Source organism: Sciurus vulgaris, assembly GCF_902686455.1.
Source record: "Sciurus vulgaris genome assembly, chromosome: 17".
NCBI classification, from domain to species: Eukaryota; Metazoa; Chordata; class Mammalia; order Rodentia; family Sciuridae; genus Sciurus; species Sciurus vulgaris.
The window spans coordinates 10,175,593-10,247,681 of record NC_136478.1 but is presented as its reverse complement, the minus strand read 5'-3'; positions in this window follow the sequence as shown (position 1 = coordinate 10,247,681).

The following is a 72,089-nucleotide window of genomic DNA, read 5'->3' as shown; positions in this document are numbered from 1 at the left end:
TTAAAACCAGGAATGAAATGATAAGGTACCACTTGGGGAAAGGTGGAAATCATATAAGATAATTTAGGCTAAGTTGTTAGCTAAATTTACCTCAGAGATATCTTTCAGTGACTTAGAGGAACATACATAAATGAGATATATTCCATTTCTCTCATTCCTGGGAATAAATATCTTAAGATCAATTTCTTAGGAAGTTTGGGGGCCAATGAATTGTCCCGTTATATTTCACAATTGCTTCATTTCCTCTGTGTGTATATGTGTATTTTCACCTTAAATTATTTGTTCTTAGGTAATTATATTTCTAATATGTTTCTATAGATTAATTTGGGGTAGTAATATTTTATGATGTAAAGTAATAAAAATTGAGTATCTTCTAGACTAATAATCCATGATGAATAATAAACAGAAGTTAATCCTAATAATACAGTAACTTCTGCCTTGCAGGCAACACTCTTTGCTTCATTTGGTTGCTTTTTGTTTTAATAATTCATTATTCCTTCAGCTTGTCAGCTGAAAGGTATTTTTCTATCATTATTATTTTTTGAATGACAGTTAAACTTACTTAATGTCTCCCACATATTCACACAAAAGATGTGCAAAGATTTTTGTCTCTCTCTTTTCTTCTCTGCGTACCCCCTCCTGGTTTGAGTCTCTGATGCTTTTGCCATGATTCTGTTAATTTCTTTGTGTGGAAGCCCAGATGTTTAATTTATTCTATCTTCCTTATTGCTATCTTCATAACTCCAAATTTGGGGGTATTAAATCCCAAATGAATAGTGCGGCTCACTCATGTATTAAGGAAACATCAGTTTCTACCCCAACTGGTAGAACAAGAACTACATGCCACAATTCAGTGCTAACACTAACTACCCAGGTTAGTGTCACATTCCACAGATTTAAGGGTCCAGTCCTTTATAAGACTGGCTTTACTTCAGACCCTAGCCACAAGTTCTGTCTAGAAACCACCTGTGCTTCTGACCAATTGGCTACCAATTTAGGACTTCCTATGGCCCTCCTCACGCTCAATAACTTGCAAGAATAACTTGTAGAACTCACTGAAAAATACAATAGCAATTACAATTTTAATAAGAAGAATACATAGAAAGTATGGTCCTGGAGGGAGCAGAGAAGTTCCATCAAGGTATGGCATGCCACCTTCCTGGTATTAGAAATGTGTTCCATGGGTTCACCAATAAAGAAGCTCCAGAGATTTGAGTCCAGAGATTTTATTAGGCTTTTATTATTGTATTAGTCAGCTCTATGTCACTAAAATAATGGACTTAGAAAAGAGGAAAGAGTTATTTTGATTCACAGTCTTGGACCTTCTGATTCATGAATGATTGGCCCCCATTGATTGGGTACTGACATGGCACATCATGGCATGAGTGTGTACTGGAGCAAACCTGCTTCTCTCCTAGATAGAAAGAGAGTGGGGAGGGGGCTAGGGTCCCATAGACCCCTTTAAGGACACACACCGAATGACCTCAAGACCTCCCACTTAGCCTAGCACCTCCAAAATTCCACTAACATCACCCTGGAGAGCAATCCTTTAACACATGGACCTGTGGGGACATTCAAGTTCCAAATGACAGCCATTGGTAAGGCGTGATTGCTCTATCATGAGAGGCACAGTCAAATTCAATCTGCAGTTCCCTCCCCTCCTTGGGGGTCAGGCTGGCTCAGAGTTCCAATCCTTTAATAATGTAGTTGGTCTTTCTGGTGACCAGTCCTCAAGCTGAAGGTAGGTATGGGTCCACCATGAGTCACCTCATTAGCATGAAAAAGAAAGTACTTTCACTAAAGAAATTATAAAGGTTTTGAAACTCTGTGCCTGGAACCAGGGATAAAGACCATATGTATTATTTATTATATCATAGATCATAGCTCTAAAATTTAGAATGTATGAGAACTATAAAGGGGACTGTTTAAAAAGAAAATTCATTCTCTGCAGACTGGAACTAGGGTCGGGACTTCCTAATTTTCAAGAGCACGAAAAGATTTCTACATGGTTGGTGAGTGTGTAAATTGGTATAGTCACTTGGGAAAAAATATCCGACAGTATCACTTAAACCAGAACACATGAATACTCCTGATCCAGCAAATCTATTGCTAGGTAAATGCCTGACAAAAATGTCCATAGTCAGGAAAATTTGTAAAGCATTTTGAAATGCACATACACCCACATAGAAAATTGCAAGATTTTACTGTCTATCCAAATCTTCTGGGTTTTCTCATTCATTGTTTCTTGAGCTATTTTATAACTCTGTAGGTTGCAGAAAATGTATAGTATTATGGTGTATTATTTTCCCTAAAAATGCTAATGAATTTAATCTTGTGGAAAGCAACTTATTACTGTCCAGTTAATGTTTACCAGTTCAGCATTCCTGATTGCCTGTAGATAGGTATATTACTTGAATTCTCCTTTGAACCAACTGAACATGTTGCTGATTTGCTAATTAATTAGTGAGTTGCATAAATTTTTGGTATGTGTTCTTTTTATATTTGTATGAAAGCCATGAATTTACCTTTAAAAATATATAATATATATATATTTATGTATGTATGGGTGTGGGTACATTTATATATACACCTATACATGTGTATATATAAACATGTATGTATATATATTTTCAAATACTGCAACACAGACATGCTATGATATTCATGGAAGCACTGTTTGTAGTACACATGGGGAAGATAGGGTTAGCAATGGGTCTGCAACTCTGTTTCATCCTCCTTAGGGACACCTCAGGCAGTTTTGACCTCCTTTAAACATACCGATGAAATTTACTACCTGGAAGATAAATGAGGGTCTTCTGGGGCTGCTGTATACTGATCTTGTACCTAAAAAATTCTTTTAGCATGCTATACCTGGTCTGTCTGGGTTGTAGACTGTAAATAAACCTTCAGTGAGGCTATGCAGAGGATAGGAGTTTTTACTTCATTTCCCTGAACCCAAAAAATATTCTGGTGCAGAAAACAAGGTGACCTATGAAGCTGTGTCTTGAAAGAGGCAAAGACTGACTTTGATATTACGTCAGAAAATTTTATGAAAATTCTACTTGTCTCTCATCTGAGACTCTTGGAGGTGTAATGCTGTGGTTACAGTATATTTGAATAACAATGCAAACTGATAAATGAATGCATAGGTTATAGCTCTTTAAAGTTAGAGGTTAACCAGCAAATATTGATGACATAATTTATTGCACTTTAGACAGCTGGTCTCATACATAATTTAGTAATCTTATTTAGACACATTTAGACCTTTGTTGACTAACTGAACAAATTCCCTTGCTTCTCAGTTGTGCATCTCAGTTGTAAGTTCTTGATGGTTTCCTCACAGATAGGGCTAGGGGGAAAAGGCATTCTACTGTACTTTGATGAAGATGGAGGTCCTATCAATCCTTACATACCCTTATGTATTGTTAAAATTTTACTATTTTAAATACTTCAGCCATAGTTTTTTAAATGAAAGTTTTAAGAAGTCAAATACTATTCTTGTAAGAAGACACATTTGGTATTTATCCCAACAAAACTCTTTCAATAATTATTTTTTTAGACTGTTTATGATGAGGACCATTATGGATTATTTTTGTCCTTATGTATGGTCATAGTGGGAAAGAAAATTTGCTTTTTAAAATGTTTCTTATATTGGTTTTCATGTACCTCCACAGAACTCAGTGACATTATGTGATTTAGCATCTCGGTGGGCCTTTTGTTTATGAAAGAAAAGATTTGGATGAGAGAGGTGAAGAAAATGTAGAATTAAGTTGTTATTCAAAGTTAATACAAGATGGAGTTGGGGGGAGTTTTTCTTGGTTTTCCTTTTCAATATCACGGATTTTTTTTAAATGTATACCTTATTATTTGTATGATGGGCTCTGTATTCTTACTCCATACTTGTGGTTCTAAATTTTCTTTAAACACCTATTAATTAAAATTAGCCAATAGAATTCCATTTTCCAGTCTAGCACAATACCTAAGGACTGTGGGGCAGATATAAAAAAATATAACATATGCATAATAGAAATACAAGAGTGAGAAGAAAGAAAGGAACAAAAGAATGTTTGAGGTAATGATGACTAATTCCTTTTCCAAACTGATGTCATACAATAAACTACAAACCCAGGATTCTTAGAGAACAACAAACAGGATGAATTCCAAAAGAACTATTCTAAAGCATCTTATATTGAAACTTAGAAGATAAAAAAAAGGCAAGAAAAAAACTGAAAACAAAAAAGAGGTGGTGGGAAAATCACCTTGCCTATAGAGGAACAAAGGTTAAGATTAGATCTTACTTTTCCTCGGAAACCATGGAAGCGAGAAAAGAGTAAAAACATTTATAGAATTGAAAGGAAAAAAACCAACATGGAGCTCTGTGCCCTGTGAAACTATCTTTTAAAAGCAAAGAAGAAATACTTTCTAAGAAGGGCAAAAATTGAAAGACTACTTGCCAGTGAGCCTATTATTTAAAAAAATAGTACAAAATTTTCAAAGAAAAGGAATATGATGAAGGTCAGAAACTCAGATCAATATAAAGAAGGAAGATCACTGAAGGAATAAGTGAAGGCAAAATAAAATATTTTGTTCTTTCTCTTAATTGATCGAACACAAAAATTTGCTCAAAATAATGATGGCAACAATGTTTTTAATTATGCTTAATATACTTGATTAATACACATGTTTTGATGTATAAATGAAATGAATGACAGCAGTAATAAAGTGGGCTTGAAGGAAGAATAAGGATTATTATTGTAAGGTACTTGTACCACCTAAAAGATGGCAGTTTTATTTGAAATTGGATGTGGATTAGTTGCAAATATATTTTGCTAACTCAAGAGCAGCCACTAAGAATAAAGAAGCATAACTGATAATTCTAAGAAACAAGATACACTAGATCTTACAAAATGCATAATTAAAACCATAAAAGGCAGTAATAAATGAAAGACAAAAATAGGAACAAAGAATGAGGGCAACAAATAGAGAACAGTAAAAATATGATGGATATTAATCTAACTATATCAATGATCGCTTTGAATGTCATTGTTCTAAATTCAGCAATGAAAAGAGAAATTCCATAGCTTGGCTTTTTCAATTGTGCTGTAATAAACACTGAAGTGGCTGAGTCACTATAGTAGGTTAATTTTAGTTCTTTTGGATAAATACCGGGGAGTGGGATAGTTAGGTTCCATTTCTATGTTTTTAGGAATCTCCATACTGCTTCCCAGAATGATTGTACTAATTTGCAGTTCCATCAATAACTTACAAGTTTACCTTTTCCCTCACATTCTCTCCAGCACTTATTAGTATTTGTGTTCTTTTTTTTTTTTTCTTTTCTTTTTTTTTTTTTTATTGTAAACAAATGGGATACATGTTGTTTCTCTGTACATGGCATAAAGGCATACCATTTGTGTAATCATAAATTTACATAGAGCAATGTTGTTTGATTCATTCTGTTATTTTTTCCCTTCCCCCACCCCTCCCACCCCTCTTTACCCTCTATACAGTAGTTCCTTCCTCCATACTTGCCCTCCCTAACCCTAACTCTAACCCTAACACTAACCCTTCCCTCCCCCCCATTATGTGTCATCCTCCACTTATCAGCGATATCATTCGTCCTTTGGCTTTTTGAGATCGGCCTATCTCACTTAGCATGATATTCTCCAATTTCATCCATTTGCCTGCAAATGCCATAATTTTATCATTCTTTATGGCTGAGTAATATTCCATTGTATATATATACCACAGTTTCTTTATCCACTCATCAATTGAAGGGCATCTAGGTTGGTTCCACAGTCTGGCTATTGTGAATTGAGCAGCTATGAACATTGATGTGGCTGTATCTCTGTAATATGCTGATTTTAAGTCCTTTGGGTATAGGCCAAGGAGTGGGATAGCTGGGTCAAATGGAGGGTCCATTCCAAGTTTTCTAAGGAATCTCCACACTGCTTTCCAGAGTGGCTGCACTAATTTGCAGCCCCACCAGCAGTGTATGAGTGTACCTTTCTCCCCACATCCTCGCCAACACCTGTTGTTGCTCGTATTCTTGATAATCGCCATTCTAATTGGGGTGAGATGGAATCTTAGGGTGGTTTTGATTTGCATTTCTCTTATTACTAGAGATGTTGAACATTTTTCCATATGTTTGTTGATTGCTTGTACATCTTCTTCTGTGAAGCGTCTGTTCATTTCCTTAGCCCATTTGTTGACTGGATTATTTGAATTCTTGGAGTAGAGTTTTTTGAGTTCTTTATAGATTCTGGAGATTAGAGCTCTATCTGAAGTATGATTGGCAAAGATATTCTCCCACTCTGTAGGCTCTTTCTTCGCATTGCTGATAGTTTCCTTTGCTGAGAGAAAGCTTTTTAGTTTGAATCTATCCCAGTGGTTGATTCTAGCTTTTATTTCTTGTGCTATGGGAGTCCTGTTAAGGAAGTCTGGTCCTAGACCAACAAGTTGAATGTTTGGACCTACTTTTTCTTCTATAAGATACAGGGTCTCTGGTCTGATTCCGAGGTCCTTGGTCCATTTTGAGTTGAGTTTTGTGCAGGGTGAGAGTTAGGGGTTTAATTTCATTCTGTTGCGTATGGTTTTCCAGTTTTCCCAGCACCATTTGTTGAAGAGGCTATCTTTTCTCCATTGCATATTTTTGGCACCTTTGTCTAGTATGAGAAAATTGTATTTATTTGGGTTGGTACTCTATTCTGTACCATTGATCTACCTTTCTATTTTGGTACCAATACCATGCCATTTTTGTTACTATTGCTTTGTAGTAGAGTTGAAGATCTGGTATTGCAATACCCCCTGCTTCCCTCTTTCTACTGAGGATTGCTTTAGCTATTCTGGGTTTCTTATTCTTCCAGATGAATTTCATAATTGCTTGCTCTATTTCTGTAAGGTACATCATTGGGATTTTAATTGGAATTGCATTGAATTTGTATAGCACTTTAGGTAGTATGGCCATTTTGACAATATTAATTCTTCCTATCCAAGAACATGGAAGATCTTTCCATCTTCTAAGGTGTTCTTTAATTTCTTTCTTTAGTGTTGTATAGTTCTCATTGTAGAGGTCTTTCACCTCTTTTGTGAGATTGATTCCCAAGTATTTTATTTTTTTCGAGGCTATTTTGAATGGGGTAGTTTTCCTAATTTCTCTTTCTGAAGATTCATCACTTATGTATAAAAATGCATTGGATTTATGGGCATTGATCTTGTAACCTGCTACTTTACTGAAATCACTTATGAGTTCTAAGAGTTTTCTGGTGGAATTTCCAGGTTCCTCTAAATATATAATCATGTCATCAGCGAACAGGGATAGTTTGAGTTCTTCTTTTCCAATTCGTATCCCTTTAATTTCTTTGGTTTGTCTAATTGCTCTGGCCAGAGTCTCAAGAATAATGTTGAATAGAAGTGGTGAAAGAGGGCATCCCTGCCTTGTTCCAGTTTTTTGGGGGAATGCTTTCAGTTTTTCACCATTTAGAATGATATTAGCCATGGGCTTAGCATAAATGGCCTTTACAATGTTAAGGAATGTTCCCACTATCCCTATTTTTTCTAGTGTTTTGAGCATGAAGGGGTGCTGTATTTTATCAAATGCTTTTTCTGCATCTATTGAAATAATCGTGTGATTCTTGACTTTAAGTCTATTAATATGGTGAATTACGTTTATTGATTTCCTGATGTTGAACCAACCTTGCATCCCTGGGATTGAAACCCACTTGATCATGGTGCACTATCTTTTTAATATGTTTTTGTATGCGATTTGCTAAAATTTTGTTGAGAATTTTTGTGACGATGTTCATTAAGGATATTGGTCTGAAATTTTCTTTCCTGGATGAGTCTCTGTCTGGTTTAGGTATCAGTGTGATATTGGCTTCATAGAATGAGTTTGGGAGGGTTCCCTCCTCTTCTATTTTATGGAATACTTTGAGAAGTATTGGAATGAGCTCTTCTTTAAAGGTTTTGTAGAACTCGGCTGAGAACCCATCTGGTCCCGGACTTTTCTTTGTTGGTAGGCTTTTGATGACTTCTTCTATTTCAGTACTTGAAATTGGTCTATTTAAATTGTTTATGTCCTCCTCGTTCAGTTTAGGCAATTCATATGTCTCTAGAAACCTGTTGATGTCTTCGAAATTTTCTATTTTGTTGGAGTATAGATTTTCAAAATAGCTTCTAATTATGTTTTGTATTTCAATCCTGTCTGTTGTGATATTTCCTTGTTCATTCCGAATTTTGTGTTCTTGATAATTGCCACTGTGACTGGAATCAATCCATATGCCCATCGACAGATGAATGGATCCAGAAAATGTATATATATGGGTACACACACACACACATATACACACATACACAATGGAATTTTAGTCAGCCACGGGAAGAATGAAATGATAGTATTTGCCAGTAAAATGAATGAAAATGGAGAAAATCATGCTAAATGAAATAAACCAGACTCAGAAAAATCAAGGTCTGAATGTTTTCTCTAATATGTAGAAGCTAGAGCAAAATAAGGATAAGAAGAAGGTGGGTGAAGAGATCAGATATAAAGACATAGAGAAGATTAGTAGAGTAGATGAAGGAGAATGGGAGGGAGGCAAAAGGAAGAAAAAGAGGAAGAAGTGCGGAATGAATTTAACAAAATCATGTTAATATACATATATACGTGTATCAAAGGGAATTATACCTTTATATATAGGGAGAAAGTACCAATCAAAATTAAAGGAGTTAAAGGAAGATCAGTCAAATAGAGGAGGGAGAACGGGGGGAGGAGGAGAAGTAGGTGAATGAAAATTGAAATCAAATTCCTCGAGTATATGATTTTGTCAAATGAGTCCAGATACTATTTATAATCATAATGATCTAATTTAAAAAATTTTAAAAATAAAAGAAAGATTGCTACAGTGGATAAAAAAAAAAAAAAAACAAGACTCAACTACATGTTCTCTGTAAGAAACTATCTTAAATAGAAAGGCATATGCAGACTAAGTAAGAGAAAATGAATGACAAAAGATCCATGCCAACATCAAACACAAAGTAGGAGTAGCTGTATTTCAGACAAAGTTGACTTCATCGCTAGACAATTTACCATGGACAAACAGGGACATTGCATGATGAGACAATAAAGGGACCAATTAACTAAGAAGGCATAATCCTTAATGTATATATACACCTAACCAAGAAACATCAAAATATGTGGCACAAAATTTGTAAAACTACAATGAGAAATAAATGAATTCACCATTATAGTTGGATATTTGAACACCCTTCTGTCAGAAACAAATAGATCCAGCTTTCTGTTTCCAGTTGCCATATCCTGAGCTACTTTCCTCCACCATGCCCTTCTGCCATGTTCTGTCTCACCTTGGGCCCAGAGGTATGGAGTTGGGCATCTATGGACTAAGACCTCTGAAACTGGGACCACCAAAATAAACTTTTCTTCCTCTAATTGTTCTTGTCAGGTCTTTTGTTCACAGTGGCACATACACACACACACACACACACACACACACACACACACACACACACACAAAACCCTGGCTGCAACAAATTGTTACTGAGGATTGAGGTCATTGCTGTGACTAATCTAACCATGTAGTTCAGAAGTCTTTGGAGCTGGTTTGTTGGGGTAATACTTTTGAAAGGTTTAGAGATGCAAGCTGGAAAATGTTTAGAATATTGTAAGCAAAGCTTAATGCAGGATTGCAGAGGTAGCTCAAAAGGCCATAATGCCAACAGGACAGCAGATGATAAATTCTGGGTTCATGAGGTTTCAGAGGAGAAGGAGAAATCTATTGAAAACTGGAATAGACTCACGTTACATTCTGGCAAAGAAATTATCTACATTTTGTCCAAGTCCTGAAAAGTTTTGTGAGGCTGAGTTTAAGGGTGATGGACTAATTAAACTGGCCAAGGAAATTTCAAGACAGCACAGCATTCAGGAGGGGAGCATGAATGTTGCTGGTGGATTTTAGCCAAGTATACAGTGATAATCAGGAGCAGAAAGCAGATCCAAAGGAGTTGAAAATCTTGCAATTTGACCAAAAAAAAAAAAAAAAAATAATAATACAAATAAAACTGGTGCTAAAGAAGGTGTGATTGTTAAAGGAATTATAGCCATTAAAGAAATGCTAAGTACTTTACCCAAAAATAATAGGAATGATGACTTGAGGGCATCTCAGGAATTGGCTAGATCATTCCCATCTCAGGTTTAAGGACATAAAAGTAAAAATTCATTTGAGAAGAGATCATCCTGCTTGCACAGGGGGCACTAGAAAGATGTTTTGCCATATTCAGCTGCCCAGGCACTTAGAGACTGCTGCAGTCATGGTCCCAGGAGTCTCAATGTGGCGGCAGATCATGGTGTCAACCATATGGTGCTGGTTCTACAATAAAGCAAGATGGTGGAGTTGGGTCATGGAGGCTTCCACCAAGATTTTAAAAGGAAACCTGGGAGGCCAGGCAAAATGTAACAGGGTCAAAAACCCTATTGGCTCTCCCTGAGAGAAAGGTGCAAGAAGATGTGAGAAAGAAGCCTGAGTTGCAGTGGAGACTCTTAAGATAAAGATGCCAGTATCATAGAACATCTGCCAAGGAAAGGCACAGGAATCAAGCAGAGCCAAGCCACGAGAGAGGCATGTGGGCTGCAACCAGCAAGGCCCCTGGGACAGAGATATAAAGGCCCTTTGGAGAAAGCATCACCACACCGTATGCCCCCGATGTGAAATGTAGAGCTACAGGACTTGTTTGCCCAACTGGATTTTGGTCTTGCTTTGTCCCATCCCTTCTTTCCATGCCCTAATTTCTCCCTTGTGAAATGGAAATGCTACTCTGTGCCATTATCTATTGGATATATGGTAACTTGCTTTTAGTATTTATAAGGTAAAACACTCATGAGTTTGCCTTGAGTTTCAGATGATATTTTGAACTTAAGCTTTTGATTAATGCTGAAACTCTTAAGACTACTAAGACTACTACTATTGAAGACTAAATATTATTTTGCATTGTGAGATGGGCATGAGGTTTTAGGGGCCAGGAGCAGAATGTTATTGTTTAGAAATGAGGTGCCTCCCTATATCTCGTGTGAGGCACCAAGAATTTTCAGAGGTGAAATCATGAGATTATGACAGGTATTATAACCTAATCAATAGATTAATCCACTGATAGGAATTAACTGCATGGTAACTGTAGAAAACTAGGGTGCGGCTGGTGTAAGCTGGTCACTGGAGTTGTGCCTTTGAAGTATCTGTTCTGTCCATGGTGAGTGGAGCTTACTCTGCTTCCTGTTGCCATGTCCTGAGCTGCTTTCCACTACCATACCTTTCTGCTGTGATGTTCTGCCTCATCTTGGGCCCAGAGCAATGGAGTTGGCCATCAATGGACTGAGACCTCTGAAACAATGATCCAAAAAGAATTTTTCATCTTCTAAAAGAGGAGGCAAAACATCAGTTAGGACATAACTCCAAAACATCATCAATTAACTAAGCATCATTTACATCTATCAACTCCTTCATCAAACAGCAGTGGAATAGAATTTCTTCTTAAGTTCACAGAGAACATTTTCCCAAGATATACCACATTGTGTTATAAAGCATGTCTTAACACATTTGAAAGAATAGAAGTCATACTGTGTCTGCTCTCAGAACACAATGGAATTTAACTAGAAATCAAAGGGAAAGATAGCTGGAAAAATCATAGAATACTTGGGAATTAAGCAAAGGTCTTCTAAATAATACATGACTCAGAGAAAAAAATCTCAATTTGTAAGTATTTTGAGTTAAATAAAAATGGGAAGACAACTTTTCAGAATATGTGGGATGCAGTACGAGCACTGAATGCTCATATTGTAAGGTCTGTGCTCTACTCATCAACCATCCTAGCTTCACTTGCAGATGGACATGGGTGGTTGTAAATGTATATCGCTAGTGCTAGGGCAATGGAAACACCCATTACTGGTGGAAACACAAAATGGTGTAATCATGTTGGAGGTCAGTTTTTAGTTTATAAAACTAAAAATATTCTCTCCATTCACCAATCATGCTCCTCGGAAAATTATTCAGCACACAGAAGAAACAAAATTTCAAGCCAGGGAGGAATCTGAAATGCACATCGCTGAGAGAAAGAAGCCATCCTGGAAAAGCTATATACTTTATTATTTCAACTATATAAGATTCTAGAAAAGGCAAAATTATGAAGATAGGAAAATGATCCGTGGTTGCCATGACTTAGTGGGGGAAGAAAGGAATGAACAGGTGGAACACAGAGGATTTAGAGGGCAGTGAGACTGTTCTGTGTGATGCTCTAATGGTAGATACTTGTCATTACAAATTCCCAAAACCGGCAGAGTGTATATCACCCAGAGTAAACTCTAATACAAACTATGAATTTTAGCTGACAATAATACATCAATATAAGTTCTTTGGTTATGAATGGGGTGGGAGGCTGTGTGTGTGTGTGTGTGTGTGTGTGCATAGAGAATGCATGGAAAAATCTCTGTATCTTATGCTCTAATTTTTGTGAACCTAAAACTCCCCTTTATAAAGTAGCTGGTGGATTTTAGGAACAAAGGATTCCTGATACAACTTTAAGATTTCTTTTTCCTTTCAATGTCATTCTGTAAACTCGCTCGATTACATGAAAAACTTCAATAAAGTCAGAAAACTCATAAGAAACTAACTCATGTCTATTGTGCTTGGGAAATAAAGCAGAGGATTCGTGTCTGTGCCAGATGTGAGATGGTTCTGGAAACTGGCTGCAGGAATTCTGAGGAAAGGCAATCAAAGAGAAATCTCTGCTGTAATTTGGTAAGAGACATAACATGACAACTAGGAAGACAGGAGTTTCTGTAACCTTTACCTGGATATATAAGAATGTCCCACAGTTGACTATAGTTAGACTGTTATATTAGAGGCCTAAATGTAACAAACAAACCTTTTACATTTGTAGCTAAAATCACACACATAATAAATGTAAAGAAAAATATGAGAAAAATATTTGAAACATTTTGAAAACATTTTCATTTTCCATTTAATCATATTTGAAACATATTTGAAAACATTTTCATTTTCCATTTAATCATGATTAAATGTTTTTTTAAAATCATGATGCACAGTTTTAAGTTGCCTTTGAAAATTATTTTCTTGATGTATAATATGCACAGAAAAAATACATGCTGCATAAGTGTATAGGTTAATATACAGTTACGAAGCAAACCTAGCTTCCACACCAAAGAACAAGACATTACCAGAATTCTAGAAGGTTCCATGTGAGCCTCATAGACACTATCTCCCAATGGTAACTAACCACTACCTTAACTTCCAAGAGTATAGATTCATTTTGCCTGTTTTTTTCCTTTTTAAGAGTGGAGGATAGAGCATACATTCTTCAGTTTTTGTCTTTTTTGCTCAACAGTGATTTTGCGAGTTTCATCTATATTAATGTAGATGATTAATTTCGTTGTTCTGTGGTGTTTTTGCATATACCACATTTTAAAAATCCCAATCTATAGATAGACATTTAGATGTTTTTGGATTTAGGGGTATTAAGAAAAGTGATGCTATAAATATTCTAGTGGATATCTTATGAACGAATGTGCACTCAGAGCAGTGTATGGCCATCTTGGTTTATTGAAAATCTTGCCAACTCTTTTTTCTTTCCCTCATCAAGTCAATCTGGTAGAACTGTAGATGTGAAGTATTGCAATTTGAATATGCATTTACCTGATAATGAATGAAAGTGAGCATTTTTCATGTTTGTTGGCCATTTAAAAGATCCTTCCCAAGCTCTCTTTTTCTGTTTTTTTTTTTTTTTTCTTTTTTTCTTCTTTTTCTCATTATGTTTAGGAATTCTTTATTTTCTTGTGAAATAAGTTCACTGTGCGCTGACTGCTGACTTATACTTGAGTTGGAGAGACAGGCTACCCCCACACACAAGTTACACAAAGTAAGTTTATTTCTTACAGAGAACAGATAAGCAGCAAGGGACAGCCAAAGCCTAGGTTTCAGCACAAGTCGGTCCCACAAGCCCCAGGAAAGCTGTACAGGGTAAATGGGGTCTCAGCTGAGGGGCCCTGGAAAGAAGCCCACTCCAATCTTCATACCTTGAGGGCCACATCAAGGAACTGATTCAGCCAGTTCCTTCTTGGGTCAAGATACTGTGTTCATAGCAAAGTCTTCAGTTCTTCTTGAGAAATAAAACCAAAAAGGGGACCGTGGACCCTGGACCCTGGAGTACTCTTCTGCAGTTCTAAATAGAGTTCTCTTCTCACATAGGGTTTTCTTTTCTTTCTTTTTTTTTTTTGTGGTGCTGGGGATCGAACCCAGGGCCTTGTGCTTGCAAGGCAAGCACTCTACCGACTGAGCTATCTCCCCAGCCTCACATAGGATTTTTAAGAACTCTCCCTCACTTTGGACTTGTCCTTGTAATCTCTTAAGATGTCTTCAGATAAATCGTTCTTAAACATTGCCCCATTTTTTTCTTCAGAAAATTTTTTTTGACTAGATTAACAAGTCTTCACTATTTCATGGTCATAGAAATATTCTAGATTTTCCTGTACAATCTTTATGATCTTTCATAGTTGGATATGCACCCTACCAGGAACTGCTTTGTACATGAAATACACCGCAAAATAAAGGTGAATATACCTTGTTTATTTTCAGCATAGTGACCCACAACCCAGCAATGTTTCTCGGACACCTTCTTCTTTTACTTGTGGACACTGGATCTGTTTCAGTGTTGTTTGTCTAGATGTGCACCACAATTCCACATTGTGAGAATTACCAAAGCTCTCTAATAGGTCTTTATGTATGGTATCCCAATGCCTTTATCACAATTGTTAGATCTTTAAATACTAGGAGTAAGATTTCCCATGGGGCACAGTAGTGCACATCTGTAATCCCAGTGGTTCAGGAGACTGAGGCAGGAAGATCACAAGTTAAAAGCCAGCTTCAGTAATTTAGAAAGGCTGAAAGCAATCTAGAGAGACCCTGTCTCAAACTAAAAGATAGAAAGGGCTGGGGTTGTAGCTCAGTGGTGAAGCACTCCTGGGTTCAATCCCTGGTACCAAAAAAAAGAGAGAGAGACTTCCACTTTGAGTAATTACTATCTTAAATTTTCTTGTTTGGCTTTTATTTTTGTTTACAGATGAAATGTAGAATAAGCTCATTAATTTTTACAAAAGTAAATCTATTTTCATTATGTTAAATAGCAAAGGAGAGAACCTATTTTATAATAAGTCTCCCAAATATATAAATATTTAATGACTTTCAATTAATCTGGAACCAACCAAGGTGTTTCTTTTTCTTTATGCTGAGGAAATTTGAAGTATTTGTATTTCTAATTGTGGTTCTAGTATATAGAAATAAACTTGGTAACTGTGTATTGACATTATTTTAATGACCTTTCTAGTCACTAATTAATTCTAATGTTTGTTTCCAAATTCCTTCTAATTTTCTATCACATTAATTTTGTCATGTGAATAATGACAGTTTTATTTCTTCCATTCCAATAATATAGCCACTTTTCTTGCTTTATTGCACTGGTTATAATTTCTAGTACATTTGCTTAAAAAGTGTTGACATTAAAAATCATTAATTTCTTCTCTGAGGGGAAAGATTTTACTATCTTAATAATTATAAGGTGTGCTGAATTTTCTGGATGTCTTATTTATCAGACTTAGGAATTTCCTTCCTATTCTTAGTTTGCTGAGTTGAATCATACTAGTTTTATATTTTAGAAATATTAGCAAGAATATTATTTTTCTTCTACTTTTGTACCTTTAGCCTTATAGTTATGGTATCCTCATTAAATATTGGGATGAATTTTTTCTACTGTTGTCTGAAAACATTAAACATTAGTATAACTTTTCCCTCTTGGTTTCCCACTTTGCCCATGGAGCCATGTGAACCTGAGGTTTCCTCATTGTATGATTTTTAATAATGACCACAATTCCTTCAAGAAATAAGAAACTAAATGATTACATGAATGATGTGAATCTACATCAAGTACAACCATAGAAACGAAAAGTTGTACCCCATTTGGGTACAATGAATCAAAATGCAGTCTATAAAAATTAAAAAAAAAACTAATAATTTCTTAGAAGTTCTTCAGTCAATTCTTGAGAAATTTATTCATCCATTTGTCAGTGATTGGTACAATTTCTAGATAATATTATATGGTTAGTGTTTTAAAGCCTCTAACATCTGTAATGATATCTTTTTTGTTGTTTGTTTTTCAATTTCATAAATTATTTTAGAGAATCTTCCAGCTTTCAAAATTTTTTATTTTCAGTTTGCACTTTTATTTGATAAAGCTGCCTGTGATTTTATAACTATAAGAAATAATCCAGAGATGTCCTCTGTACCCCTTACCCAGTTTCCAAAGTGGTAACATCTTGCAAAGCCATAGGCTGGCCTTGTACCCAGGATGCTGGCACAGATACAGTCAGAATATCCATTACCACAGTGGTCCGTTTCCTTGTCCTTGTAAAGAAACATGGATATGTTTTCTCTTTCACCCAACCTATCCTGAACTCTGAGAGGGACCTATCTGTTCTCATTTTCTGTAGTTTGTTACATAAATAATACAAATGTGGAATTATGGGATATGTAACCTCTGGGATTGGCTTTTATTTTTTTTCCTGAATGCAATTCTCTAGAGATCACCCAAGTTGCATGCATCAGTATTTTTCCATCCTATTGTTGAATGATACTCAATGATACAGATCTACCACCATGTCTTCAATCATCCACCCATTGAAGGATGCCTGAGTTGTTTCCAGTTTGAGGCTATTACAAATGAAACTGTTATATATGTTCATGCACACATTTTTGTATGACCATATGATCTCATTTCTGTGGAATAAATGCTCAGGCATATAATCAGTGAATATTTAAGTAGTCTACCTGTAGTTTTTGAAGAAAATTCCAAACTTTTTTTCCAGAGTGGCTTTTTTCCAGTCACATTTTAAAATTTGCTTCCAATATGTCCTCATCAATATTTGGCATCAGCTCTATTTTTTATTTTAGATGTTTTGGTATGTGTGTAATGATATTCTCATTGTGATTTTAGTTGATGGGTAATATATTTTTATGTGTTTATTTGCTGTTTCTTTATTGTCTTCATGTTTTAGACCATTTTTTTCCTCATTAGATTTTATTTTGACTCTAAATGTTTACTTTCTAGTCTTTCTTTTTGTCTACTGAACAAAGTTTTTTGTAAAGCAAAAATTTTAATTGGATGAGTTATCAATTTTTTTCCAGTAAGTTTTCATCGATAAGTGCTTTTTGAATCAAGTCTGAAAGTGTCTTGACCTATATACTGATGATTGTCTCTTATTTTTTTCTAAACTATTATAGCTTTACATTTCATCTTTGATCCATTTTTAATTATTTTTGGTGTGAGTTGTGAGACTTAAGTTAATGTTCATTTTTTGGCTTGGATATCCAGTTGTTCGAGTACCATTTGTTGAAAAGGTATCTTTCCCCATTGGATAGCATTCTCTCCTTTATGAAGCATCAGTTGAATATATTTTTGTAGGTCTGTTACTGGGTTCTGTACTGTGATCCATGGATATATGTATCTGCCCTTCCACTAATACCACACAGTCTTGGTCATTGCAGCTATACAATGATTCTTGAGTGTGGGCAGGCTGATTTCTTCTACTTTGTTTTTATTTTTCAAAGTTGTTTTCATTAGATTATTTTGAATTTGCATAAAAATCTTAGAATAATTGTTATTGTCTACAAACATATCTTGGTGGAATCTTTATAGAAATTACAGTAAACCTATCAATCATTTTGGTGAGAGTTTATGTCTTTACTATATTAGGTCTTCCAATCCAGGGATTTGATATGTCTTTGCATTTATTTAGGTCTTCTTTTATTTCTTTTATCAGAATTTTATGGTGTTTAGCAGTAAAGTCCTGTATGTGTTTTATTATATTTACATATAAATATTTCATTTTTTGAGTAATTATAAATTGTTCTGTATTTTTAATTTGGGTATGCAGATGTTCATCACTAGGTTATAGCAAAGCAGTTTTTTGTTGTTGTTTATCTTATACCTGCCATCTTGCTGAACTTACCAATGAGCTCTAAGAGACTTTCTTTTCAATATCTTTGGAAAATAGACCCTTGGAAAAATAGACCCTTGGAAAGGACTTCTGTAAAAATTCTCCAAGAGTCAAACAACAAAACAAAACCAATCTCCTGCATTGCATAATCTACAACTAACATCATGCTTAATAATGTAAGATTGGATATTTTTCCCTAAGGTTAATAATAAGATAAAATGTACACTCTTATAGCTTCTATTTAATATTGTCTTAGAGATTCTAGCCTACACAAAAATATAAAAGGCACTCTCATCCCAAATGGCATGATCATATATGTAGAAATGACTGAAGAATGGACATAAACTACTGGAACAAATAAATGAGTTTAACAAGTGTGTAGGATTTAAACAAAACAGGCAAGAGTACACTAAATATATATGACTCCTTTGGACACTAGAAAATGCAAATTCAACCTATCCTGGCACAACAGATTCATTGTTGCCTGAGGTTGGACCTTGATGTGGGTTCGATTAGCAAGGATCACAAGAATATACACAGTAAACCAGTTATTCACAAAGTCAGATCCTTTTAAATTGAGTTTTTAAAAACAATATCATCTTAAATAAGTCATTTGATGACTGTGCACAAAAGATTTAAATTTGGAAAAACAATTTAACTCTTTGATCTCCACATAGCTTGAGATCACATCTGGAAACAGCAAGATCTTTAGGGCTATCCAGTGACAATGTTAATATTGTACATCTGCATTGTACTATAGTAGCCATAAACTGCATGTGATCATTGCATGCTTGAAAGATGTCCACTGCCATGGAAGAATTGATAACTGAGCCTTATTTAATTTTAATTAATATAAATTTAAATAGCTATAGATGACTAGTAGCTACTACACTGCACAGTCTAAAATAAAGTTATTTTTAGTAGAATCTACTATTCTATGAGTTTAGAGCTATACCCAGTGATAAAGAAACTCACCTCCTAAAATAATCCACCTCAGAGTTTTATTTGTTTTATTACATGCCTGAGTTAACAGTCTGTGACAAAAGTGTGGACTACAGATGATCTAAGGTAGCTGAAAAGGTAGGCTGCAGAGGTATTCACAAGAATAAACTATTCTGATTGGTGTGTATTTTATTTCTGAGTCTCATTTGTGTTCTTACACATATAATGGAATGAATTTCAGCAGGTGTCGTCTATAAGTAATAAAAATGATGTGGGTGCATTTTAAATGACGATCGATGCAAGTAAAGAAGAACAATGGTGTTAAATTATTTTCAGAGAAATAAAATATAGCTTACATTTGGCAAATGTAACCTGTTTAGCAGCAGAATTTCTTTCAGTTTCCTTAAATTTGTTCATTCGTGAAAGTTGGTTCAATAAGATATTTTCCTCCAGCAATTATTTTCCTATGTAACACTTAAAGATGCATACATTGTTCTTAAGAGTAATGGATGATTCTCAAGTAACATTCCCATAAAAACAATGGTGGAAAATAATATTCTGCTTTTCCTTAAAGTATGAAGTCAAGACCTGAGTCCAAGTAATTAATTGATTGAACATGCCTGTAAGAATTCACCTTGTACACAGAGGGAACAATGTCATAGGAGTCCCTGGAGTAACCTATAATATTTTACTATTATTTATGATCTGATTCACCCTTAGAAAATGTCTATTATGTCCATAGGAGAAGTTGAGATTACATCTTTGTGAGGGTAGGGTTGGATTCAAGAAATTTGTTTCTATGGAGGAAAATGAAGATTCTGTCTAGAACGTTTGAATATGTGTATATATCTTCATTCCCTGCTTACTGCACATCCATTCATGCTCTTTGGGTCCCCTCTTATGGAATTAAATTTATACATCACATGTGGCATGTGATAAATGATAGGTGTGAACAATATAATATAAAACAGGATGTTGAGTTCATCTCCATTGAGCTCAGCTCCGTTGAGGTCTTCTTTTATGGAATGGTCTCATGGACAAAGATATCTGCCCTCTCTTTGGGAGACATCTTGATCAAGTCTACACATGACACAGAAGGCAGTGGATATTGGCTAGTGTTGATCTAACCAAATAGTTAACAAGTGCATTTTAACAAAATACCATTTGAAGCACTTATTAACCTACTCTAAAACTAAGGGCCTAAAGAAGACAGTCTCAGGCAAAGCATCATAGAAAGCTCCATCCATTTTTAGCCTGGGTCACAACATTCAAATTAGTACTCATTCAACTTTAACTGATACTATGGTTCTAATCCTGTTTTCCTAAATTTGTAAGTAGCCTTACAGAAGATGTTTTCTCCATATGTTTATAATGTACTTTATATGTTCAGTAGAGAAAACTTTTATGTATTTTTCTTTGAAATATTGACATTATTCTTTGTATGCCCATAGACTTAGGGTTATAACATACTCTATATTAAAATATAATTCTTTTATCATTTGTGGTTTTATTTTATAGATGAAGATTTCTATGATTAATTAAGTTTCCTGTTGACTAAAACCAAACTGTACAGAGAGTCAGGCCACAGGGGCTTCCCCTAATTTCTGTCTTTCTAATTAATGTGCTAGGCTACACCAGTTGTTGCTAAAGTCTTTTAACAAGCAAAAGAGAAAAAGAAGGCAAATAAATTTATGTCTTACCCTGTTCTAAAAAGGATCTCAGGTGATTTCTAAAAATATATATTACTTATTCAATATGCATAAGAAGTTATTACATTTCTTACAAATAAGAAAAATTTTAAGGGATATTAATACAAAATATTAGTACAAAAGAAAAAATAAAGATAAGGTTGAGAAGGGTTGGGTCAGTTAATCCTTAGAAAAATTGTTTGCACCAATATTCTAGGATTCTGTATTTGAAAATGAGCATACAATTTATTTTCTTGGATTTTACTGGCTCTCTGTTTTCATTCTTTTCCAGTAAAATATCTAGTGACTAGACAAATATGCAGTAAACATGCATCTTTAAAGGAAATTACATTTTGAATTTATTTAAATTGGAATGTATTTTACAAGAATTGTATTTGGGACTTGAGAAAAATTAAATGAAACTACAATATTTAGGAATTTACTTTGTATCTTTGAATATTAAATGTTTATTCCACACTGGTTATGAATTTATATGCACCTTCAAATTCTGGATTTGATTAATATGTTATTTTCCTGAATCTTCAACACTTTGTAATTATTCTGTTTTAGTAAAAATGACTCTTGTAAAACCTAGATTTTTTAAAAATAAATTTAATATCTCATTTAGTTTTCAGCCTTCTTCCTTCATTATATTGACTATTCATTTTAGAAGTATTTTCCTGAAGAAGGCCTAGTCATATGAACTTTTTAACATTTATCACTTGTTGCTTTTATGCTTTATTATGTTTATTTAGAGGAAACAGAACCTCTGACAGTCTTGATGTATTTTTGAGCCTGTCTTCATAATGTTAGGGCAGGAGGGTGGTAAATAAAATCCATCCTGTCTGCATTCCCAGCTGATGTGGTGGTGGCTGCCTGCCCACCTGCACTGGAATAGCAGGTGATTCAGAATATTTGAAGAGGAGTGTTATCAGTTAGTGATGTTGACCACAGGGGTGGGGAAGTTTTAGTACTTATATTACTCTGTATACGTTCCCTCTGCTCTAGTGTTCCAAAAATACTGTTACTATTTTCTCCATAGTGTTTTGCACATTGATAATATTTTGTTCAGATTATATATTCCATGATTAAACAATGAGAATAACCATGCACTTTCATGCATTTTTAACATTTCATTAAGCAATATAGGAAGTAGGAAAACCTAATTAGTTTCAAGTTACTCTTTTTCAATAATGGCAATAAAATTTATAAAGCATTTATCTATCTATAATTTGGAACTGGGTAGTAGTTTTACTTGGGGGATGACAAAGAGAACAACATACATTAAAATATTATCAGCCAATTGTAGTTTACTATATGCTGGGCGCCGTGCCAAGTGATTAACATATAAACCATAACTTTGAACTCTCATATAGACATTTTAAAAATTTTGAAAAATAAATACATGGAGATTACTTAACTTACCCAAGCTGAATTTGCAGAACAAGGAACACACACACACACACACACACACACACACACACACAGCCAAGCATCCTGTCTCTTGTGCTCTTGGTAATTACTCTATATTTCTTTTTTTCCCACCATCTCTAGTATAGCACAACTAAAAGTAATTATAAAATAAATATAGAAATTTAGCTGTGGGAGTTTTGAGCCAGTAGATTTCCATGACTGGGAGAAATCAATCTTATTTGGGAAAGTAGATTGGGTTGGAAAATAGTTGATAGAAAAAAGAACATGGAGTTCCCCAAAGAGGTACAAAATTTTACAGGGATAAAAATGTCCTCCAGTTTTAAAATGCTTTCACATATGTTTGCTTTTTGAAAATACAATTACCAGATTAAATGCAACAGAGTCTACTCAAGTACAGAGAATCATAGGTTCTTTCCATGTTTTTATAATGAAAGCGAGTGTAGCTTAGTACTTAATTTAGGTTTGAGTTCATTCCACAGATATTTTATGTTTAGTTCATAAAAACAGATTTGTTTTTCTCAAAGATGTCAATGTTGAGTTTTGGACAGTGAATCCTAATGGTTATTTAGTGGTTTCAGTAAATTTTTAAGAATTAAACACTGTATTATAGGACAAAATAGCCCACATACCATGTATATTATTTTCATCTGTAAAATATGCCCAAACTCAATTAAGAACCTACCTCTGATGACTCCCTCCGACCTTAACTTGCATTCTAGGGTGGCCCCATAGAATGTCAGGGCTCCTAACATGGTTTGAAAAACATCAGTTTCTTCCAACAGTCTCTTATAGATAATTCAATTGTGGCCCAAAGAGGTGAATGATTTATCAGAGGTTATATAAGCTGGTAGTGGCTGCAAGGGGCAAGAATTCACACAGTGTCTCTGTTGGAGATGGCTCTGTGACCAAGACACAGAGACTTAAAGTTCCTCAAATTATTGAAGATTAAAAAAGCAATGGGCTTTCTTTTTTGCCCACATTGTTTATTGGTGCATTATAGTTGTACACATGATGGTATTTGTCATTACACATTGGTATGTATACACAATATAACAGAATTTGGTTAATATCACTCAGCAATGGACTTTCTTGAAAATCTGCTCTGCAATTCCACATTGGAGTGTTGTGTAGGTAATTGTGTGCAGTTCTGTGATTCACTTTTCTTTGAGATCACTAATAAAAACACAAGAAGAAAAATACAATATGGAAAGAATAAGTTCAAAAAGAAGGTCTGGTTCTTATAAGAAAGTTTTAAAACTACCTAAATAACTGAAAGTATATAAAAGCACATTCTAAAATAAAGTAAAGATATGCCTTTTCTAGGATATGTGTATTAATTATCACACAGATGTAAATGTTTCCTAATTAAACTGTCATCTCCAATCAGGAATAGGGTGGTAGGGTATAGATACACCCTATGCTGCAGAACGATAGATAGACAGATAGGAGACGGGTCCTAATTATATTATATGCTTGCGTGCACCTGTTAAAAATCTGGAAAGATGCACACTAACTATTAATCACAGTTATGTCACAGTTATATTAATCACAGTAATAATAATCACAGTTATATTTAAGAATTGGGATTTTTGGAGCATTTTTGAACTCTGAGTGAACACACCCCCATGTCCTGGTTGATTGTATAAAGCAATAATTATATACTGTTTTCACCTTACAATTCCTTATTGAAGTAAAAGAGTAGTAGAGTAAGCTCAAATACCAGTACTACCTCCCTGCTCTTATTTTCTCTCTCCCTTTATTCCTGTTTAGATTGACTTTAGTAGTGACATAAAAGCCGACTTTTTTTTTTGGTCCCCCAGTAAGAATGAAGAGCAGTCACAATGGATGTGAGGTTTGCAGGTAAACGCCAATAGAATTAGACAAAATCTGTGCCAGCAGAGATGAAACTATGCCTCAGTTTTCCCCATTTATTTTGCAAACAATCAGACAATCAGATCATTTTATTATATTCCATGACTCAGAAAAATAAACAAGAAAACATTTTGATAATATCAACCTATTTGGAAAAATTTATGCAACTGACCTAGGAGATTCTTGCTATGCAGGATTGTGTGTGTGTGTGTGTTCGTGTTCTCCTTTTTATCACTATATATTCAATTTTTTTTTCTAGACCTCAGTTTTGTGTTTTTACTTTCTCCCCTATTTTGGTCCTTAGGTTAACAACCTCCAGTAGTGAGCAGACCCTTTTATGACAAAGGGCAATTTAGGCTGTGGACAGTATTAAGGTTGCCAATTGGCTGACTTTTTTTTTTTTTTTTCTTATATATGGAGATAATCCTGGATTATAGACCAATGTAATAACAAGGGTCCTTAAGTTAGAAGATAGAAACTTCTACTTTCTGACTTCCACAACCCTAAACCAATACATTTATATTGTTTTAAGCCACACAGTTTGAGGAAATTTATGTCAGTGATAGAAAATTAAAATTCCACCCTAGAAAACATAGCCTAGCCATTGTCTCCTCATTCCATCTTCACCAGAACACCTCAGCCTGTGAGGTTGTGTCTCCTTTGAGCTCTCAGATTCCTCTCCTCTGTCATGTTGAATTCTGTTTCAGTGCAGTGGTTTGAGAAGAGTCCGCAGGTATATCCTCAGTTGTCTGAGGCGCCACCTTTAATCTCTTGAGTCTCTTGATGGCGGCTCAGTTCTAGGGTGCTGTCCAACACCTTAGCTGGGACTGTGGATCCCGGTGTGCAAGTGAATTTACTTTTAGAATATAATTAAACTACAATACATAAAGACACATTTGCTTGTATATATGTACATCTATTTACCTAGAGCCATCTAATAGCTCATGTTTGCTGTGTTTTCCACATTCCAGATTTTGCCAGGTACCTTGTATGAACTAATTTCATGTAATATTCAAAACAACACTATGAGGTAAATACTGTAACTATTGCTATCAACACCCTCACCGTCGTTCCTATATTATTTATTAGGAAACTGAACTAAAGCCCAGAGAAGCTGGTAAATTGCAGACAGACTCCAAGGTGGTATGCTTTACCGTCTTGTTTCAACCTTGGCAGTGTGCCTCTTGAGCCTCAGCGCTTAATCAACACCATCTGACAGCTCTTCAATATGTCCATATAAAAAAGTCCACCCTCATAAATCACCTGTGAAGCTGGAAGAGGAGGCTTTAGCTAAAAATGTTAAGGCTATCATACCCAAAATGACGGGCCCAGCCTGGGGAGTAGATGAGCACCGAAATCAAGTCCCTGCGAGGTGGAGCTATTTCAGGATTGCCTCCAGCCCAGGGTTTTATGGGATAGTTTCCTCCTGCGAGAGATGCATGGGTCTGCTAATGAATTCAGACAACCCCACCAGACACAGTGCTCTCTTTTCATCTAGAGGAGTCCAAGGGTTCACTGCGCATGGTCTTAGGAGGACATGTGAGTGCCTCCAGGGGGATGCTGACTTGTCCTTCGCTAAAATTTGCTCCAGAGTCATGGAGGTAGAAGCACCCGTGTGGTGGCTTCGGTGGGTGCTGTGGTGATCCCATCACGTGCTCATCTCTGGGCCCGCCCCCCCACAGCATAGCTGCTGGGGATACTAGCTGAACGCAGTGCATAGCATGCCCCAGTGGAGTCCGATCCCCAGGCACGAGCCCAGATCCCAGAGTACTGCCTATGCACAAGGTCTTCCCAGGTTGAGGAAGCAGAGATCCTGCAGCTGGCCTCCTGCATGCAGCCATCTGTCTTTGGAGTCTGTTTCCCAGGGAATCTGCATGGAGATGGTACACTGCATTCTTTTTCTTCTTTTCAGAAATTTTATTTTATTGTGGTAAGATAACTAGCATGATATCTACCCTCTTAACCAACTTTTTAAGTTCAGCACATCCTGTTGATCCCAGGCACAATCGGCAGAGCATGTCCAGAGCTGCTCCTCTCTCTTAACTGAGATTTCATGCCTGTGGATTAGCAACTTCCCTCTTCTTCCTCTCAACCCCTGCCCATCATTACCCTACTCTTTGATTCCATGGACTTTACTATGTTAGGTACTACAAATAAGTGGAATCATGTGGTATTTGTTTTTCTTGTGACTGAAGAAGAATCCGAGTCCCTGAAAGGTGACATAACATTTTTAAGTTTAAGAAAACCAAAATCATAACCCAGAACTCCACAGCATAGTCTAGTGTTCTTCTAGGTAAATGTAATGTCTCTGGAAGGTGCTCACAGCAGTGAAGTACAGTTTTATTCTTTTTTAGTTCACTAAATAGCATACCATGTTGAATGATCTTGTAGATATTCATATAATACAATATAGTAGAGATAGACATTATCAAAATTTTACAAATTTATTGGCAGGCTGAGGTAGGAGGATTGCAAGTTCAAAGCCAGCCTCAGCAACTTAAAGACAGGCCCTAAGCAACTTAGTGAGACTGTGTCTCAAAATTTTTAAAAATTAAAATAAAAAGGGCTGGAGATGAAGCTGTACGGCTAAGCATCTCTGGGCCCAATCCCTGGTACCAAAAAAAAAAAAAAATTACAAATTGAAATTTATATATGGTACAATGAAAAGGACTGTAATTTGAAGCATTTATCTGTAAAGATTTGTGTTACGCATCTTCCTGAGGAAAGTAAAGTCTATTCACACCATGGTGATATATGATAACATTTAAGAACTGACAATTAATTCTTATTTTATTGAAAGTTTAGAAAGTAATTAAGGTGATAGTTTAATAAAGTAGCCTATAAGAGCAGTAAGCATAGTACTTCTGCACCTCACATAAAATAATCATTCAATGTATGTTTAATATTGTTACTGTGGGCATCGAATACATACAAAGCACCATTGTATAATGTATCTAATTGAACTATAAAGTCAACACTATATGTGTAATTACTGTAGTTTTATATATGAGGAAGCTGTGCCTTCATGAGGTTATAACCTAACTGATGTTTCACAGAAAAGTTGCCCAAATCTATTTCAGTCCAAATACTACGTTCCTCTCTGTTGCATGAGATGAAGTCTTCCTAGTAGTTCACATTGTTATATAAATCATTTTCATTCAGTTTTCTCTGGACCATCTCCACATCAGAGGGGGGAGGAGATGCTCAGGAAACCATTATAAAATTCGAAGTATGCTCTGTAGAAGACCAACTTCTCTGCATGAGCTCATGTAGGTACTGATTTTAATTAGTGCATTATTATTGGGGTTCATTCTGACATAATCACACATGCATGGAATATATCTTGCTCCATTTCAATGCCCAGTACTGCATCTCTCCCTCCCCTCCTCTTTCTCCCCATTCCCCTTCCTCAACACTTCTGGTCTTCCTTTTATTTAGTTGCTTTTTAAATTGGTACTTTGTAGATATACATAAAAGAAACTCTCTGTAGGTACATAGCATAATTTAGTCAATTTCACTCCATAGTTCCTCCCTTTTTCCATCTCTCCTCCCTCACTTCCTCTATTCCACTGATCTATTTTCATGGGATCCCCTACTCCCCTTTCCCTCTTAGTTTTCTTTAGCTTCTACAAATGATAGAAAACATTTGACCCTTGACTTTCTCGGTCTGGCTTATTTCTCTTAGCATGATATTCTCCAGTTCTATCCATTTATCAGATAATGCCATAATTTCATTCTTTATGACTCAGTAAAACTCCATTGTGTATATATGCCACATTTTCTTGATCTAGTCATCTGTTGATGGACACCTGGTCTGGTTCCATAACTTGGTTATTGTGAATTGCACTGCTATAAACATCCCTATATTCCTGTGCCTATTTTAGTTTTTTGGAATGAATATCAAGGAGTAGGATAGCTGTGTCATGTGGTGGTTCCATTCCTAGTCTTTGTGACATCTCCATACTGCTTTCCAAAGTGGTTGTACTAATTTGCAGTCTCACCAACAATGTGTGAGTCTACCTTTCCCCCCACATCCTTGACAACATTTATTATTATTTGTGTTCTTGATGATTGCCATTTGATCTGATATCCCTGATTACTAGAGATATTGAACATTTTTTCATGTGTTCGTTAGGCATTTGTATGTCTTTTGAGAAATGTCTGCTTAGTTGTTTTATCCATTTATTAATTGAGTTGTTTGTTTTTTGGTGTTAAGTTTTTGAGTTCTTTATATATTTTGTATATTAATCCCCTGTTAGTGTAGTGGCTGGTAAAGATTTTCTCCCATTCTGCAGGTTTCATGCTTTTGTTTTCTTTGTTGTGCAGACGCTTTTTAATTTGATGCCATCCCACTTACTGATTCTTGGTTTTATATTAATAAAGTTAGTCCTAGGGCCAGACTCAGTAGTGGAGTGCATGCCTAGGACACTTGAGGCTCTGGGTTTGATCCTTAGCACTGCATAAAAATAAACAAAATAAATGCATGCTGTCCATCTACAACTTAAAAAAAATTTTTAAAAAGAGAAAGTCAGTGCCCATGTGCCAATATGTTGGAGTGTTGATGCTATGTTTTCTTGTATCAGTTTCACCATTTCTGGTCTAATTGCTAGGTTTTTAATTCATTTTAAGTTGTCTTTTGTGCATGGTGAAAGATATGGATCTAGTTTTATTTTATTTATGTATGGGTATCTAATTTTCCCAGCACCATTTGTTAAAGAGGCTTTTTTCTAACATGTTTTTAGCACCTTTTGTGGAATATCAGATGATTGTATCTATGTGAGTTTGTCTGTCTGTCTTCTATATAATTGGTGTTCATGTCTGTTTTGATGCCAATATCATGCTGCTTTTTTTAAACATAGCTCTGTAGTATAATTAGGTTGAAAACTCATAAACTCTTAGTTGGCAAATATTTCTGAAGGACATAAAAGAATTTTTTCAAATGGAAGATTATGTTTGTTTTCTAACTTTTAATCATAAAAATTTGAAACATATGCAAAAATTGAATAATCTATGTTCATATATACTTTGGAATTGTTTATAAAGACGGACTTGTCTTTTCTTCCCTGTGGACTCAGATGTTTAATTTTATGCTTTGTGTTTTACTGTAATAGTATGCTATTTATTTATTTATTTTTGCCTAAATGTTTCCATTTTTATCTTGGGAATTCTTGCATATTGGTTTCAAGATCCTGTTGACATGGGCCATTCTTTAATTTTTGAACACATCCCTGCATTTTGTTTCTACATGATGCTCCAAGCTCATCTTGTGTAGTTCCTATAACAGCTCAGGAATCGACTTTCTCCAAGGAGTCTGTTCCTTTTATTAGAGAATGGAATTTAAAAGTCAAAATTTGGATGTACTCAGTTTTCACTTCTACTGGGATGCCATTGATTCTAAGTCTTATCAACAAACAGAAGTAATAATATGTAACCGTATATATTAATTTATATATCAACACATATTATATAATATGCTAATAACATGTCAATATACTAATGATATGTAAATATAGTAAGCACTGTATTCACACTATGTACAATTATTTCTGAACCTATCTAGTCTGTTGCCTATGCCTAGGCAGGTGTGTGTGTGAGAGCATTGGATTCTTTCTAGATTTCCCTGCTTTGTTACCTAACTTCTTTCTGTGGCAGTTAATAGTTTCTATTGAGAAATTCTCAATGTGATTATTTTTGTGTGTGAGTACCAGGTGTCCTTTATATGTGGCTAATTTTAAGATTTTCTTCTTGTTGTTACTTGGCAATTTTGATTATCTGCCTTGGTGTGATTGTCATTATAGTTGCCTTTTTTGGTCTTTGTTGATATTTCTCAAATGCTGAGTTTTTAGTCTTATTAAAATTGAAAAAAAATCCCCCTAATTTTGGGGGAAGGTAGAAGGAAAATATTTGATAAAACAGAGATGATTTTTATGGTTTCTGTGTTTTCAATGTTTTATCTTTCTGTGGTCCATTTGAACAAATTCTATTCTTATATTCTTAAATTCACTCAACTTTTCTTCAGTGATATCTCCAAAAGTTCCTATTTTTCAAAAAGAAATTTCACATTTCTTTTATTCTAACACTTGAATATTCTCTGACTTACAACTCCTAAATTCAGCTGTTTAAAAAAATAACATTAGTTTTATTCAGTGATTTGAATAATACCCTTTCTAGATAATATGTTCAAATGATTCAAAAGACACATGATTATGTTAGTTGCCTGACTGATATTCCTGTTCATTGAGGAAGATGAACACTAAGTATGCAATATGCCTAAATAAAACCTTTCTGGTGAGAGAAACGGCAAGATCATTCATTCATTATAAGACCTACGTAGAATTTCCTTGAAAAGTGAGCACATGACAATTTTGGTTTGAGATTTACTAAAAAATAAAAGCAAAATCCAAAGTACACCTAAAGGTTATGAGCTTTCCATAATGCTTTATCTTCAGAGATCTTCAGCTCTTGAATATGCATTCTCATATGACAAACTCATGGAAGGAGACTCCAAATACTAGAATGAAGGATTTCTCTGTTCATTGAGTATGAACAGAAAAGAACTTTTATAATATTCATAAGTCAAAGTTACACTGAAAAGGAGATTTTTTAAAAAAAAAAAAGCAGGTACAACATTTTATAATGCATCAAACTAGAGAATTTATTCATATTCAATAAGCCTCGTTGTGTTTTAAAACCAGTAAAGATAATATGAGGCTTTGTATGAATGACATTCTTGATGTACTTGAAGAAAATAAATGTTTAATGCCATAAAGTCATACAATTTAAGGACAGGATTGAAAAGCAGCTTTTAAAAAAGAGTTCAAATTTACTATTATCAGAAAATCATACTATTTATGCAGGTAAGAAGTTCCCAAATTTACCCTTTTAGGGAGACAGTTCAATATTGGTTGTCTGTTCGCTTAAATATCCCCACTTCTTTGAAGAAGTGAAGAAAGCAGTGTACTGGCAATCATAGTGAGATCACAAGAACATCCTGTAGAGAGTCAAGGAACATGTCCTTAGTCCTGTAGAGTCCTGACGTTTTAGCTAGTATGGTGAGAAACGAGAGGAACAGCTATCCCAGAGATGGCAAGGTTCAGCATTTAACTAGTTGTCATAGAAACCTAAGGAGTTTCAGCTAAAACGGTGAATCAAATACTCAAATAAGTTGTATGTACTTATAAATACCTATCTACATCTATAACAATGTCTATGTGTATGGACATAAGAAATTATGGAGTTTGGATCTTATGAAAGGAAATTAATTTCTACTGTACTCTATATTTAACCTGAAATGTGGGCTTCCTATTGAAAATAGAGTAAAGAAGGTATTTATTAAAATACTGGAAGTACTAAGCAAGAAGTGTAGAAAGTTCCTTTAAATTTACTTGTATTGATATTGTCTCTGAATATGCACACTATCTTAAAAATGTACATAGAAAGGAAACACTGGGAAGTCTGAATAGGAAGAATTGGAGTAAAGATAGTGTGTAGGCAGATTCCATGCTAACTCAGATTTAAAAGTTTTCCATTATCTCAGAATAGAATAAAAATTATGGTTTCTTACTATCCATGATAATCAAAAGCATATCTAATGGATAAATAATCCCTAATTTTATGTAGATGGTGGCTTGCCTACTATTTCATAAACTTATACAGAGCTGATGCAAAAACTTCAAATGCTTGTGATTACCTATACCCAACCCCCTTTTTTCCCTGTTATTATTCTTTGGTTTTCAAACCAAAGTTCAGTATGATAGTTTATAGGAAAATTGTATATAAGCAGATGTCCAGTATAATAACAACACAGAAAAAGTAGCGTCTGTATGAGCCAGTTGGATATTTTTCACAATTATTGTAGAACATGTTGTTAGGAAGAGACCACTTATGGAAAATTTTTCTTAGTTATAAGTTGTTTCATAACACATAGAATTTGAAGCAGCATGTATACAGCCATTTGTAAGTGGCCACCTATGGATGGAGATATTGGAAATCATGACTTGAGTTGCTGTTCATAAGATACATGAAGTTGTACTGGAGAATCTTCATAGAACTAACATATTTCATTCCATCCAAAAGTTAATGAGAGTCCTAAGTGTGTGTAACAGTTTCTATTACCTTTGGAAATCAATGAAGGTCCTCTCAGGCCTCTGCATTTCTCAGAGCAAAGATTTAAATATCACCAATTTATCTCAATTTTAAGAGTTTAAACAAGGCACATGATGTATGTTCATGCATGTAGTATTTATGCAATATAACTTAGGTATGCTATGGGTCTTAGTAAATAATGAACACAAAGGTAACTATGCTAAGGGAAGTTTACAAATACTTCCTCTCTCAGAGATGGTACAATTTCGTGTTTGTCAAATGAAAGCAACAATACTGATTGAATTCTTTCTGTTCTTTGTGCAACTCCAGCTAGCAAAGGTTTCCCCACACCCTTGAGTGATATTTCTAGTTGAAGTGAAGTGCCTGAAAATTTCTTTTAATTTATTTGCAAAGCCGAATTCAGCACCACCATTCATTGTAACTGCTTCAGAACGCTATGCAAGAATAAAAAATAAAATCTCTGTTGAAAGGAAAATTCAAAGCATGCCATTTGTTAGAATCATTTTTTTGCAAGCATAGCACTTCAATTTCAATAGTATTTCAAAGCCTCCAATGCTTATAATGATGGTGATACACACATTTTTCTGTCTTAAAAAAAAATCCAAAAGATAATGAAACTGTAATTTCAAAATATTGCAACTGATATAAAGCAGCCACATGTGTGATACTGAAACACTCCATATGAATACTTTTTGTTAAATGATCATATTAAACACAAGGAGTAAGGAAAATGAATTTTAAGAAAAGAAAGGCAAAGCAAGGAACTACTCAATATTGTGGGATAACACTCTATTCAAATCAGTATTTCATTAATCCATCTTGAATAAACTTAATTCCTTCCTACATCTTAATCAAGACAGCCTTGAAATGATGGAAACTTAGAGTTTAGAAGTCAGTGAATTCAGCAAAGCCAATGTGTTCCATTATATAAATAATTACATCAATATCAAAGGCCTTTTCAGACTCTCACCCAGGTGTGCAATTTAAAACATTCTTAATGTAGTCCTTAGATGATTATGAGGAAACTATCTGCCAATGTATACACACTCATCAGCACATTACCCTGTCTGTGTACTTACTGCAGATGCTCGCAGGGTGGGGAAGGAGACCTAATGCTCCAAGCCTGGGTCTTGTTTCTTAGCTGCGGAAGCATTTCTGGGAGGCTCAGTACAGGTATAGTTGATTATCAAGTTTACTTTTGGTCTGTAGATCCCTTTCAGTGCTTTCCTAAGCTCTTTCAAACATTGGGGGGACCCCAGTAAAACCGTCCTACTCTCATGCTTTATTAGTGGGAAAACTAAGGACCAGAGAGTTTAAGTGACTGACTTAATGCTACATAATTAGCAGGTAAGATTTTGAAATCAACCTTAGAATTTTACTTTGCCATAGTAAGGGGAACATATTTTGATTTTTTTTCTTAATGCTAGTAAGAGTTTCACTAGTTCCCTTTATTTAACAAATTTTAAAAAAAATTTTACAGACTGCATTTTGATTCATTGTACACAAATGGGGTACAACTTTTCATTTCTATGGTTGTGTATGGTGTAGATTCACACCATTCCTGTAATCACACATGTACATAGGGTACTGATGTCTGTCTCAGTCCGCCATCTTTCATACCCCTGCCCCCTCCTCCCTCTCATCTCCCTACTTAATCTAAAGTTCCTTCATTCTTCTCTCACCCAAAATTTAAGATTTGAAGTTGATTTTGTGATATCAGACAAAAAAATTAAACTTTAAAATATTAATATCTTAATGGTGAGAGAGCAGAATGAATGGGCCATTACTTTCCTATGTGCATGTATGATTACATGACCAATGTAATTCTACATCATGTACAACCAGAAGAATAAGAAGTTACACTCCATATAGGTATAATATGTCAAAATATATTCTACCATCATATATAATTAATAAGAACAAATAAAAAAAGAGATCTTAATGGAGCTGGGACTTCTGTTTCCTCTCCTTTTCCATGGCTATCTGGAATTATTTCAAAGTGGGCTATTTCAAACTAAAGAGAAAATATTTATTATTACATAATAGGTTAACCAAGTTTGATTTATTCGAGATGCAAAAATTGTAGGTAATGTATTCAAAGCCACACTCAGAAGATTGATTGATGCATTCAAGATATTTTTAAAAGTATGAATCCATACATACTTTTGTGTCCAGCACTGAGATCTATAAGATGTCAAATGAGGAACTTGGAGAAATATAAGTTAAATTATAAATGATAAACTGGGAAAAACTTGCAACATATATGAAGATTTATTTCCTTGACCTGAAGGGGCTTAAATGAAGCAACAATAAAAATAAGATTATGTATGTATTAAGATCTTAATGGTGAGAGAGCAGAATGAATGGGCTGAATGAATGTACACAAATAGTCATACCCACACACACTTATATATTCACAATTCCCAGAAGAACAAATATTAATGGGAACACCCTAATGAGGTGATATGATAGCATTCAGACAATACAGGTTCTCTGTGTAGGTCTATCAATGTCATACAAACAGCAAATTGGTATCAAAGAGTCGGTAATCTCTACCGCTAAAAAGGATATATGTTCATCTGTAGTAAATCAAGGCAGGGAATGATCCCAAAGATTCACCCTGGAGGCAACTACTTTGTGAGTTGTATTATACAATACTGTATTTATGATACATTAAGACTTTATATAGAAATGGCTTTATAGGGAAATGTAAAGATCTGCTAAGCTTTTTCCTAGAAACTGCTTTCACAGGTTTAGGCCTTTAAGAGTGAAAACTAGAGATGTTTAAAAGTTATATGTACATGAAAAAATATATTAGTGATTCTAAAAATAGAAATCTTTTAATAGTAGTGTGTATACATACTGTGTCTGTGATTTCTTCTTTTCTTATTATAAGTTAGGTATTTATATTGGTATAATTATAATAAAATCTTACAGCAGTTCTTGGAAATTTTAATTATCATATTAGAGCTTTGTATTTACACATAGTAGTTGTGTTCATCCTGACAAAATCATACATATGTGGAAGTTGATGGAAAGAAATTTTCATTTTTTAGTTACCCCATTGCCATGGTTAGAAATGGCTTCATGTTGATCTGTATTACTCTCACAACTAGACTTTTCAATTTGCTTAAAATTTTAGATATAAATTTAAATTGTTACTCAGAGCAGGTTAATATAAAATACCTGAACTTCTCTGAGCCAAATCACATGCCTTTGGAAGAAAACCAGGATATGTGAAAGGTTTTGCTGCCTTTAATGGGGGCTGTGTTTATTTACATTTATATGAGTATTTTGCCAGTCCAAGATTAGAACTTCTAGAGTAGAATCTAAAGCTTCAAATGTTTTAGTGAGCAATTTATAGTCAAGAAATCACAGTCATTTCTTGTAGTATTTTAATAAACTGTAACCGAGCATAGTGAACACTTCTCTACATGGTACCCAAATCAGTAATTGCACACGCTCTTAAATCAAGGAATTATGATTAAATACTTCTATCTCTTAATTGTTGAAAGAATAAAATAATTTTATCCACATATCACTTAATATTTTATAAGAGGGTTTTGTAAAATACTTTGGGAGCCTTAAAATACATACTATACCATTATTTTACCAGGGTAGAGATTTTAGGAGTCTTGTTATTGTGGCTGCTTTTGACAGTTTTAATCACTCTACATATTATTTTCTGTTACATGTGTTAACAATGAGAGCATTTAAATTTTTTATATGAATACAGATCACTTATATTTTATGTTTAAAATTTTCAGCATAATGGACCAATGCAAATGTGTCTTATATGAATTCCTTACTACTACTCATTACTGGGGTACAGCAATTTGTCTGGTTTAATGGCAATTCCATCCTTCCAATAGCTCAGCTCAGAGTCCTCTGGGTCCTCCTGATGCCTGTCTCATCTCATACTCTACCTTCAAATTGTCACATCATCATCTGTCAGCTACATTTCAAATACTCCCAAAGTCAGGCACCCCCAGAAACCAGCCTTCCCTGCTGCCACAAATCTCTGAGCACCCAGCTCTCCTGCTTTCTGCATTGCAGTAGATGCCTGCCAACTGCCTCGATTTCTTCCTGCTCCCCTCCACTTCTTCTCAGCACCTCCACTATGGGGTCTGCTAACCCACAGTCCAGCTCCTCCCACTGGCCCATGTCCTCCCATCCCCCTCAGAGCTTCCAATGGCTCACAGCTTCCAATGGCTCCTTATCCTCCCACTCTCCCACTCAGTTCCAGCATATTTGACCTCCTTACTATTTGGACAATTCAACACATTTCCTCTTGAGGCCCTTGAACCTGGCTCTTTCCTCAACCTGAAATGTTCTAAGAAGCTATCACCTTGGTTTTACTTCTGTGTCCAAAATATTTAGACTCTTAACACCATCTGCAAACCTCCCTCCCTCTATTTCATCAACACCCAACTTATTCTTCTAGTATATATCAGTGTTGAACATTCTATGTGACATTTTAGTTGGATGCCTTTTATAGTTGATCTTGTTCTTTAATGACACACGCTGTCATGAGGTAAGGAATAACCAAAGTACCCGAATACTTGGGTACCCAAAGTACCCAAGTACTAATGCCAGGAATGTGCTCAATAGAAAGTCAATTCCATTTTAATTTCAATGACTTGATTTTTATAGGACTTCTGTTGGTAACAAAATGTTAGATTTCATAGTGTGATGAGACTCAATAAAGTCAAATAACTGTGGATGTTAAATAAAAAAAAATTCTAATCTTCTCTCACTTGAACTTTGACAGAATAATTAGTAAATACCAACTGTAATATTAAGGGCAGCTTATAGCTTCAGGTCACTAATGATTAGTCCTGTTTAATACACTGCAGGGGCTTTTAATCTAACAGAGGAGATGGAAAGGCTCGTCACTGGGTGATATTGGTAGTATCGAGGTTCTCTCAGAGATGTGAACTGAGCCACAGGAGTATTCTTAGAGCTTCGGAAGCAGCATTAAATTGATTGTGAAATTAGTTTATTTAACATTCCTAGAAAAATATAATTGACAAAGGAATGAATGTGATTCTTTGAGGCAGGGATTGAACCTCATGGAGAGGTACAAACATGGCCAGGGTAGAGAGCACTTCATGGGACAGAAGTCACATGCATAGAAAGATGGAGGAGTGTTCTTAGAGAGGAAGTGCTGGTTTATAGCCACTTCTCAGTTGTGGCAACGAGATTTTTCCCAGATGTATTTGAAAATCATGGACAGTAGCATATTAAGACACAGGTACTAAGTACATTAACTGAGGAAAAACTAATTGAAAGACATAATTTATATTATATTCTTTGGCATATAATTCTGAACCAAATGTATTTCATTAATGAGGAAAAAAATACCAGAATTGTGGAAGTAATTTGTTATACTAAGCATTTGATGCACTTGAGTTAAAATACTTTCAAAATAAATAATTCCTTTTGAACAACATTTATTTTATCAATGATGTTAAAATTATGCATGTAGATTAATAAACACGGATTTGTATCTGAGATGTAATTAAATTGGTTGCATGTCATATTAGTCACAAATCCAATTTTTCAGTAAAATAATTTTAGATGAAGTTTAAATTGTTATTCAATTTGAAATTCTAAATTTATGTTAAACTTGGAGGAAAAGGAGGTGTCACTTTGAATTGATTTTGGTACATGGTTTTGAGTATGATAAAAACATCTAGGGACCAGATATTCAACATGCTGGTGAGGAAACTTAATCAACTTATTTACCATTCATATGGCATAGCAGGAGGAATTTATTTCAATGAAAGTAATCAGTTCTATTGGGAAATTCCCAGAGATAAAACTCTATATGAAACCCTTCAGCATTAAAGACAAGCCTGTTTTTACAGAGATTATCAAACACTAACTTGGTTTAACACAAGCAAAACAAATTGCCTAATGAAAATCTGAATAGAGTCTTAGGTGTTAACAGTATTTATACTTTATGGCTCATTTTGGGTCTTACTTTTGCTTTTGGGATAATCTTACAAGCACTTGAAATTAGCTTCCCACTTCTAGTAGTATCTAGAAAGAGTTGGGGTTAGCATTGACATAGATCATCAATAAAATTTCTGGTGATTTTTCCCCTAACAGTAAGATCCATATACTTAAAATGGAAGAAAAGAAAGGCAAAGTTAAACAATAATTAAAACATTTTCTTAATCTTGAAATGGCAAGACATTAAACAGAAATTCAGTTGACCATACTGTCTTCAGTCTTTGTAGGTGAGTGCTCTTTAAAAATATAGGCTCAGGCGATCCAAGATGGCGGACTAGAGGGAGACTGCATCTCCAGTTGCTCCAGAAAGCAGGATTCAAGAAGGGGAGGCATTGAGAGACTCGGACTAAAATAGAACCATGGGGTGAGTCTCCCCCACCTGGTGAAGCTCGGCCTGGGCGGCAGGCCCGGATTCGGGGGACATATTAGAGTAGGGCAGGGCAACTAGAGTCTCCCCCAGGCAGCCCTGAGTGCTCCTGTGGTGGGCTCCTCCCACAGGGCCAGATTCTCCAGATACTCGGAGCAGGCCCCACCAGTGAAGCCTTTCTGCACACAACCACTCCAAGTCCCTGATCCAGCGCACGGTGAGCTCCGGCCTACCCGCACGCTGCTTTAGAGACCAGGACAGGGCAGCCAGGGACTTCCCCAAGTAGCCCAGCTCCCACTGGCGGGAAGTGCCTTTCCAAGCTAGCTTCTCAGAGCAGACCGCCCAGTGAGAGCCTTTCTACACAGAACCAGCCACAAGTCCCCAAGCCAGTGGAGACCTCCAACCCTCAAGCAGCCACTGGGATGAGAGCAGGGCAGCCAGAGACCTCTCCAGGGGCCCTGCCTGCCTCTGGCCGCAGGCTTTTTCAACGGGGTGATCCAAGATGGTGGACTAGAGGGTGACTGAATCTCCAGTCGCTCCAGAACCCAGGATTCAAGAAGGGGAGGCATTGAGAGACTCGGACTAAAATAGAACCACGGGGTGAGTCTCCCCCACCCATGAAGCTCGGCCGGGGCGGCAGGCCTGGATTCGGGCAGCTTATTAGAGTAGGGCAGGGCAGCTAGAGTCTCCCCCACACAGCCCTGGGCACTCCAGCGGTGGGCTCCTCCCACATGGCCAGCTTCTCGGAGCAGGCCCCCCAGTGAGAGCCTTTCCACACAGAGCCAGCTCCAAGCCCTGGAACCAGTAGCAGGCTAGGGACAGCTTTCTTCAGAAGTACTGCATTATCAAGTTACTCCATGACTTCAGGCTACTGAAGGCTGGGAGGTGATACACTGGAAATCTACAGGGACACTATAAGCAAATAGAGGAAATCTGCAATATCATAGTGTCCCACTGATATCTGGCCAATATGAGAAAACAAGGGAAGAAAATGTCCCAAACAAACCTAGATGCTATATCAATAAAACTCAATGACAGCACAGCAGAAGATATGACAGAAAGGGAGTTCAGAATGTACATAATTAAAACAATCAGGGAAGAAAACGAGGAGATGAAAGAGCAAATGCAGGCATTGAAGGAGGAGATGAAAGAGCAAATGCAGGCATTAAATGATTGCACCAATCAACAGTTAAAAGAGCAAATATGGGAAGCAAGAGATCATTTCAATAAAGAGTTAGAGATACTGAAAAAAAAAAAAAACAAACAGAAATCCTTGAAATGAAGGAAACAATAAACCAAGTTAAAAACTCCATAGAAAGCATAACCAATAGGATAGAACACCTGGAAGACAGAACCTCAGATATTGAAGAAAAAATATTTAATCTTGAAAACAAAATTGACCAAACAGAAAAGATGGTAAGAAATCATGAACAGAATCTACAAGAACTATGGGATATCATGAAAAGGCCAAATTTAAGAATTATTCGGATTGAGGAAGGCTTAGAGAAACAAACCAAAGGAATGAACAATCTATTCAACAAAATAATATCAGAAAATTTCGCAAATCTGAAGAATGAAATGGAAAACCAAGTACAAGAGGCTAATAGGACTCCAAATATACAAAATTACAACAGACCCCCACCAAGGCACATTATTATGAAAATACCTAACATACAAAATAAAGACAGAATTTTAAAGGCCGGAGAGAAAAGAATCAAATTACATTCAGGGGGAAACCAATAAGAAAATCAGCAGATTTTTCAATCCAGACCCTAAAAGCTAGAAGGGCCTGGAACAACATTTACCAAGCCCTGAAAGAAAATGGATGCCAACCAAGAATCTTATACCCAGCAAAACTTACTTTCAGATTTGACGATGAAATAAGATCCTTCCATGATAAAAAAAAAAGTTAAAGGAATTTACAAAAAGAAAGCCGGCATTACAGAACATTTTCAGCAAAACATTCCATGAGGAAGAGATGAAAAACAATGATGCAAATCAGCAACGGGAGGAACTAGCCTAAAGGAATAGCCAAATAAAGGAGAAACCAAATCATGTCAAAAAACAAAAATGAGTGAAATGACTGGGAATACAAATCATATCACAATAATAACCCTGAATGTTAATGGCCTGAATTCATCAATCAAAAGACATAGACTGGCAGATTGGATTAAAAAGAAAAATCCAACAATATGCTGCTTGCAAGAGACTCATCTCATAGAAAGAGATACCCACAGACTAAAGGTGAAAGGATGGGAAAAAAACATACAATGCACATGGACACAGCAAAAAAGCTGGAGTATCCATCCTCATTTCAGATAATGTGGACTTAAGGCAAAACTAGTCAGAAGGGATAAAGAAGGACATTTCATACTGCTTAAGGGAAGCATAAATCAGCAAGACATAAAAATCATAAATATCTATGCCCCGAACATTGGCTCATCCATGTACGTCAAACAAATCCTTCTCAAATCCAGAAATCAAATAGACCACAACACAATAATACTAGGCGATTTTAACACACCTCTTTCACCACTGGATAGATTGTCCAAACAAAAATTGAATAAAGAAACCATAGATCTCAATAACACAATCAACAATTTAGACTTAACCGACTTATATAGAATATACCATCCAACAAAGAATGAATACACTTTCTTCTCAGCAGCACTGGATCCTTCTCTAAAATAGACCATGCTTTATGCCACAAAGCTACTGTTGGCAAGTACAAGAAGATAGAGATACTACCTTGTACTCTATCAGATCATAATGGATTGAAATTAGAAATAAATGACAGAATAAAAAACAGAAACTTCTCCATTACTTGGAGATTAAATAATACACTATTACATGATGAATGGATAACAGAAGACATCAGGAGGGAAATAAAAAAATTCATAGAAGTAAACGAGAACAAAGACACATCATATCAAAACCTCTGGGACACTATGAAAGCAGTACTGAGAGGAAGATTTATTTCATGGGGCACATTCAACAAAAGAAGTAGAGATCAACAAATAAACGACTTAACACTACAGCTCAAAGCCCTAGAAAAAGAAGAGCAGACCAACACCAAAAGTAGTAGAAGACAGGAAATAGTTAAAATCAGAGCCAAAATCAACAAAATTGAAACAAAAGAAACAATCGGAAAAATTAACAAAATAAATAGTTGGTTCTTTGAAAAAATAAACAAAATTGATAAACCCTTAGCCACACTAACAAAGAGAAAGAGGGAGAAAACTCAAATTACTAAAATTCGGAGTGAACAAGGAAATATCACAACAGACACAAGTGAAATACAAAACATAATTAGAAGCTATTTTGAAAATCTCTACTCCAACAAAACAGCAAACCTCGAAGACATCAACAAGTTTCTAGAGACATATGAATTACCTAAACTGAACCAGGAGGACATACACAACTTAAATAAATCAATTTCAAGCAATGAAACAGAAGAGGTCATCAAAAGCCTACGAACAAAGAAAAATTCGGGACCAGATGGGTTCTCAGCCGAGTTCTACAAAACCTTTAAAGAAGAGCTCATTCCAATACTTCTCAAAGTATTCCATAAAATAGAAGAGGAAGGAACCTTCCCAAACTCATTCTATGAAGCCAATATCACCCTGATACCTAAAGCAGACAGAGACACATCGAGAAAATAAAATTTCAGACCAATATCCTTAATGACCATTGACGCAAAAAATCTCAACAAAATGTTAGCAAATCGCATACAAAAATATATTAAAAAGATAGTGCACCACGATCAAGTGGGTTATATCCCAGGGATGCAAGGTTGGTTCAACATCAGGAAATCAATAAATGTCATTCACCATATCAACAGACTAAAAGTTAAGAATCACATGATTATTTCAATAGATGCAGAAAAAGCATTCGATAAAATACAGCATCCCTTCATGCTCAAAACACTGGAAAAAATCGGGGTAGTGGGAACATTCCTTAACATTGTGAAGGCCATCTACGCTAAGCCCATGGCCAATATCATTCTAAATGGTGAAAAACTGAAAGCAGTCCCCCTAAAAACTGGAACAAGGCAGGGATGCCCTCTCTCACCCCTTCTATTCAACATTGTCCTTGAAACTCTAGCCAGAGCAATTAGACAGACCAAAGAAATTAAAGGGATACGAATTGGAAAAGAAGAACTCAAACTATCCCTGTTCGCTGATGACATGATTATATATTTAAAGGAACCTGGAAATTCCACCAGAAAACTCTTAGAACTCATAAGTGAATTCAGTAAAGTAGCAGGTTACAAGATCAATGCTCATAAATCCAATGCATTTTTATACATAAGTGATGAATCTTCAGAAAGAAAAATTAGGAAAACTACCCCATTCACAATAGCCTCGAAAACAATAAAATACTTGGGAATCAATCTCACAAAAGAGGTGAAAGACCTCTACAATGAGAACTACAGAACACTAAAGAAGAAATTAAAGAACACCTTAGAAGATGGAAAGATCTTCCATGTTCTTGGATAGGAAGAATTAATATTGTCAAAATGGCCATACTACCTAAAGTGCTATACAAATTCAATGCAATTCCAATTAAAATCCCAATGATGTACCTTACAGAAATAGAGTAAGCAATTATTAAATTCATCTGGAAGAATAAGAAACCCAGAATAGCTAAAGCAATCCTCAATAGAAAGAGCGAAGCAGGGGGTATCACAATACCAGATCTTTAACTATACTACAAAGCAATAGTAACAAAAACAGCATGGTATTGGTACCAAAATAGACAGGTAGATCAATGGTACAGAATAGAGGACATGGACACAAACCCAAATAAATACAATTTTCTCATACTAGACAAAGGTGCCAAAAATATGCAATGGAGAAAGATAGCCTCTTCAACAAATGGTGCTGGGAAAATTGGAAAACCATATGCAACAGAATGAAATTAAACCCCTATCTCTCACCCTGCACAAAACTCCACTCAAAATGGATCAAGGTCCTTGGAATCAGACCAGAGACCATCTTATAGAAGAAAAAAGTAGGTCCAAACCTTCAACTTGTTGGCTTAGGATCAGACTTCCTTAACAGGACTCACATAGCACAAGAAATAAAAGCAAGAATCAACAACTGGAATAGATTCAAACTAAAAAGCTTTCTCTCAGCAAAGGAAACTATCAGTAATGTGAAGAGAGAGCCTACAGAGTGGGAGAAAATCTTTGCCACTCATACTTCAGATAGAGCGCTAATTTCCAGAATCTATAAAGAACTCAAAAAACTCTACACCAAGAATACAAATAACCCAATCAACCAATGGGCTAAGGAAATGAACAAACACTTCACAGAAGAAGATGTACAAGCAATCAACAGATATATGAAAAAATGTTCACCATCTCTAGTAATAAGAGAAATGCAAATCAAAACTACCCTAAGATTCCATCTCACCACAATTAGAATGGCGATTATCAAGAACACAAGCAACAACAGGTGTTGGCGAGGATTTGGGGAAAAAGGCACACTCATACATTGCTGGTGGGATTGCAAATTAGTGCAGCCACTCTGGAAAGCAGTGTGGAGATTTCTTAGAAAACTTGGAATGGACCCACCATTTGACCCAGCTATCCCACTCCTTGGCCTATACCCAAAGGACTTAAAATCAGCATACTACAGAGATACAGCCACATCAATGTTCATAGCTGCTCAATTCACCATAGCCAGATTGTGGAACCAACCTAGATGCCCTTCAGTTGATGAATGGATAAAGAAACTGTGGCATGTATATACAATGGAATATTACTCTGCCATGAAGAATGATAAAATTATGGCATTTGAGGCAAATGGATGAAATTGGAGGATATCGTGCTAAGTAAGATAAGCCAATCTCAAAAAACTAAAGGATGAATGATCTTGCTGATAAGTGGATGAGGACATATAATGGGGGGTAGGAGGGGTTAGCATTAGCGTTAGGGTTAGGTTTAGGGTTAGGGATAAGGAGGGTGGTAAGAATGGAGGAAGGAAGGACTGTATAGAGGGAAAAGAGGGGGGGAGGGGTGGGGGAAAGGGGAAAAAATAACAGAATGAATCAAACAATATTGCCCTATGTAAATTTATGATTTTTAAAATAGAAAAATAAAAAAATAAAAGTAATGGCTCAGGTTTGGCTTGAGAATCTCAACTTCATTCAGTAGTAATAAGTTTCTAAGATAAGCAAATTTCTTGAGGTTATAGTTTTTATACAAATTCTTTGCTGTTCTCCTAAAACTTATCTTTTTTTTAAATTTTTATTTATTTTTTTGTGGTGCTGGGGATTGAACCCAGGGCCTTGTGCATGAGAGGCAATCACTCTACAAACTGAGCTATCTCCCCAGTCCTAAAACTTATTTTTAAAAAAACTTTGGCACACCTTTGCTCACAATTCTCAATCTGTGTTCTTCATATATTTATGACTGAAACCGCATATGAGTTTACTGCCAGGATTCACTAAGGATTAGTATCAAGTGCACATGGTTCTCAAGGCCAGCTCATGACGAGGAAGGGAATGGAAGAATAAGGGGAAGACAGGTCACTAAAAATTGATTTCATTCCTCTTGCCACTTGTTTATGCAGGGAGTGCTGCAGTGAGTTTGCACTTTTCTTAAATATAAAGATAAATTCTAATGGAATAGAATATTAATCTATTCATTATGAACCTATAATTTAATTTGGTATTTTTTTTTGTATCTCAGGGGTTGATTAACTCTGTTAATATACCGTGGACAATCAAGTATACATTTAAAAACTGGGCATTTTGCACTTTGTAAGTTGGACTGAGAAAATTGGACATTATATAAATTCTGCCAGAGGAAATTGATGACAGGGCATTATAAAAAAAAATCTTGCAGCTTTAATAAAGTATGCACCCATCAGCCACAATGATAACTTCTTCCTCAGGCTGGAGGTAATAACCTTGCAGATGCATAGATGAGAGATGAACTGCCAATATATAAGCTAAAAAAGCAACAGCCATCCAAGTTATTACAGACACCTGTTTTCAAGCCCGGTGGTCAACCCCAACATTTCAGTTTTGATCAAGCTGTTACAAATGACTTACTGGAAAGTAGTACCTCTGCTTTGCAGTGTCCTCTAGGAAATCTCCTTTTAAAAAGCCAGAGGCAGAAGGAAACCATTGGTATATTAAAGATAGATATTATAGAGTCAGTTGATTTAAAGATGCCATTCATTGCTTAATTTGCTTAAGTATCACTTAAAAGTACAGAAATCTAGAAAAAACTGCTGTTAGTCCAGATATGGATTAAATGTATCCTTAGCAGGAAAGAGAGTCACATATTCAAAATGATTAAAGAGTAGCAAACAAAAAGCAAACCCAGCTCAATGTTTAATTCAGGTCCAAGAAATCTTAATTCAATAGGATGCTGGTAAATGTTTCACAACTGACTCTAGTGACAGGGACTGGGACTCTGATTTGTAACACTTGCCAATTTCTTGCATGTAAATATCTCTACTATGGTTGATTAGACTGTATTTAATAATTGCCTCACAGAATTCCTGACATCTTTACAGTTGACTCTTGCAAGACACTAGAGCCAGCTCCAAAGGCTGCTGGCCAGAAGGGCAGAGGGACGAAGCACTTCCAGCTTTGCAGTTGGAGTGTAAGTTTCCAATTCCATTGTGCTAATTATTTGCCTTGAAACTCTGAACAAGTGACACATGTTCACTGAGCTTCACCTGTAAAATGGTACTAATGACATTACTAACATCATAAAGTTGATATAATGATTAAATGAGATGAGGCATGTAAAACATTTAGAAGAATGTCTTAGAGAGGGATTTATTATCATGAAAATTATAGTTATTACTTTTTGCATGTTTCTCTTGAATTGTACCTATAATTTTATTTCTGTTAATCATAGTCTTTTCTTAAAAATAAATTCTCACTGACTTGAAAGTGAAATACATATCAATTTTAGTTTTCACAGCTTATGTAGCATACTGTCTTAATTTTTAATTACCATCCTGCAAACTATCACATTCTATTTTTAAAAAAATAGCCTTATGGAATACCTCATTTTTTTTTTACTCTTACCTTGCTTGCCAAATATTTTCTATATGTAATGAAACTTTATATTTTTGTCCTCTTTAGATTTATTGTATAGCTTCCCACTTATAAGTAAGCATATCATAGTAAGTCAATAAACAACCTTCACTAATCATATCTATTTTAATCTTCACAACCATTCTTCTGAATTAAACACCACATTTTTAAGTGAATATTGAGATTCACAGAAGTTAAGTAATTTGCCCTGAATGGTACGATTTTCACATCTGGAATCTGAACTCAGGTCACTTGAGTGCTGTTACAGTTTGGATCTAGAATGTTCGCCAAAAGTTTTAAGTATGGTCCCCAATGCAACAAGGTTCAGAGATGGGTTAGAATTGGGTCATGAGTGCTGCGACCTCATCATGGATTAATCCATTTGGTAGCTGAATAGACTACTGGGAGGTGGGACTTATTTAGAGGCGGTAAGTTACTGGGGGCATGCTCTAGAACTGTTTTCTTCTCACAGCTCCATCCCCTCATCCCTTCCTGGCTGCCATGAGCTGAGAAGCTTTCTTTTACCACACCTTTCTGACATGATTCTCTGCCTCACCGCAGAGGCAGAGCAATGGAGCTGGGCAACCATGGACTGAATCCTCTGAAACCATGACCCCAAATAAATCTTTCCTCCTCTACGTTGTCCTTGTCAGACATCTTAGTCAGGGCAATGGGAAGTTGACTAATGTAAATGTCAGATTAGTAAATGATCTAGACAGGAGGCTTGATTGACACAACTGAGTTGAGGAAGAGTAACTTTGTAGGAAATCATTAGCTGGGGACGTACTGGTTGAGAAGAACAGATTCTAATACTACAATCTGGTGGAGAATAAGCTGAATGTTTTATCAAGGACAACTGTAATTCTAAGTAAGTCTGGACCAGTACATGTGAATGCTCACATGGAATTGAGAGGTGGCTTTGTTGCTTTTTTGTTGTTGTTTTTTTTTTTTTTTTTTTTTTTTTTTTTTGGTCAAGGGGAATCTCTGGAACAAATGAGCCCATATAAAAGGTTATGATCTCATAGAAATGGTTTTTGGAGAAATTTTCATTTCTTGTGAGTGAATTTAATGGAACAGAATTTAAAAAGAGAAGGACTAATGCTTTTATGTAAACATAAAAAGTCATGCTGTTTTGCAACATGGTGAGGTTGTTGATGGTGAGGAATTACTATCCTCCTTCACCTTGTAGGCCTCTGCTGGGTCTTTTGGGAATCTGGACCTATTACCATTGGGCACTGGGCTGTACCTACCCAGCTGCCCATAGATAGTCAACCTACGTGGCTCAGGGACCCAGACCCTGGCTTACTATGGCTGGGAAAGTTTCCTTTCTAAACATTATTTTTCATCTTGGAATAAATGAGTTGAACTGAGAATTCTGCTGAGAGTCTTCAGTTGGAGGTCTGATAGGAGAGGGCATTTGGGTTGGTCAGAAAGGATGGAAGTTTACTTTGTTATATTTGACGGAGAAATCATTCCTAATATGTCTCCCAGTAATGGACCAGTTCTAATTTTTGGAAGTCCAATGAGTTACTTTTCTGCAGTTTAGAACAGCTTGATTGTCCTCCATGGAAAATGTTCATAAAAACAGCTTTAGCCCATGTAGATATTTAATTTGTGCTTGCAAAACTGCTTTAATGCCCAAACTGTTATACATTTGCCCTGTGTTCCTCAAGAGAGTAATTTAGGTACGGCATGCAGAGTTTTAATAAAAATGAGCCCGAACACATACTACTTTAAGTTTCTGCTTTCAAATGTATTTTTAAAATTCCCAAGGCCAAATTCAATGGTGCTTGAAAAATGACGTGTGTATTTCATTATATTGATATACCTTAGGAATCAATAAAGCACAAAGATAAGATACAGCCAATTACGGCAGAGCAGAACAAAACAATATTGTACCATTTTTATGATCAATGTTGAAATGTGTGAGTGGTCCTCTTTTTAATATTTAGTAATAATAAGGATTGGTATTGACTCCTGTTCTGTACTAAGAGATGTATCAGGTTCACTTTCCCATTCAACTGATGACATTGACCTAGTCATTAGAAGTTTAGCCAGAAGATTTTACTGCCTGTGTCTGTTAGTTTGAAACAGCATGACTCATGGTGTAAAAGAAGCTCAATGTGATAGCAGGATGTTAGAAAGCAAAAATAATGAATCCCATTGGATAAACAAATAAAAATCTGATCATTTTTGGAAGCCATAAAATTTAACAACTATACCTGATTGTAAGTGGAACAAATAATGACACATAAAATCCGGCATTCATTTATGGTGGTGAGGCGGCGGCAGGGAGCATAATCTTGAGGATGAGGGTTTACCTTTTTTATTTTCGCTTAAAATAATAACAATACTTCTCTGTAGGGTTAAGGAGAAGATTAAATGAGATCATACATATATAGTACTTGGAAAAAATGCCAGGGTCATATGTGTGTGTTCCATCAATATTGTCAGCATTATTAAATGCTGAGAAGTGCTTGCTTTTAGTGATATTTTCCAAGACACATCCTAAGTATTTGTGGAAATTTGGTACCAATGCTGATTAGAATATATCCTAAACTTGTGCAATATTTTCCATTTCTCCCAATTTGCTTATCAATCTATTAATTTTGTTCAAAAGACCTTACTAATTTTTAAAACCCAAGGGGCAGTCAAACCACTGAACAGGTGCAGAAGAATTTGTACATTGAGGCAGAAGAATTGGACTATATATCACTCTGGTGGCTTTGGATTAAATACCAAAGTAATCTCTCCCACACTTTGAGGTCATGATTTATCCCACAGTGCGTCTGAGATCTGGTTTACAACTGCTGACCTTCCACCTCACCAAAACCTACCATGGAGCTGCTTGTGATGGGTCTCCAAACCCCTCTGACTATGAGATGCTGTAGCAGCAATACCTAAAGGTAATTTTCTTGGTAACAGGGAATACCATGTCTGATATCTAATGTAATTCAAAAGTGTGAGATGACTGTTTGAGTTATTATTTCATACAAATCAGAAAATCTTTACACATTTTTAAATGATACTCTCCTTCTATTTTTCTTCTTCTCATCAATGAGAAATCTTGACTTTCAGTCTTTCCATATGTTCACTCACTCCTAGTTCCCCTAAATCCTGGACACTGTGAAGAAGCTCAGTCTCAGGAAGCTGACCTCCCAGGCAGCTGTCTAGATTTAGAGTCTTGGGTCTGTGCTTTCTATAGCCTCTTCTGTCTGCACCGGCCACAGTGCCATCACCAGTTCCTCAGCAGCAACCTTGTTTTGGGTCAGCAGTGACTCTCATTTGTCTGTGTGTGACTCTCCATCGGTTGCGTCTATGATTATTCAAATAATGGTATGAGATTAAAGAAAAATAAGTACCAGGAAGTGCGTCTGGGAAGGACCCTCCCTCTGGTTAGAGAATGTTTATTATCTCCCCTGCCAACTGGATGAGGATGAACTCAACCAATGGTTAGCAATTAAGAGACCACGATTTCCCTCTGACCACCATTCACCAGACCAGGCTGCAGGGTGTCCTGGGTGGGTGCTGGGTGCTACACCTCAACTCCTCCTAAAGTACCAACTCCCACTCCAGCTCTCACGGCTCCCACTGAAGTTGCATAGGACTTACGGCTTTGGTCCCTTTCCCAATCCAAACTTCTAATTTCTCCACCGCACTGAACCCAGGTACCGGCGCCCTCCTCGGACTCCTGCAGACTGTTAGATTAAATCACACGTTTGAGCAGATTGGTGTCATCGCACATTCTGGAAACCCAGTGACAGCTGGACACCAAGGCTGCTCAGCAATATTGTGGTACCCATTTGTCAGCTCCCTGCTCTGCCCATTACAGCAACTCTTAATTTTCAATTTCCTTTACAAAACTCACCTTGCCACGGGCAACTTTCTCTGCAGATTTCTCCTTCTTCATAGAGAAAATTGAGGCTTTTAGCCAATATTGAAAATGTTTGCCTTTCCGGTGACACCCACATGCCCCCCCCCCACACATATACTCAAGCATCTCCTGTTAAATATATAGAGAAAACCGTCTTCCGGTCTAATGTCCCTCATTAGCTACTGCCTTATGCTTCCTTTTCCTTTTATAGTCAAGCTGTTTAGGAATAGGATTTAAATTCACTAGCATGGTTAGCTTCCCATTTTCAATTTCAATCTATAGCAACTGACTTCTATCCCCGTCAGCTCCACCGAGAACGTTCTAAGTTCTTCAATTTCCTTCTAAATGCCAAAGCCAAGGAAATCTCTCCAACCCTCAATCAACCTGAAGTTGCTACAGCAGCTGTATTTATTCTTAGAGATATAAATTATGTGTGTTTCTACTATAAAGATCTTACTTGCCAATGAAGACCTTTTGACTATATAAAAAGGGAAGAAAACTTGTTTTTTAAAAATGTATTTCTTTTCATGATTTTTTCTATGTGTATATAGGCATTTTGTATATGTGAACATTAGGCCTTTTGTTGGACATAATATAAATATTTCCATTTATTAAATACTCTTCAGAAACAAGACTTTCAGGCTGCATGATATTCATTATAAGAAAAATCATTTAATTCTTTCATAGTTGTTGGATATTTCAGAGTTATTTCATCATTTCAAATTTATACTTGTATAATATTTTGCTCTTTCAATGAGTATATTTTTTTCCTTTAATTTTCATTTCCCTACAACCAGTGGAGCACTGTACATTGTTTCTCAAAAGGAAAGAAAAAGTCTTTGTGTGTGTGTGTGTGTGTGTGTGTGTGTGTTTGCAAATTTTCATGGTGTAAATTACCCCACAATAGTTTCAAAATGCTACTAAATGTAGAGATAGAAAGATAGGCTCAGAATTTGTCAGTACTGGTTGGCACCATTGTCATTGGTTTTCCAGTCCCTGGTCAAACCATGGAACTTTCTATGTTTGCTGCCTCGAAATTAGATTTAAAAAAAAAAAAAAAGGAAAAAAACAGAGGAATTGTGACTTTGTGACTCTAAAGCTTAGAATTTGATGAAAAATGAATAACTCTCTAGAACCAAACATGGTGTAGTGGTCTAGTTGTATATATGCTTTCAGGACTTTATGGGGCTTTATAGATTTTCTAGCAGCCCAGCATGATACATAGCAAGAATAATTTCCAATGTGCCCTAGATGGTGACACTGGAATAATCCTTCTGGAGTTCGGGGAAAATAGCAGTGCTCTAGACCAATAACTGTCGACTAGCTTGGGATGAGGACATCTCAAAAGATGCTGGCAGAAATAGACGATAATGACCCCGCTAGAAAACTTCTCTTCCCAACATTTTGGTGCATAAAACTTAGATACATCACAAAGTAGATACAGGAGTGGGAGCTAGGGGGAAACGGGATTAAATTAAATTAACTTTGCAATGCCTGGAAGAATAGAAGCTCAGAAAAGAAATAAAGTTCAATTTCAGAAAAATAAAGTCAAATTGCTTGTGCACCTGAGTTTATGAAATGAGCTTTCTGCTTGCCAATTTCTAAAAATAATGTTTCTATATATACCCTGATGAAGAACTTTTCTCCTGCATCTCTAATTCATTTAAAAGAATGAATTCCCAGCAAAGCGACTATAAGGTCAAAGGAAATGAACAATTTGAAGACTCCAGAAATGTATGGGAGATTGCCTCACAGAAATCTCCTACTAGTATACAGGGTGAACAACACCGAATGGATCAGTTTCTCAACTTCCTGCTTCACCAACCCCAGCTACTCAAGATCAATCATGGTGTACGGATGCTGAGACAGATAGTGTGACTTTACCACTATCCTCTGGAAACTGAATGTTAAAAAGAGTCAGTGTGTGTTCGTGAGGGACACACACTCTATTATTTTCTTTAGCAAACAGTAAAAATTTGCTAGAACTGTCTTTCATCCTGTTGCATTCACTACTTCCTTTGTAGTCAATGAATTTTTAGAATTCCTGGAGTTTGTGAGCAGTGGTACCCTCTCAGACCAGGGGAGTTGCCTGGAGCACTTTTGACAGGGAAGAGACCATCCATCATCATAGACCTAGCTTCGGGAGCATCCAGTCTGCAGAGACCCTTCCCAGGGGCATGGGGCATAATGTAGGCAAGCTGTGGTCTCCAAAGCAGACTGAGCAGTTTGCTATTTCTGTGAAACTGCCAAGTGCTGAAGATTTCTTTCTTAGGAAGCGTCCCCAAGCATCTTTGAATAAGAATTTGGGCTTTTATTCAAAGTGCAATGGGGAACATCTGTAAGATTTGAAACTGGGCTGTGAGGTTATGGGACTTGGGTTTCAAACGATGACCCAACTCATTTTAGAGAATGAGTTGAATGGAATGCTGTCAGGGAGAGAGGGGAAGACAGCTACTTGCACCCTTTGAGTGAATTTTTAAAATGATTTTATGTTTTACTAACATGTATTGACTGTACATATTAATCAGGTTCAGTGTGATATTTCAGTACATGCATACAGTGTTCATCAAACAACTCTGGCCCCCCTCATCACCACCTTCTTTCCAGTCTAGTCATTACTCTTTTTACTTTCAGGTGGCTTTGTTGAACTTCCACCTATGATGGGAGGCAATACATGGTGCTTGTCTTTCTCTGTCTGGCTTACTTCACTTGACATAATGTCCTCCAGTCCCTTGAGTGAATTTTAATTCAGTTGTTGTACTTTCCAGCTCCAGAATTTATTTGGTTCCTTTTAATCATTTCTATCTCGTTATTAGAATTTTTACTTTGTTTATACCATATTTTCATGATTTCCTTTATTTGTCCATGTTTACTTTTAGTTCCTTAAGCTTATTTAAGACAGTTGTCTTAAGGTCTTTTCTAGTTATTTTAATGTTGGGGCTTTCTTAGATATGACTGTGTTCTATTTATTTGCATAATTTGTAATCTTTTCAAAACTGTATGCATTTGAATAGTAAAATGTGGTCATTAATCAGATTACCTTTACCTTTACAAAAAAGGCTTACCTTTTTTGTTTGTCTTTGGATTACTGAAGACTATAGTAGTGTGTTTTCTTAGCAACTTTTTCAAACTATTTTTGCAGTGACTGTGCTTTTAGTTCGTAGTTGGGTAGTCTTTTGGCAGGAATTTCCTGAAATTTCAGGAGCTAAAATATGAAAACAACAACCAAGAAAATATAAAACTAAACCAAGTAAAAAACTCTTCCAGACTGTAGATTGGATCTGTGCGGGGGCTTTCTCTCAGCTTGGCCAGTCTTGCCTGGCATCCAGGGCTGAGCCTAAAGTGAAAGACTCCTGTCTTCTAAGTTCTTTTCTGAGCATGTGTCTTTTCCTGGCATATGTATGTCCTTCTAAATTCCCCTATATACACATTAGGGCTTTTCAATGTCCTGATTTTTAAAAAGACACTCTCCCCCGCTTTTCCTCCTGGATTTTAGATAGTTTATTATCTGTCTCACTCTCCTCTTCTGCCTCAGGCATCTGTAGGTTGTTCGTGTGCCTTACAATATTTGTAAGTAATTCCCTTCACCTTCCTAGTCTCAGTGAGTTGCAAACTCGGAAAGGCAGAGGCGAGCACCTCGAATGTTCCTTGGGCATGTTGGAGCAGGCATGTACAAGAATTGCAAACAGGATCTGCTCTGATCTGTCCAGAACCAAAGACCATCATCCCACACTGGGAAAGCCAGCTGCATCTCTCTTTGCTGCCTCCAAGCTGGGGAAGGTTGGGACAAGGGCAAGAAAAAATGGCACAAAGCCTTCCTAGCATCTTTAAGACGCCTTTTTCCTGATTCAGCATTCATTTATTTGCTACAAACTTTTGGCAGTTTCCCAGAGTTTTTGCAAAGTTAGTTCTGACAGTTTCTGCTTGTTTTCCAGCGTTTCTCTGGGAGGAGGGGTCAGAAGCTTGGAGTGGATTTTTTCATCACTCCATGTTTATGAGAACAGGAGAAAAAAAGATGTGATGAAGATGTGATAAAAGGGTCTGTAAAGTAAGCCAACAGGGTAAATAATGGCTCCCAATGATGAATGAGGGAGAATGGTTTTCCACTAACACAGGCTCTCCAGCAATGTGTTCTTAAGTACAGGTTGGCTGATTAAACGGTGAGTAGATACATTTTAAAGTGCTGTGTCAAGGCTTCATTAAAACTTTGTTCATGTCTAAGAAGGATTACTTTGGATAATTGCCTTTAGTTAATTAGATATACATGTAAACAATAAGATATATTCTTATTAAGTATTTTTGAAAAACTCAGTGTGGATGGTGGCAGGGTGTTTTGTACTATGGTGGTATCATAACTTAGTTCATTAACATCCTTCCTGTAGAGCTGTAAGTTGCTGTCAAATACTTTCTATTATAAATAGTACTACAATGAATACCACAGTAACTGTTTTAGTCAGCTTTTTGTTGCTGTGACCCAGAGAACTGACAGAGAAAAAATTTATTCTGGTGTTCACGGTTTCAGAGTTCTCAGTCCACAGAGAGTTAACTGTATTCCTTGGGGCTCAAAGCGAGCCAGAACATCATGGTGGAATCATGTGGCCAAGGAAAGCAGCCAGGAACATGGCCCCAGGGATCAGAGAGAGAGAGAGAGCTCTTCTCAACGCGAACAAAATATGAACCCCAAAGGCATGCTCCCAATGACCTTCCTCCTCCAGCCACACAACCTGTCTTCAGTTACCACACAGTTAATCCCTATTAGCGAATTAATGTACTGATTAGGTTAACATTCTTAAAAACCAATCATATCACCTCTAAACATTCTTGCATTGTCTCACACATGAGCTTTTGGGGGGCACCTAATATCTAAATCATAATAATACCTAAGATCAGTTGGAATCTTATATGTTAGCTCTTTGCTCACTCTTTCCAAATTAGAATATAGATTTCCCCCAGTGTAGATAAATTTTGGAGGATCATCAAGAAATTAACCAATTTATATTGATCCTACATATAAAATCATGAAATAACTTTTACTCAAGAAAATGATTTTTTTCATTTTTTTTTTTTTTTTTTTTGGAAAGGAAACAAATCAGGGAAATAAGGATGAAAAGTGACAAGAAGTAGAGATTTCTAGCAGGGTTTCTGCCAGAAGATATTGTCCTCCTGTTTGTCTAGATTTGGGGGCTGCAGAGATATATCATTATATCTAACAGAACTTAGGCATTTGAATCACTTCGCTTACCTTATGCATAACTGAGGACCACTGGTGACAGAACTTAAATTAACTTAGATTGAGCAGAACATAGGAAAACGCTGAATAAATAGTGAAGCCTTTACTGGCTTTCGTTATTACAGGCAAAACTGACTTTTTAACTTAATCTTTTAAAGATTCACAAAAGGCTGGAAATGATGGTTTCGTTCCGTGTTGTTCGTGACTTTTGCTAATTAAATCTGCCTTTCCCAGAAGCACGAAGGCTGCGTGGAGAAAGCTGATTGCCAAGGGTACGTTAGAGATTGCAGATCATTTAGTTTCAGTCTTACTCTGAATCGTATCCAAATAATTAAAAATAGTTGAAGCTGGAACAAAGAGGAGTCCATGTTGGTGTGCATGGGAGGAGAAGGGAGAAGCGGCAGAGATGGCAAGAAGGAAATCCTGCGTGAACTTGAATAAAATTTCATCCCTGATTTGGCTACTTGAGTCATACTAACTTCAGTTGGGAAAAGGTATGGGAACAAAAAGTAGGTGCCTTAGTTATTACTTATGTTATTCTACAAAGAGAAAAATCTTTGATTGATTGGATGAATGACTTCAACATCAAAACTGTTTCAAAATTCAGCCATTGATCCAAGCCCGATTTTGGTCTACCAAGACCTAAATTTTTGTGAGGTACTTTCCAACCATATGGAAATAATTCCCAACTCAATTATGTATAGTTAAGTAGATTTTCTGAATCTGTTATTTCAATGTCCCCTCAGTGTAAATGGTATTACATTGTAAGTTTTGATTGAGACACTAGAATATAAAACACATTGAATAATGAAGTATATCATGAGTCAGACTAACACGTAGACATCAAAAGGAGTTTCCAAGAACTGATCCTCACTTAGTTTGAGGATAGAAAATAGTATAGTATGGTGTTTTGTGTAATAAAGAGTTTTATGAAGATAATGTCTTTAGGGGAATCTGTGCTGTTGGTCCTACTCAAATCACAGAGGAAGGAGGGTATGAGTTAGTGGAAGTGTGTGTGTGTTATGGGGTGGGGGATGAGGGAAGTAGGGAGAATGAATCTGCCTCTTTGCCTCCACAGGAGAGGTCAGTTCTTAAATGGGCCACTTGGAAAGCTGGCTTTGTTCTCCTCAGAAGGAGAAAGAGCGGTGGGGTTGATCCAAAAGAAGAATGAAGTTGTCTTACTTGTAGGAAAATGAATGGAACTGTAATTCTGAGCAAAATAAGCCAGACTCAGAAAAGTGTCATATGTGTTCCCTCATATGTGGGAACAAAAGCATTGCCATCAAAGTACAAGGGTAATCACTAGGGTGGAGGGAGGGCATGAGGAGAAGGGAGAAGGGGCAGATGGAGGAGTATTGGGAGTAAAATCGATCAAATTGTGTTTCCGCGTATGTGCAGACATTCCATAACGAAGCTCTCCTTTCTGTGTAATTAAGATGAACCAATTAAACAAAAAATTTTAAAAACACAAAAGGATGCACCAATTAATAAAAAGAGGCCTAAAACCCAAACACAACATAATAAAACGAAGCACAAAAAGAAAACCACTGTGAGGTCATAGCAAAACAAAATAAAACCAAAAACCAAAATAAAGGGTGGCTACCTAGGAATTGTCTGCACTTTCTTGGATTAAGGACAAAGACCTCATACCTGCTTTTCAGGAATCAGATGTCCTTGATCTAGGGCAAGTCATCCTGGATTCCTTTTCACACCCTAGCAAGTAAACTACCTGAGAAGTAAATGAATCTCCACGGAGAAGTTGTGTGGCTTGAGCTTTCTTAATTCTAGGGTTTGAGAGGGGTGCAGCAAGAGACCTCATAAAAGGCATCACCTGATTGCAGCTGATTGACAGGCTGGAGCTCTGAAGAAGTCACAGAAGCACCGTGGGAGAGAGAGAATCTGTTTTGGACATCTTCCTGGTCTGGGGAGAATGAAACCAATTTGGAGTAGTTGAGAACGCTCCCCTACCTGTTCCTCTTCCCCAGCCCTTTCACCAACTCTGGTGGCAGTCAGTGAGTGAGTGAGAGAGGAGATGCCATTCACCCTTCTCACATCACACTTTCTCATTCCACCACCACCCAGGAAGAGGGAGACAACAGGTAGAGGTGTTGACTAGCATTTGTGACCAGACTCTTCATTGCTGAACAGAGACTTCTTTGTAGCTTGAGGGGCCCATGGGCATTTCTAAGAGTGAGAAGTTAAGTCTCTGGTTGGTCAAGATTCAAATGACCTCCCTTGGCTTTTAAAGGCCTGAGAAAATTGTTGGAGATAATCAGATGTTTCTGTAAATGTGTAAGATATTTTAATCACAATCACTTAGAATTGATTTCTTTCCAATCCTCTTAGATTTCTCTTCCCATTCTCATCTTCTTTGAGGAGACTATGGAAATTTTCAGGTATTCTGAATTTTTCAGGTGAATAGTGATGTTTTTCAACATCATCAGTCATACCAGAATTCAAAATGGACAGTTAAGGATAAGCCATAAAGATAAGATTGACTCAACACTATTACATGAAAAATAGGATTTCTTTATTCTTAAACTCAGATTCCCAGTAATATTTATAGGCTATCAAAGTGTATATGCAAGGGATAAAAGATGTATTTTTCAGATCTTTTATGAAAAATGTCTTTGAAAAAGTCATACTGTTATGAGATTCTGAATAGCCCATTTCATGACTAATGGCTTCAAATCATGTTTTGGTTATAAACTGTTTACAAAAAGAAAGATAATTCACATCAATTGGTTTCTAAGAGTAGATGCCTTATGATGAGAACTCTCAAAAAGTCACGAAGATGCCTCAGACTAAGAAAAATCAGGTTCTTGGCTTGCACGTGAATAAGGCAAGATACACAGATGGACTCGTGTTGTGAAGAAAAGACTAGAGGGAACATTTAGCATTACTTTGAGATGCTAAAAGATTAATTGTAATCATTGAATTCTCAGGGAAAGATGTTTTCTCTTTAGAGATCATGATGACAAGAGGCATTCTTAAAAAGTAGAAATGCCGTGAGAATCATGGAACTAATTGCAGAATTTGGTTCGTTTTTAGCATTAGCACTTGGAAAAAAATGAAAGCAAGAAAAGATCGAGTAGACATCAAATCATTGTATAAAACATAATATAAAAAACAACATCCTGTACAAACTGAGATATGTCCACTTAAAAATCTGGAAGACAAGTCCTACTCTATTGTTACAGATCTTTTATCAAATGTGACAAAGCTTGAACAGCTGGAGGTTATTGTATGCTACTGTTAAAAATGAAACTCTATAAATTTTTTTAGCTTTTATTTTTTTTCTCCCTACAAAACCATCTGTCACTTTATTCAACAGTGTGGGCAATTGTAACCTCTGGTTGAATAATAAATAACCATTGGAAAAGTAAAGAAAAGGGGCCACAATCATGCTTTAAATAACATCATTTTATGGTCCAAGGTGACATCAGTAGGAGTAGCAGTGTTAAGCACATTAAAAAATCTTCTTAGTGAAATAGTAAGAACGCTGGCAATCATGGACAAACCAAGCCTTTCAGGGTCTGGAGAGTTACCAGAAGAGTAAATTCAGTGAACATTATTTAAAACAAAACAAACAAACAAAAAAAACAGCTGAATCTCCATAAGAATGGCCAGCTTTTTTTTTTACTTTTTTTGTAGTTGTGGCTGGACATCATGCATTTTTATGTGGTGCTAGGGATCAAACCCAGTGCCTTGAACCTGCTAGGCAGCTGCTCTGCCTCTGAGCTACAGCCCCAGCCCAGCTTTGCTATTCTCGAATGCTCTCTATGCCCACCCTCCTGTCCCAGACTCCATGGTAACTTTGAACAAGATGGGGTGGCCAACAGTGAAAACCAGGCGCAGGGCAGGCTCTGGAAGGAGCAGGCCATGTTGGCACTCCTCAAGCACTGTCCTTAGAGAATGATCATGACTGGCCCTAACAGTCCCATGGAAACCTCCCTAATTGGGCTTTGTTGTTGTTGCTGGATCTGAGTCCTCACTTGCTTAATTTGAGCAGCTTTTACATAAAGACGTTTCTCATACACACACACATGTACACATATATCACTAGCAATTGTTCAAGATCACAAATGACTGGAACAATGACAGCTATTATATCCACAGGTGGCTTTGATAAACTATGTTGTATTTCAGGGAATCTAGAATGCTACACACTGGTCCAAGGATGTAAGTATGCTTGAGAAACACTTGAGAAGGGACCAAGTGGCCTGCTCTGGGTGACCTTCAGACTCTCTGCAAGCAGGAAGCGAAGGCTGAGGTAGAGCTGTGGACTCCCTGCCTGAGGGCTGAAGGCGTCCTTAAGTTGCAGTTGGCCTGTGTATCAGGGGGGTGGGGGGTCTGCATCAGCAGATTCAGCCAACTCTGGAGAAGATGGATTTGAAAAAAAAAAAAAAATGTCTAGGCTGAACTTATATAGACTTTTTTTCCTTGTCATTTTTCTCTAAACAATTGAGTATAACCACTGTTTACCCAACCTCTACATTGCATCCGGGTATTAAATGTAATTTAACGATAATCTAAAGTATACAGGAGGGTGGGTATAGATTGCATGCAAATACTAGGCCATTTTATGAGGAACTTGAGCATTCAAAGATGTTGGTACCTGAGACAGGTCCTGGAACGGATCCCCAACAGATCCTGAGCACACACAACATTTAAAAAAATTTTTTTGGTGGTGCTGGGGACTGAACCCAGGGTCTTGTGCATGGGAGGCAAGCACTCAACCAACTGAGCTATATCCCCAGCCCCCTGAGCACACACAACAGAAAACACAAACTGCAGATTATCAGTCAGAAAAGTCATTAAGTGAATAATAGCAAAATGGCAGCATCAACAAATCAGCCAGGAAAGACTGAAGTTTAGAATTGCTGCATTACATTATTTAAAATGTTCAGCTTCTTTAAAAATGGTGAGACATGCAAAGATATAAGGAAACGACCTATAACCTAAAAAGGAATAAAACCCTGTTGTCTCTGGAATTGGGCTGCTTATGTAGAGGAATTGTGCTATTTGTGAAGAGGAATTGAAGAAGCCATTGCTCATAATCCCCAGAGTGAGTGATGGGTCTTCTGGCCAATCGGCAGGGGGAGGGAGCAAGTCTGGGGGTTAGTATTGGGTTTTAGGACCAGACCTCTGCCCTGAGCAGGCTTGCTTCTTGTTGTTAATAATTGGTTGACTTTAACATATATTCAGAAAAGTGCACCATTCTCAAGTGTACGGTTGACCATTTTCAGAAAGGAAACACCCCTGTGTAATCAGGATCTAGATTAAGAAATAGACCTTGCCTTAACTTCAGAATCCCCTGCAGGTTACTGTCCCATCTCTACCTCCTGATCCTGATTTTTTCCAGTACTAATTAGTGTTCTCATTTTTGGGTTTGAAACAGTGGGATCATGGAGACATGCTCTTTTGTGTCTGGCTTCGTTTTTTTCAACTTTATGTTTTAGAGATTTACCTGTGTGGTGCACTTATTTATGGTTTGTTTATTCTCCTTGCTGAATAGCATATAGTATATGAGTATAATATAATTATTTATCCTTTCTACTCTTGATACACATTTTGGGTTGTTTCCAGTTTTTTGCAATTACAGAGACTGCTGCTAATAAGTTTACTTATTAAAACAAACAAATGGATGAATAAACATCACTCTCTGCACCAAGCTCATATTGAAAAAGCAGTTGTTCAGAAAGAGATTTATCATCAGAGACAACCCACAGGGCTACTTTCTTGATTCAGGGCTATTTCTTGCAGCACAGGTTACAATTTGACTTTGCGCATTTCTTGCTAGCTGGGGACTCAAGGAACACACGACGATGACTGGCCACCTCTGTTTAAGTCATTTAAATGTTCATTTCAGAATATCCCTGAACACCTAAGTCAACTGCCTCTCCAGGCATTTTGAGCCAGAGCCAATTTGCTGGCCTTTCCACATGGGTGAGCTACCTCTTTTGTAAAAGCTTTTGTGAATCAGTCACGTAAAATGTATCCCCTAAAATCTAATGTCTAATGTGAGGTCCTGGCACCAGAGGTTGTTTTTAATAGGCACTTTGCAAAGCAACATAAGAAATGGGAGATGCCTGAGATACTGTGCTTGTTAATAATCACAAATGAAAGAGTTTCCTTCCTTAGAGGAGGGCAAGCTGGTCCTGAGGAAGTGGGCAGGCAGAAGTCCTGAACAGGACCCTGGATTCCTCTAAGACCCAAGGTACTGCGGGGCAGGGGGCAGTGTAAGAACTCACCTCCCAACAGTGCCTTCCAGAGTGTCCAGTGGTCAGAGAAATGCAGAAGGGGAGGGGGCAGGAGGGTCCCACTGAGTGAAGGAGTCTGCAGAAACATCAGAAGATGAGACGCAGAGACACTCCTGAGGCCTAGGGATGGAGGAGACAACCGTGGCTTTCAGAACTTCCTCTCCATCGACCCCAGTGAATTTGTTGGGACTAGGGATGCAAAACCCCTAGGCCAGCAGGGAACCGGCAGTCGCAGTCACTACTGCCATGCTGAGAAGCTCTAACTGATGCTTCCCCCGAAAAGAGCACCCAGCTACCCATTCTGACTACCACCTGATCTGCAACGAAGGATCCTTTCACTGACTCATGACACAGCTTAGCATCTTTCCCCTCATGGATCTGTCCCTCCTGTCACCATGGTGAACATGCATGGGAAGGGTATACAGATCTGTTTCACGATGATCCCCAAACCTGCCATGTGGAGGAGACAGATGATGTGGGCAGCACCTCTGGCTCCTCCTCCTCCTAGGGGTACAGGTCTCCTCTAGAACCACAGTGAGCATTCAGCGGGGGAGGAGATGGCTGAGCCCGGGGACTGTCTGCACAGGTCATTTGGTGAAGAGAATCCAGGCCAGAGTCGGTAGGCTGTATACACAATTATTCTCCTGGGTGTGTCTCTGCTTTGTGTGTGTGAGATCCTGGATGACCAGGTATAGTAGTGCACATCACTCTCCGGGGCTAGTTATCTCTGAGGGTCCTACACAAGGACAGCTGTCACCAACTACGCTGTTCAGAACTACGCTGTTAGGTTGGGTTTACCTCCAACCTAAACCCCACCGTAAGGTCAAGACTCTAGGACAGGCCTCTGGCACTGCCACCTCACAGGTCACAGCACAAGCAGAGTTCAGGGGCAGCAGTGTGCAAACATGGGGCATTTGCTTTCAACTGTGACACCATCCAGAGCACACGTGAGCAAGCAGTTCTCAGCAACTAAACGAGGGCAGTAATGGTATTTTAAGGACAACTAGAACAATCTGGAAAAGGTGTGTCTTCAGATTATGTGCATACCTATCATGTATTATTTATTCCTCCGTTTATTATTCATTTGGGTCTTAAACAAACATGACTATGTAGTTGCTTAGGAATAATAAACATTTCCTAAAGAATGTCTCTGCATCTGCTGCTTATTTCCTATTTGAAAATGTAACCTTCTGTATGTGACAAAATAATCATTTTTCACCCAGCAGTGAATGACTGGAAGGTGACCCTCACGTGTACCCTAAAAGGCAATGAATTAGAATTTAATTGGTAATAAGTTTAACTTGCAGTATAAATGGCACGCGTATCACCTCCATGCCAACAAGCAAGTGTTGGCCTGTTGAGTTTTGCTACTTGTGGGGAGATTCTCATCATTTGCCAAACGAGCCACAAAGACCACAATCTCTGCCAGGACCCTTGGAATCCTAAATCTCGAGACCAGGAACATGCAGTTGAGAAACAGTCCTTCCTAAAGTCACCAACACAGGAGAGGACTACGCTTCCATGCTGTCTTTGTCTGGAAGTCTGGTTCACTCATTTTTTCCATGTAAAACAATTAAAAGAACCCCTACAAAAGAAAACCATGTTTGAAAATTTTGAGTGGTATAATTTAAACCAAACACCCATGCATGTGCTAGCGCGCGCGCGCGCACACACACACACACACACACACACTCACACTCACTTCAACCACTTACATTAGTTCTAATTGACACTGATCCAGAAGAGGGGTATATTTAAGAAATCACGACATCCCTCATAAGCAGTACCTGAGGATACATTTTAATATGTTCCTATAGTGTCTTGTTCTCTAAATTGGGCATGTCTTTAATGACTTTCATAATGACTGGCTTGGGTCATCTATATTCAAGTGAATTCCAAAGCATTTCAGGGAACGAGGCAATCAAAATTGACCAATTTAAAAGATGTGAAGGGGCACTATTGATTTTTTTTAAATGCAATTTTTAAGGATTTTCTGACAGTTTCAGTGGTAGTTGGAAGACTGTCAAATTTACCCTTTAGGAGAAGAATGGATTAGATGCAAGAGGGCAGAGTAATATTGTTTTTCTGATCAAAAACTCATCCTGAACCCTGTTTCCGTCTCCATTCTTCTCTTAACTGCAAAGCAGTTTAAACATTTTAAAAAATGAAATGCATCACCATATTTTTCTCTGTTTTCCTTACTTTAAGTGGCACATGAAATAAAATATAATCTATACTGTTCAAAATTGAGTCCTTTCTGTAATAATTAGTAGACTATATTAAGTAGTTAATACAAGGTTTCAATTTTTTGCTACTGAGGCTTCTTGATTCAGTACTCCAGCTGTTCCATTTTCAATTTTAGGCTTCTGTTAATGAAATGCAATCCTGCCAAATACTAGAATATTGCTATGCAAGAGAAAAGATTGAAAATATATCTTATTTTCCAAATAGAATGTAATTATTCTTACATAATTAAGAAATGCATGTGATCATCCAATTTCAACACAGATTCTACTAAACAGTATTGCTAACTCAAAATGACATAGTCTGCCAATCACTCATCAACCTATTTATGATTTATTAAATTTTAAAAATGCAAAGAAGTTCATTGGCATTTGCCTGTAATAGAAATCATATTTTTCTATACTTTAGTATATGGTCTTTTGGCTTCTATGGGCCTACATTGGCACAATATGCATTTCTAATATTATTTTCTTGGTATTAATATACATACATTTAGTCTTGAAGTATGAAGGGAAAGGTGGGCATTATGTGATTCTTACATTTGCTGCATCCTCTCGGTGGACAATCCTAAAATAGTAACATATTCTGTATCTTTTTGGACTGTGTTTATTTTGAGCTTTAATGTCTTCAGAGTAAGTCACCTCCCATGGTAAAAATAGTTCTCATATTTCATGCAGAACAAATGGGGAAACCACCAATATTTAATGGGCTTGGAACATTTTAAGTTTTTTTTCTCCCAATTAAATTCAAGAACAGCCTTGCTTGCAAAATTAAGAATTTCAAGAAAGAAATATGAGACACCATCTGCTCTAAATAAAAGAAATTCTGCTTGATAACCTGGTTCATATAAAGATAATGAGAGCTAGAATCCTTTTATGGTTTCCTCAGGTTTGAAGGTCAGAAATATTTCTGTTACTTGTGACTTACACTGTTCATTAACAGGAATATATAGTCATTCCAGTTAGACCCCATTTGTTTGATTATCATATGCTGAATATATACCCTCCTTAAGAGATGATAAATTTTATTTTAAATTAAAAATACTGGTTTCCTTTTTAAAAAAATAAACTTGTTAATATTGGAATCCTATTAAATGTACAGAGAAATTGCAAAGACTGCAGACAGTTCTCCAATACCACCCAGCTTCCCTCATTATTATTAACATCTTATGTTAAAATGGTACATTTGTCAAAACTAAGAGACTGACATCAGAACATTGCTATTAACCGGAGTCCCGACTTCGTTCGAATTCCATCAGTTTTTTTCATTAGTGCCCAGTTTTCAGTTCCAGGATCCAATTCAGGAAATCACATTAGATTTAGTCATCCTGTCTTTCCAGTCTGCTCTGATCTGTAACAATTTCTCCATTTTTCTGGTGCTCATGGTCTTTAGGAGGATGGCCTGGTCATTCTTTAGAGTGTCCGCATGTCTGATGTCTTCCTCACATCCTCACAATCAGATTAGGTCCTAGATTTTGGAAAGAGAACCTCAGAGCTGAAACACTTCTCACCACCTTATTCCAGGGGAGGCAGGACCCAGCAGGGTCTTGTCAATGGCGGCCTTCGACACTTGGTATAGGCAGGGGTTGCTAGGTCGCTGCCCTCTGAAATGATTGTTTTTCACCTCTTTCTACTCTGTGCTGTGGTAGTAAGTGATTAAGTTCAGTCCACGTTCAGTGGGGTTGGGCGGGGAGGCCAAGTTAGTGGGAGTATGACACAAGCATAGTTATTTTATACTTTGCATTATAACCCAATACCATGTTGTTTATTTTGTTAGCTGAATTATTTCACTTTTGGGTTTTATTTCAGTTTCAAGTTGGCTCCTGTATTTCCTTGACCTACCTCCATCCTTTTTTTTCAGACATTTCCTCACTTTGAGGTGCTAAAAGCTTCTCCAGGTTCATCTTGTATTTTCTGTTCCATCATTAAAGTCAAAGTCATTTCTTCAAGGAACTTTGTTTCCTTGTAGTGGATAATGGTATCTTGAGACCAATATTGGAGAAATAGGCAGGTCACTGCTGTTAGCATTTTTACTTCTGGGCCACAGCATAAGAGGAAGCTAGGTAAACTACGAACACTAATCCACATACATGTACACATTTGCAATCATTTTTTTAACTGTTCATATATGTATATAAAATAAAGTGTTAGACTATTTTTGTTCATAATTTCTGAAAACTGAAAGTAACTGAGGTATATATGTATATATGTATATAATATACCCATCCATACTTATGTAACTAAAATGACTTCATGCTGATGTCTTTGACTTCATTATCATAATGTTTATTCTAGCTTTTTGATCTTATAAATCTGTAATTTCATTCCCCAGTAGAAAAATAGGCCTCCCACCATTCATCACACATTTACATATTTTTTCAACTCCAGTACACATGAAGTGTTTTTAAAATTCATGGCTAACCTCATGAGGAACAAATTTACCCTTTAGAATACAATGTCTGCATGTATAGTTCCTTTTGGTTGTTAGTTTTACAATTTCTAGTCAAAACATCATTTTCCAATGTTACCTGGGTCAGATGATTTTTTTCTACATCAATTTCAGTGAGATATTTCATACGTTCATAGTATTGGAAGGGTCATTTGTCATAGTCAGTGTTCCATCCTGGGATCCCAGATATCCTGGTCGATTCATTTTTTGTTTGCATAAGCATTGTTTGCATGTCGCTGTTGGTGATTTACAGTTTCTAGATTGGACAAGTACTTAGTATCGTGTGTCCACCACTCTGAAGTCACACAGGGTATGTCACCTAAAAGTTCTTCTGTGCTTTCCCTAGTCAATCACTGACTCCTCTCCAAACCTCTGACAACACTTGGTTGGTTTTCTATCTGGTGTGTTTGCTTTTACCTAAATGTCGTATGAATGGAATCACAGTAGGTCCTTTCCAGCCTGGCTCATTTCACTTAGCAAAATGCCTTTGAGATTCATCTGTTTTTGTAAGGATAGCTCATTCGTTTTTTATCCCTGAATAACATTGCATTATGTAGATATACTGTAATTTGTTTACCATTCATCTACTGAAAGTTACCTCAGTTACTTTCAGTTTGGGGGAATTATGAACGAAGTTGCCATTTACAATTTACATGGAGATTTCTGTGTGGAGGGATATTTTTGAATGTGCTGAGTAAATACTTTGGAGCATGGTGCTGTGTTAGATGGTGAGCTATTTTCCTTTAGAGGCTAAATGTGAGGAAGTCATGTCACTTTGCTATCCTACCAGAGATTGGTATGAGAACTGGTCTCTCTGAGTTCAGGCCGGCATTGATCAATGCTTCAGGACGTTAAGATGGGGTGGTAGTGAAATTGTATTGTGCTTTCAATTTCCAATTCCATAATGATACTTGATGAGAAGGAATATTTAATATATTTGTTTGCCATTCACATATCTTCTTTGGTAAAGTGTCTCTTCAGTTTGTTTGCCCATTTTCTAAGTAGGGTGTTTATTTCTTAAAGTTAAGAATTCTTTACCTATTGGATATAAGTCCTTTATCAGATACGAATTTTGAATTTTTTTCTGAGTCTATTATGCCTTGTATTTTAATTTTCTGATATGTTTTCACAGGTTTGTGTTTGCTTTTATTTTAGTGTAGTGCTATCTACCAGTTTTCTTTCATGGACTGATTCTGGTATTGTATCTAGAATTTTTTCAGCAAACACAAGTTAAACGAATTTTCTCCTATACTATATGCTGGGAGGTTTGCAGTTTTACATTTCACATTTAGATTATTACCCTTTCTCAGGTAAAGCTTGAAAGGGTGTGAGGGATGTGAAGTGCAGTTTTGTTATGTAAATGCTCAGTCATTGCAGCAGAGTTTGTGGGAAAACTCTTCCTGACTTGAATCAGGTTTGCTGTTTACTCCAAAGCAGCTGACTGTACTTGTGTGTTTCTGTATCTAAATTCTTTATATGTTTTTTTTTTAATATTTTTTATTTTATTGTAAACAAATGGGATACATGTTGTTTCTCTGTTTGTACATGGTGTAAAGGCATACCATTTGTGTAATCATAAACTTACACAGAGCAATGTTGTTTGATTCATTCTGTTATTTTTTTCCCTTCCCCCCCACCCCTCCCACCCCTCTTTTCCCTCTATACAGTCCTTCCTTCCTCCATACTTGCCCCCCTCCCTAACCCTAACTCTAACCCTAACACTAACCCTTCCCTCCCCCCCATTATGTGTCATCATCCACTTATTAGCGATATCATTCGTCCTTTGGCTTTTTGAGATTGGCTTATCTCACTTAGCATGATATTCTCCTATTTCATCCATTTGCCTGCAAATGCCATAATTTTATCATTCTTTATGGCTGAGTAATATTCCATTGTATATATATACCACAGTTTCTTTATCCACTCATCAATTGAAGGGCATCTAGGTTGGTTCCACAGTCTGGCTATTGTGAATTGAGCAGCTATGAACATTGATGTGGCTGTATCTCTGTAGTATGCTGATTTTAAGTCCTTTGGGTATAGGCCAAGGAGTGGGATAGCTGGGTCAAATGGAGGGTCCATTCCAAGTTTTCTAAGGAATCTCCACACTGCTTTCCAGAGTGGCTGCACTAATTTGCAGCCCCACCAGCAATGTCTGAGTGTACCTTTCTCCCCACATCCTCACCAATACCTATTGTTGCTCGTATTCTTGATAATCGCCATTCTAATTGGGGTGAGATGGAATCTTAGGGTAGTTTTGATTTGCATTTCTCTTATTACTAGAGATGTTGAACATTTTTCCATATGTTTGTTGATTGCTTGTTTGAAACATCTGTTTCTCTTTCCTTCAATACCACACTATTTTGCTAGGTTTAGCTGGATAATAGATCTTAAAATCAGGTGATACAAGTGCTTATTTTTCTATTTTAGAATATTTTAGAGATGTAATAGTTTTTAACTTAGTGCTTTTAAATCTTCATAGTTACAGGATTCTAATAAGAAAATATTTTCATTTTCAAAGAGTTTTAAAGTTTTAACATTTAACATTTTATTTATTTATTCATTTATTTATTTATTTTTGCTGCTAAAAGTACTAGTGAAGTAGCTAGGTTAATTTCAGACAAAGCAGAGTCAGCATAAGGAAAGTTACTGGGGAAAAGAAGAGACATTTTGATAAAGAGAAAAATGCTCCAAGAGGATTTAACATTTCTTTTCATATGTGCACCTAACAATTGTGCAAAATATGTGACGCAGAAACTAATAAAACTGCAAGGGAAAATAGGCAAATCCCCTATTGTAGTGCGAGATTTCAATGACCCTCTTTCAGTAATTAATGGATCGAGAGGATAGAAAGTCGCTAAGCATATACTTGACAACAGTCATGTAGATCGCTTTGAGCTAATTGTCATTTATAAAATATTGCATCCAAAAACATCAGAATACACATTCTTATGAGTCACATAGGTCATTAGCCAAGACTCTAAACCACAAAATATATCCTAAGCAATAAAGTAAATCAGAACTCTACAAAGTATGCTCTAGGACACAATGTAATTAAACTAGAAAAAAGTCACCAAAAGATAACTGGAAAATCTCCAAATGGTGAGAGATAAAACAATATAATTCTATATAACTCGTGAGTCCAAGAAGCTGCAAATGCCAGTAAAATCGTTTTTTACTTCTAGTGACATTGAAAATATAACTCGTGACAATTTCTGGAATACAGCAAAGGCAGTGCTTAAAGGTAAATGTGTAGCATTAAATACACAGATCAGAAAAAAGAAGGATCCCAAATCAATCAGTTTTCTCCTTAGGACACCAGAGAAAGAAGAGCTATTTTAAGTCTAAGGCGGGTAGAAGAAAATATATGAAAATTAGAGCCAAAGTCAACGATATTAAAAATAGATAAACAATAGAGGATCATCAACAAAACCAAAAAGCTGAGCATTTAAAATGATTAATGAAATTAAGAAACTTGTAGTTAGTACCTTTGTTTGAATCTGAAATGCCCCCCAAAAGCCCATGCAGTACAGGCTCAGCCCCCACCTCCAACACTACTGGGAAGAAGTATAACCTTGAAGGTGGGACCCAGTTGGAAGATCACTGGGGACAGGGGACCCAGCCACTTCCTACCTCTATCTGCCTCCCATTCCCTCTCTCTTTCTCTCTCTGCTTCCAGGCTCCTATAAGGTGAAAAGTTCTCCTCTACCATCTGCTCCTGCCATTATGCACTGTGCTGCCACAGGCCCAAAGCAACAGGGCCAAATGATCATGGGTTGGAACCTGTGAAAGTGTGGGCCAAAATAACATTAAATTTTTTTTTTTATATTTCCTATTTGTTTTTGTTGTAATATTTCCTATTTATTTCCTACTTACATTTCTCCAGGTATTTTGCCACAGTGACAGAAATCTGATTAACACAGCAGGTTAATGAAAGAGAGACAAAGAGAAGACACAAATTACCATTATCACAAGCAACAGGTAGATCATCACTACTGATCTTATGCATATTAAAAGTATAAAAAGGAGTACTGTGAGGAGTTCTATGCCACAAATTCCATAAATTAGATTAAATGAGCCAATTCCTTGAAAACAACAAACTATTAAATTTACCAAATGAGAAATAGAAATCTGACTAGGCCTATATCTATTAAAGAAATTGAATCAATAATTAATTACACTTTGAAAAAGAAAGCTCTGTGTCCAGATGATTTCACTGTGAATTTTTCCAAACATTTAAGGAAGAAATTAAGCCAATTCTTCATGATAGAAAATAGAAGAAGAGACATCACTTCTTAATTGATTCTACAAAGCCAGCACTAACTTAATAACAGAACCAAATAAAAATATCGCAAGAAAGGAAAACTGTAGATCAATATACTTCATGGATATAGATGCAACAATGCTCAAAAAAATATTAGCAACTCTAATTCAACAATATATGAAAAGAATTATATACCACAACCCAGTGAGATTTATTACAGGTAGGCAAGACTTTCAGCATTCAAAAATCAATGTCATTGACAGCATTGAGAAGCCAAAGGAGAAAACTCATATCATCAAAACAACTGATGTAGAAAATACTAAAAACTAAAACTATATTTCTAGGTAGAGTCTACAACCCTCAGCAGGAATAATTATAATCAATTTACTCTTATTAAATATTTCAATTACTTGTGGCTAGAAGAATTTATGCTGGACCTGATTTGAGAACAAGGCAGCTGCTTCCATGAAGCCAGGTTGGCTTAAACCCATTCATTCTGAAGAAGCAGGATTACATTTATGCCAGTATGTTTAATTACTCTGAAATATATAAGAACATGGTGTTTTTAAAGGAGCCCTGTGTTAGTCAGCTTTTCATTGCTATGACCAAAATTGCTGATCAGAACAACTTAAAGGAAAAAAGATTTATTTATGTTGGCTCATGGTTTCAGAGGATTCAGTCTGTGTTCCTCTGGCTCCATTGCTTCGGGCCTGGGATATGGAAGAACATCATGGCAGAAGGGCCTGGCAGAGCAAAGCTGCTCAGCTCATGGCAGGCAAAAAATAGAAGGAATGGGGAGAAAGAACCAGGGACAAGATGTAATCCCCCAGGATATGCCCTGTGACCTACTTCCTCCAACCCTGCCCACCACCTCCCATGGGCTAGCTCTGTGCAGGTTGACTGATGGTCCCTGGGAGTTGTGTTTCTTTGTCTTCTTCACCTCCTCAGCAGGAGGGAAGCTTTGTAGTCCAGCAGCATCGCTTAGCCTTGGTCTCCTCTCTGGTTTGGGCCTGAAGCTTCCTCACCACCCACTAAGTATCTGCACACCATCCACTAGGTATCTACACACCGCAGAAACTGCACTTTTGACATTTTATATTCTCCTTCCCTGGAGATTTTCTATTCTACTTTCTGGAGATGGTAAAAGAAAAGCTGTTCCTTTGAGGATCCTCTGTCCCAGACCCAGGCCTCTCACCTATGCATTTCCTGTT